Source organism: Triplophysa dalaica, chromosome 13 (genome assembly GCF_015846415.1).
Source record: "Triplophysa dalaica isolate WHDGS20190420 chromosome 13, ASM1584641v1, whole genome shotgun sequence".
Taxonomy (NCBI): Eukaryota; Metazoa; Chordata; class Actinopteri; order Cypriniformes; family Nemacheilidae; genus Triplophysa; species Triplophysa dalaica.
The window spans coordinates 21,004,877-21,076,135 of NC_079554.1; the positions used below are offsets into that span (position 1 = coordinate 21,004,877).

Below are 71,259 nucleotides of genomic sequence, written 5' to 3' on the forward strand. Positions count from 1 at the left end.
CACTTACATGCGGTCCAGAGCACCACAAACACAGACAAGCAGAGTGATGCAAACAGACAAATGTCCCTGATCGATATAACTGAAATATGATGCGTTTTTGCATGTAGACAATATATCAGGGTTATTTTCGTAACCTACTTTTAAACACATTGAAATTCAATAAAACACAGGCCTGAAATTTTTTTTAATACTTAAACTAAACAATAATTAGAAACAGTTCCTTAGCATTAAAACAATTATTATTATTTTTTTTTAAAAATGTTTAACCTGCACGACATTGGAGAGAGAGACAGGAAATGCTGGGATCACCTTAAGGGCTTTTGCACAACATGTCTGCCCTAAGTCCACAGGACCACCGGTCCCAACAAAAACTATTATTATAAAAAATGTTAAATAAAATAAATAAATAAATTGTTTAAATTCAATTAAAATTATTAATCCATGTACTTTCACTATATAATAATAAAAAATGGTGACTGGCAAATTACTATTGTTTTCAATATTTAAAATATTCATACATCCCAGTGCTGTTATACGAAATATGAGCATGTTTGGAACCTGACCAATCACATAATTTATTGCATATATGCATGCAACCACATTTAATTACATTGAATTCAAAGGACTTTTGAAGATTTGTTTGCAGCTCTGTTACAGCATCATTATACAGCAGAGGTCGTCAACCCTGTTCAGGGAGATAAAGTGTCCTTATATAACTCCAACCTGCTTCATCGCACCTGTCTTGTGACCTGAAGATCTTGATAGTCAAACTCCAGGAACAGGGTTAATGACCTCTGCTATACAGTAACAGAGTTGACTGTATGCTTTACGGTCACAATTACTTTGATGACATTATTTACCCCAGTAACATTTCCCATGACAACAACAACTAACTGACACCTCCATCTGCTTGTTAACACAGCGTGTATGTCTTACAGTAATGATTCTTTGTGAAAATATTTGGTTTCTAAATTAGTGTCTTATTAATCATCTAGAGAGATTTCCTTTTTGTGACATGTTTCTCTATCTGACTGAATAGACAACAACAAAAGCCTTCAGATGGTTCCTGTGGATCTGTGATGAGAGCTCATACACAGTCTTCATCATTCACTTATTCCGCTCAATGTCTTTGTGAGACAACAAAATAAGAAACTGTCAAACTGTCTCACTGTGGATTTAGACGTCACATTTATTCACCTGTCATATGACTGACTGCAGGAGTTTGTGTGTTCACAGGACTGTTTTGCATTTCACGGAGAGACAAATAAGGCTGACAGCCCACAAGTTAAACACACACACACACACAATTGCAGAAATTTACTAAATGTGTCTGGGAAAAAATCGCCACCAAATCAAATTAATCTAATGACAGACATAAATATTTTGCATATAGAAAATAAAGCCTATTTACATGACCTAAATCAAATCTGCAAGAATAGCGCAGAATTGTGGGTGGAGCTTTTTTGTCAATTTAGCAACCACCCAAAACACTTGAGCAACTACACCGCAACACCCTGGCAACCATGCCTGTCCATTATAAAGACTCATCAAATGACAAAAGACTGATACAGGACCGGTCAATAGTTGAGACATTCTGGATGGAGGACACATCTCTGTGTACCATGCACTGATGTAACAGGTCAAATGAAGATGTTAATAAATGCATTATTTTATTGATAATAAAAGATGTTCCCCCGAAGAACACATCTTTAGCTGTCTGCTGGATATAGATGATGTCCTTTATCTGGAAGAGGCCCTCTAGTCTGCGGGTGTGCCACAGTGTGTACATGTGGGCATGCACATGTGTGTGTGTGTGTGTGTGTGTGCTGTAACAGGTACGAAGACTTTCACACAAGCAGGACAAACATTCCTAAGATTCCAGATCTCAAACCTCTGTGTGAGGAAACACTGGTAAGAGTTTTTGTGCAGGTCACATGAATAAAGGTGTTTCAAATACTGTTTTTTTAATACTGTGCTGTAGAGACCCCACTTAGTTTTTATAAACAAACAAAAGTACACACAGAAGTACAGAGAGGCTTGAAGACCACCGCAACCCTGCCAATGGCTACCTGTTGCTGTGGTCTAATATAAGCATAAAAATAATACGCCTTTTCTTTTATATGTATTGTGTACTAGTATTAATATGTTTAAAAAAGCACTACTGATGCATCATTTACATTTATGAATTTGGCAGATGCTTTTATCCAAAGAGACGTTCAAAGTGAACATTTGATCAGTATGTGTGTTTCTTGTGAATTATACTCACAGCTAACGCAACCTGTTGAGCTACAAGGACACATATATGAGGTTGATACCATAGTGTTCTTGGTACATAAACACAGTCATCTTTTAATACCGTGGGTTTAGCATTCAAACATATAATACTATCCTTATACTTCGATATATAAAACGGTGCAGAATAAATACGGCCAGACAACAGAAGCGCCAAAGAACGCCATGGTTTCACCTTCAAGGTAATGCTCACAAAACATGACACCAAGCCACTTTTTGGTACTTCTACGTTTCCACTTTTAACTTCCTACAATGATATGTTCACGGAAACAAAGCAAGCGCAAATGCGAGCTTCATATAAACACACACACACAAATAGAGACAGAACAGACGTGTGTAAATCTGTGTGTGAAAGTTTCATATCGTTGTTTTCCATCAGCGGAAACTGTTACATTTGTAGCAATAAACACTTCCGCGGAAACTACATCCCATACAAGTTAAAAACGCAAAAAAGAAGTATATTCTGTGTATCACATCGTTCGTACTATACATTTATTTTCTTTAACTTTACAAAATGAGAAGATGAAAGTGAGCGGCCATGTTGTCAAACGTTAACCGCATCCCCCTGCAGTTCATTCAGCGCTCCGAGTTTGTGTTTCCTGCATTAAGCGAATGTGTAACTCTGTTAAAGTAATTTAATAGTCGTAACTTATGCTTTTATAACGTGTAGTGTTGCTTTTTAGAGAAGAGCAGAGGTTTGAACTCACCGGTGTGAATTTCCGCAGCTCTGATCCGGTAAAAACATCCAACATCAGACTCACCTTCATCTCAGATTTCTCATTATATTCTCATTATATTCTCATTATATTCTCATTATATCAGATGATTCACGATTCATTCACGAGACAGTCTGTGGAACGACAAATCGACTCTGTGAGTATCGCCATAGTGGAGAAACTCAGTGGGGCGCGCGCGCACACACACACAATTTCTCTCTCTCTCTCTCTCTCTCTCTCTCTCTCTCTCTCTCTCTCTCTATTTCAAAATAGTTTCTTGGTTTGAATATTTACACACAAGGATCACAACACATAAGAGAAACAGAAAACTGTCACAGCAAAATGTCATAATAATGAAGAACAATAATGAAACCGTGAACGAAATCAGATCGTATATGTCACTGTGTAAATTTCAAATTTGTCATGTGAAACTTTTTAAATGCTTGAATAAATATAACATAATACACATGGATCACACACACACATAAACACACGCATACACACACATACCAAAAATATGTGTCATGTGTCATTATTTTTATCAAGCTCTGACGTCACGCGTGTCGCAGGGGTGTCAAACTCCAAACTGGGATAGGTTTATATTTAAGAGACAGACAAGTGTCTGAGATGACAGAGATATGATTGTTTACCAGACTGTTGTTGCCAGAATATGCTTTTGTTTAGATGAGGAAACATTATCTGACAGAAATCTAAACTAATGTTTGCTAGCATTGTGTAACCTCAAATACCTATGACTGCATTAAGTGGCTGAAAGAGCTAACAAAAGAAAAACAAGCATCTGTCACCTGACACGTCTACATCAATAGCATGATGATGCCATTGATTATAAGACTAGAGATGCATTTCAAACACATAAAGTGAACCTATAGTAGACTCATTATAGATGTATTAGACGCACAGTTGAGGATTCACTGTGCCCCTTAGGATCAGTCGCACCCATAATGTACATCAGTAAACTGTAAATACTTGTGTGTCTCATGCTCCGCCCCTTTGTGGTATCAGAAGAATGAGGACAACCTTCATCCATCAATAACATTCTTCAGTGTTACATGATATCTTTTTACACAAAGTCATAAATCTCAGTCCTGTGCCCGGTCTCTCTTGGTCTTTGGTGACACCATGCAATATTTGTCACAGAAAATCAGCAGCAACCTTTTCTACACATTTAACCACATCAGGATTGTTTACTGAAGAAAATATTATTGAATTACAGCAATCAGAGAGTCAGAGTCATTTTGGAATAGTTTGCCGTTTATAGATTGTGACTTGTGTAACGTCCAGAGATGAAATACAGCCGATGAGGAGCCAGTTTATTTCAGTCTCCGTGACATCTTAGAAGCGCTGGGAGTGTTAAACCTTTGTAGAATGTGATCACATGTAAAGACCCCCCCCGACACACGCGAGTTGAACATTTACTTATGCTTCATGCCATAAACCGGTGATTTCCAAAGGTTTGGATTTAGGTACACTTGGAATGAACTGACATCAATTGGGTCACTTTTTAAGTCCAGTACACCCCACAGATGAGACATTTCACGAGTTCCCCAGTTCAAGCAGTTCTTGGGTGTACATTTTTAAAACAGATTCTGTCCAAGGTGGAGTTATGAGAATGTCACAGAAGTGAGGCAAGCAGCTGTTTATATATTATTGCATTTAAAAACTATGTCCACATACACAGTCAGCAGATTCTAAATATGTAATTCAGACAGCAACAGTGCTTTTTATACAAAGGCAAATGAGTACAAAGGTCAGTCATGTATCTGCTGTTATGCTGCCATCTGGCGGTCAAAAGTGGTGTAGTTCATAAATAGCCCTTAGAAAAATTAACCATGGTAACCATGTTTTTTGCTTTATTTATAGTAAACCATATGAACCACATATTTCATGTCTCATCCCAATGACCATAGTTTAAACATAATACTGGAAATCAATGCGACCAATTTCCTAAAAAACTTTTACTGTATTAAAACCATGGTAATTGTTTTTTTTGGGGGAGGGGGGGCGCTTGGAGTTGTTGGGGGGCTTGGTACTGAGATGATAGGGGGTTATTATAGGGAGATTATTTGACCAGAACAGCTGTGTGCCTTTTGAAGGTGACACTACTCCTACATGAACACTAGTTGGTGTACTAAGTAGTTTATCCAACAGGGGGCAGTAAAGGCTCTTCTGCAGCTCCTCGTGACGATATTCATTAAATAAAAAAATGTAGATTCATAAATTAAAATATTACCGATTTAAAAAACTCTTAATAATGACTTTAAAATCCCCATTATTGTACTCATCATTTCATTAAATAATGCTATAAAACTAAAATAGACTGAATGTATTTTATTGACGGCTATATCTCTCAATTTTAGAATACAGGTTGATTATTTATTTGAAGAGAAAAGACATCAAAACTAAGTGTGGGGGGGGGGGGGTTAGTGTACATGAGGAAAATGTCCAATGATCAAAAAGTGGTTGTCATGGAAACAGAGATCACCATCATGTCCACTCTTGGAATTCGCGATTCTCTGCTTCTCCATCCTGCGCAAGTTCTCATCTTTATTTTATCTATTCAACTATCTTACATACATGTGACACTGACGAAAGTGAAATGAAACGGTTCAGCAGAACGTGACACCGCACGAGACCTCCAGCATCCCCGATTGTCCGTAACGGAAGGCGCCGCGTGGGCACGTGCGTCAATTATTTAGAGTAGATGCCTGTTCCAGCGAGCCCACTATATAAACCACCATGCATCGAGACAGAGAGAAAGAGAGATTGTCTTACTCGTGTCTCCAAGAACGATTGTGATATAAGTTATTCAATACATCGGAGGTAAAAAAACACACCGAATCCCATCCACATCGTTTGATTTGCTGTCACTGTGGAGACAAACTAATATTGTTGCAGATGATGTTACCAACCCTCGCAAAGCCTTTTTGCATTTCTGACATTTCATTAAGACATATTGTGTTGACTGCCAAACAACACACTTTCTGGCAAACATGAAAGAAACGTTAAGAAACACGCCGGAGAACTGCTCGTTTAATTCCATTCACTGGGAGCAACTCCATGTGCCAACAACACACAGTACTGATGCACATAGACATACATAGATCTCCTGTACATAACAAATATCCACATATTATGTTCATAATTACAGTAGAAGGGCATCTGGCTGGAAACCATGGCTGTTGCTGTAGAAGAAATCAAGTAAGCAAGGCATATCTGTGTGTTGATGTGTTTGCGTGTTTTGTGTCCGTGATCTCTCATTGCTTTAGGTTAGTGCAGTGGTTTAAAGGTCAAAGCAAAGCCCAGGTCATGTAGCACATGCTTGGTTTCCTGCAGAGCACACATTTTAGATCCAGGGTCCCCACACCCTTTGAAAACTCAATTTCCATTGCGTTTCCAGTCCGGGCCATTACTTAAAGTCCTAGTGAAATTAAAAATGACAATTCTTATTTTTTCACGAAATACTGCACCGTTTATAGTAAATGGCTTATCAATGTGGGTCTTTTTTTTTTAAACTCACGTTCCCCTTGTAATCTTCAGTTATAATCTGTGCACTTCCGCACTGATCTGAAATGACGTAAATTAGACGGCTTGGCCGGAGCATCAGTTAAATCCTCCCCTTCAACTGTTAGTCTGCTCCCAGTTTTATCTCAAAATCAATGCAACAGCTGTTACACATCCAATCAATTCGCAGTGAAAAACGCAAGCCACGCCCACTAATTTCCGCCTTTAAAATTTATTTTCATACGGAAATGTGCCAGAATACGGAAGTATAAACGATATCAACGTCCGGTTCACGGCTACTTTAAGGTTGATTCACCCCAAAAATGTAAACACTTTTTACTTCGATAGTGTTAAAATTAACTTGATATAATAACATTGACTGGCAAAACGGCTTTTGTTATATTATAGGCAAGAACTGTGATTTCCTACTTTCATGAATAAAAGGCTACATACTGATTTTTTTTAGGTGCAATGTGTCTAATCTGTCCCATTAGCAGCACCAAATTTAATTTCGATCTGATTATTTGGGCGTACTGATTGGGGTAGTAATATTGAAATTACACGTCACCTTTAAGAAAAACTATTAACTATATATATTATCTATAGAAAACTTTTCCATAACTTTTTTATGGAAACTTTTTTCCAAAATTCATAACAAAAAATCCATTAAGCATGAACATAAAAAATAGTGTTAAAAATGTCTCCTTACCACTATTTACTACAGAAAGCCTATAATAATGATTTATGATTTGAACTGTCTTTTACACTTTCGAGGGAAATGTCTGACATCCTTTGACTTCAACTCATGTAAAGATAAGCACAATGAGTAACCTGCAATTCTACTTCAGAAGTTACGGATTGCATCTGTAATATTTAATTTACGTCACCATTCCAGGCCCGGAAATCAAAATGTTGAAATTCCCTGATATTTACAGATTTTCCACGCCTGTGGGAACCCTGCAGATCTGTCCTTCAGCCAGACAGACACCTTCCTTCCGGAACCCTGATCAGAATTACAAAGACACACACATACAGTAAGACATGCAGATAGAAAGAGAGAGACAAGCCTCTCTTTAGCGCTCTTCTCTACATTAGGTCACAATCCCCGTCCGTTTGGCGTCCATCATCCGAGGCGTGCGTTTTCCAGACGTGATGCTCTGAAGTCAGTAAGTAAAGGCTGAGGTTGACCGACCGGTTTGGAAGCAGCGAAGTGAATCTCAACAAATGTGACAGCTTGACCAGACCTCAGGTGGCGGGGTGAGGTGAGAATATTCAGTGCTGTCATTTAATGGCAGTTATCAAAGTGTCTTCAGGTCAAAACTGCCCCGAGGAATAACACGCAGAGAACAAGAGATGAAGAGAAGGAAGTATTGTTTGGAATATCAATCGTTTTATTGGTCCTGGTGAGTACAAAAAATAGCATGAAATGTTTTGTCCCCCATCGAGCAGACAGCAGGGACATGGGCAGGTTTTCCGGGATCCTCGGGTTGAAGGTGCGATTGCTCCGGTCATTGTTTGATGGTGATGGAAGGGTTTGTCTCACCCTGTCTTCCTCAATATAAGTTGTGTTTAGTGTCTATTGTTTAATCCTCTGTGTTGTTATGGTAATTCCTGTCTCATTCATTTGCCGTAGCCATGGTGATGTTTTGTGGGTGTGGCAGATCATGGGACCCTGAGGATGCTAGAGAGAGGGAGGAGCTTGAGGAGGAGATGGCTTGTGGAGACTGGCACCTGCACACAGAACACATGTGATATCATCACGATGACACCAATACATTGGCTATGTGCAGAAAAGTGTAAAACCACACTTCTCGGACTAGTTTTGCAGTGTGGGTGTGCAAATATGTATATATTTTGTATATATCTGCACTGGACTACTACGTCTGCCAAATGTGCAATGTCCGGAATGTTTATTTATATATGTACATTACATTTCAAGTTTAGGTTCACTTGACTGAATCCTTTGTCACGATCTAAAGGCATATCCTTAAATGTTTTTAAAAAATGTCATCACAAAATGATATTGAATATGAAGTTTTTTTTTAAATAGATGACTTGAGCTGAAAATGAGTATTAAGCAATAAGAGTCCAGAATAGATCAGAAAGCGTTTCAGGGTGTGACCTCAATAAGCTGCTTGATAAAATGAGAGGAGCAAAGAATTTTTCCAAATACTAGACAAAGAATGCTTCATTTTTTGGATAGCTATAATTATACTTTTGTGTTATTTCATAATTTTTATTAGATAACCATTATTCTAAAATGTGGAATACAATATTATATCATATAAATGTATAAAATAAGAGATGGAAATTAGGTGCCCTACACTTTTTGACTGGTATGGGTAATTGACAAATATACGGTATACTTTTTTATTTAAAAAAAGGTAAATGATATGTTATATTATTATATTATTAAACTCTAAAATACATTCTGAAGATATATTTTTGAGAGTCGGATGATTTAAGTCCCATTATACTGACCACGACTGAGATTTTCGCACCCGTCCTGCTGCAAATTTCTCTCTGTAAGTAGAGTTCTCCAGCAGCACGTCTTGAGACGCTTCCATCTCTGATCCAGACTTTGGGGAGTCCAGTCGAAACACGAGAGGAGGAGTCATGTCCAGTTCTAGAACCATTATATTCTCCGCCTATAAAGACACACGAGGGACCATCACAATAAATCATGCACAACCAGACATATCTCTCTCTGTTCATAAACATACCCTGTATCTGGAATGAGCTCCCATCGCTATGGCAACCCTAGCGTACTGGCTGATTGGTCGCTTGTATCCCACGGCGGAGGCGGGTCTTTTCATCTGCGTCAATTTACTGCGTCAATCAATAACAACATTAGTATCTGTGTGTGCGTTGATGAATCACGTAATTCAGGTTGTGGATAACACATAACTCAGAGGGCACGCAGAGGTCAAAGTTCACTCACTTCTCTGACGGGACGAGAGGCTGAAACTTCCACTGATCTTCCTCAGCGTCAAACTGAAGTCTGTTCATAATTTTATTCTTTTCTTCAGGAGGGATGAAATTCTCTATAATCAGATACCTGCGCAGACATAAACACACACGATGACACTTTTATCAGTTTGTGTTTACACCACAGAATGATTGATATCGGTTTTAAGAACCTCCATTTGATGCATGATGCCAATGTAAAAAAAGTAATCGTAAAATTTTTTTTTCTTTTTGTTGAGAAGTTTCGACTCACTTGAATTTGAGTTCTCTGGTCAGTTCATTTTGAGTTTGTTCCAGCTCCTGTCGACTTCTCACATGTTCATCGTTTACATCCTGAATATCTGCCTTCAGAGACTGAAGCTTTGCATACAGCTACACACACAAAATGAGAGAGAGAGAGTTCTGATGGACCGGCAAACAACAACATTAATTTGTTCCATCAATGAAGTGGCTCAGAGATGACGTATTTTTGTCGGCTAACCCGGAAGTAAGGGTCGCACTGGTTCCGCCTCGACGGATCTCACTAAATCCTTGGTGTTTGGAGTCTGACGTCATCACAAGACCATCTTTTTTGGCAATTTTAACAATCATAGGTAGTTTAGATGGTAAGAGTTAGGTTAGGGTGTGGGTGAAGGTTTCATAAGACTTAAAACACCAAGGATTTAGACAAGGCTGTTAAACTTTTAATAAAGGCTGGCTTTATTAAAAGTGTGTTCCCTTTAGACATTTGTGCCCATGTTGCATTATTTGTGAGATTTATATTTGCGATTACATCTAACGTCAAGAAGTAGTTGCTTTTAGAAACTTGCTTCCGTTTCAAAGACACAATAAAGGTTTAAAAAATCCCAAGCGGGTTATAACTGCTGTGTTTTATGTTGTATATTAAAACAGGAAAATATATGAGGTTTTGTCAGCTACAGACCTTATTTTGGGTGAAAACCCCATTGACTTTGGGGCGATGGAACCGGAAGTCTTAAAATGCTTAGGCTACTCGCTTCTGGGGTTTGCATAAATGATAAATCATATTTGAGCCACTCCATTAGTCATTAATCATCCACACTGAATGAATGAATGACAATGTTGTCTAGAGATAACATAGAAAATTATAAAGAAAATAATTTTCTTATTCAGTATTTTCTGTCTAGTTTTCCAGTACAAAATCAACTCTGAATACATTCTTGAATCAAGATACATTTACACGAGATATCAAAATTGCTTAAAAATCTAGATGTTTGCATAAACAAAAATGCACTTATATACATAGCCTTATTATATACAAAAATCTTGTTGTCCTTTCAAATGAAGTATATTTTTCTTATTCACTGCTCATATTTTTTTCTAATTTCAAATATAAACTCATGTAAGGGGACAGTTGACCCCAAAATAAAAAATCTTTCATCACCCTCATATCATATCAAACCTGTTTCTTCTGTCTTTTGAGAATATAAGAAGATATTTTGAAGAACGTTGACAACATTGAACCCCATTGCATTTAATTATATGGACACAAAACCACCGAGAAATTTCTCCAAATATCTTCGTATACATCAATCTGATGTATATATTTAATATACATCAGAAATTGACTTTCATAAAACCACACTTAATATCTTGTTACATCATTCTGTTTCTCAAGTAAATGTATCTTTATTTAAAAGTTTAGATATCTGTACTAAAAAACAAGACACAAAACTTTAAGTAAGCAGTTCATTTGTTTGCAGTGCATTGTTCAATCATCCATCAATCATCTCGTGTAATGAACATCAGTTCTCATGCTCAGTGATTCAATCGTTAGAGGGAGTTCAGCTTTGGCACCCAATGTCACGCAGCAGGGGTTAAAGCTGAAAGCTCAGGAAGGAATTATAAAATGTTCATTTAGAGGTCGGGTGTGGCACTTGCAGGAAGTTGAAGGTGTAACATTGACAGGGCTCAGATCAGTTCTGCTTCTGTAATGAAGGACAGAAGCAGACAGTAACTGTCGGACAGGAAGTCCGATGAAGTAATGAAGTGATGTCGTCTGAGAGGAAATGAGGTGTGGCTAGGTGTGTAGGAAGAAGAGAACGAGACTTTAGCTCAGTTCTGTTTTGTCAGACTAAAACCGAGAATAGAATCAAGCTAAAAGTAAATAAAAAATTCTTTACAGGACCGGAGGGACGTTTTTAGAGATTAGCATGCTAAGGGGTAGCGATGAGGATTAATGCAGAATTAGCTGCTGTGAAAGCGTTTGTGTTTTGTTTGCCGTGGCACATCAAGGCTAGCATTGAACATTAGCCGCTTAGCCTATGATAGTCAGCGATCAAGCATGTGTAAAACAAACTAACCTTTTTGTACTGATAAAAGGTTTTCACGGGGAGGTTGGGGGGTGTCAGGGGGTTCCGGGGGTCAAATGTCAAGGGTCCAGAATTAAATGGGAGCAAGAGGAACAGACGAGTTAGGGAATTCAGAGCTGTGCTATGTCTGTCTGTCTGCCTTAGTAACCATCTACAGTCGCAACACCCTAGTAACCACTTAAACGACAGCATCAGCTTTTCTGTCCGTCTTATTTGAGACATCTAGAGGCAAAAGACAATCCGTTTCCTTCTAGTTTGATATAAATATTAGCCATTGATATGATATTAAATTACTCATATAATATTTTTATCTTTTTTCATCATTTCTAGCTTGACTGTCACATATTTCTTTGGATCTGACACTCTTTTATAAAGGATAATTATAAGTTTTATAAATAATATTTTATTTGATTTTATAATTCAGTTCATCTGTTTTGATTTGTCACTGAATTTTCTGTGTGTGATCTGTATATCTGCTCTGCAGCAATGCAAACTGTGACAAGCGCTATAGAAATAAACTTCCATAGACTGTAAATAAGTCCTTCTGTAAGGTGAGGTTTGTTAGGTTTTTATGTTTATTCTTTATTTGCATGGTTGTCTCTGGCCAGCAGAATGATCCCCAACTCCAATATGTGCCAGTGGTCTCAATCGAAGGGTGTTTGTGTGTATGTGCATCTCACCTTTTTGAGTTTTTTTGTTTTTGCTTCCACTTCTTGTTGCAGAGTGGAGAATGTTTCTCTGAGTTCTATTGTATTTTCATCCTGAACCAAGACCTGCTGCTGTATTTCTCTTTCCCTGCGTGTCTACACACACACACACGCGTCACAAAAGCAGAATGGTGTCACCAGGGTCACAAAAACAAATCCATTTAATGACAGCATTAAATTTGACTGATGTTTAATGTGTGTGTGCATGTTTGTGTGTTTTACCTGTTCAGCGATCTCATGCCGTTTCAACTCAAGCATCTTCTGTTGCTCATTGGTGTGATCAATGATGTTCTTCCCACCAACCAGCAGCTTACTCTCCATCGCCTAGCAACCATAAGAGACCATCAGCACCACATCACATAAAAAGGTCAAAAAGACACATGCCCATCAAAAGAACCAAGCGAGCATTTATATTACATTTTATGAATGAGTACAGAAATACCCTAAAATAAATTTAATTGCATTTTTAGAATAAAAGCCCAAAAATGTTTGCTTCATATTTGAACCATTTTTTCCCACATTAAAGAGATAGTGTACCTACAAATGAGAATCTTTTTATCATTTATTCGTCCTTCTGCCATTTCAAATCTGTGGCTTTTTTTCGTTTTTAGAACACAAAAGAAGATATTTCGAGAATGTTTAGAACCAAAAAAGTCTGGCACCCATTGACTTAAATTGTATGAACACAAAACCACATTTTTGGAACCAATCCACAGAGACATTATTCAGAAAATGAATTATGACCGATTTTTTTGTGAACTGTCCCTTTAAGCAATTTTCTATCTTAGCTTAAGTAGTTAAATATGTCACTCTCCCAGAATTTCTCTCGGCTAATCACTGTCAATGACCCTTTAGAACACAATAATGTGTCTTTGTCCCACCCTGCGCTTTGGGCCAAAAGTACAGAACTCTCTTTGTGGATGACAGCAGCTCTCGCGTTTGTGACACACAAAGAACCACTGCTGACCCACATATGGCATTCAATTGTCTAACATAAATACTAACGCAAAACACATCAGACATCACAGGACCTGTCAGTGCCATTTACTGCATTTAATAAATAAAACTGACCAGGGACGAAACTAAGATTCATGGAATGGAAGAAATGAGGAGGAGACACTATCAGAGAAAGAGAGAGATGAAGATGGAAAGAGGAAGAATAAAAGGGATTTTTGTCCCCAGGGATGAAACCAAAGCCTCTGTGATGGGCTATCTATCTGATACACACTGCATCAATGTACAGCTTCACACACACGCGCACACACAAGCGTAATGTATGTATGGATTGCTCTCCTTTAGGGAATTACATCATTTCTCACTATCCTAACACCCTGTGCTGGAAGTGAGACTAAATAAAGCCACAGTCATCTAGAGCATACAAACAGCGAACATGAACGGAAAAGAGGATACAGAAATAAGAGCAAGAGAGTGATGCTTTTCCCTGCCAGTTTAAAATAGCAACACACACGTTGCACCGTCGGAGATGCTCTCGGTTAACGGAGACCTTTCAATCTAGACCCCCTCAATCCTGTTGCCATAGCAACAGCGCTCAGGATGAGTCTGGGTCATTATGCATTCATACTGGTGAGAAACCCATTGGCCAGGAAGGGAGACTCCGCCCTCGCACACACAGACACTGACTCATCAATATTTTAGCAAAGCATGCTGGGAGAAGGCCAATGGCCGATGCTTACTGTCCGCACATTATGATTATATGTTGAGAGCGTGTATACTAGTGTACTGCACGTCAAGGTTATTTTAGTTTACTCAAATTAAAATGTATTAAATAATTTTTTTTTTTTTTTTTAAATATTGACCTGAAACATTGGAAAAGCTTAAACTAAATGACAAATTTAAATGTTGCCTCAAAAAGGAACTGAAATAAGTTTAAAGCCCTAAAATTATAAAAATAAACAAAAACAATAAAAAATAAATCTTATATAGCAACATAATCAAATAATTAAAAAAATAAGAAAAGCATACACCAAAATTGCTCAAACTTCAACTAAAATTAACATAAAAAAGTTACTTTGAAATATGAATAAAACTAAAATCAAGTTTAAATAATGTACACTGTTTAGAACAGGCAAGTGGGCTTCATTAGTCACATAAGAAATTAAAGGTTAAGGGCATTGCATTGCTGGATATATCTCTGTATACGGCATTGTTTGACAAAAAAAGTAAGTTATATGTGACAGTATGGTATTCTAAACACCGCCACAAAAAAACTATTTCCTTCTTTAACGTCTCGGCCCATATCCTGTCTATAATGACCATGATTAAATCAGAAAGAAGTTTTGTGTACAGCTGAAAGAGTGCAGGACACAGATGATCAGATAAAACAGGGCATGAGTACTGGAATCTCTCAATTAAAGTTTTAATTCAGTATATTAATTTAGTGATTGAATAAATCTGGGGCAAAACCTTGAGTGAGGCTATGTTTGGAATGACAAAGTAGATAATATAAATATAATGCAAATAAAAATTCTGTTATAAAATTCAATCAATACTTTTTTTACAGGATCATATATACGATAACCTGCAAAATTTGCAGTACACAACCTTTAACACTGCACAGAATAATGTATCCCAAAATGCAGTTCACGTGTGCCAAATAAATGTAAAGAACTTGACTTAGACATTGATAAGGTTATTATATAAAAATATATAAATAAAATATACAGTCTACAATGTATATTCTACAGTACTGAGTCAAAAGTAAGTTATGATTCCATTCTGAATCTGATACGCAGTTCTTCCTGCGTTTAAGTTATTGTTTGGGATGCTGTGACATGATTGGCCAAAGGCCCGGGAAACAGGATGAGGTCGTGATGAGTCATCACCTGTCAGGAAGCGACATCAATCATGATGGTTATCTATAAAAAGCTTCTGTAGCCTCTCTTTCTTGATATTTTAAACATATTCTGTTTTGACGCAATGATAAAAACAAATACAAGAAATAAAAATGAACAGTTAAAGGGATAGTAATAAAATATTATATATATTCTGTCATAATTTATTCACCCACATGTTGTTCAAAATCTGTATGACTCTTTCTTCTGTCATGATTTATTCATGTCATTATTATATGTCATGTCAAACCTGTATGATTTTCTCTTTTTAGGAAAACACAAAAGAAGGTATTTTGAAGAACGTTGATAACCAAACGATATAGGCCGTGGTTGACATTTCTCCAAATATCTAATATCTTTTCTTTGTGAACTATCCCTGTAAACAGGCACAATTAGGCACATTAGGCACAAAACAACAGCCAGTATTACCATGTCAATAATACTCTACTTCTAACTGTACAATATACAATTAATACTGCTTCTCATGTGAAATAAACCATTATAAACACTGGGATACTACATTTTACTATATACTACAGAAATAGTATGTTAATCCAAAAATAACCACAGTAAAATATTTCCAGCATACTGCTTTATCAAAAGCACTCACAAGTAACACACAAGCACACGCCGGACTCACAGTCACACACATGTACACAACAGCCTGAGGGGGAGGATGCAGATACTTTTGTGTGTATGTGATGTCATGCATGCAGTCGTCAGCAGATCTGTCAGATCACATGACCAACACACACACGCACACACTCATAAAATGACAGAAACTAGACTTTGTATCTGTCTGTCTATACTCTGCCTGATCTTTGCTTGGCGCAATGTTGTTGACATAGAAATACACAAATGAACACAGATTGTTTCTTGTGACTGGCTGACTACTGTGTGATGTCATCAACCATCAGCTGTGAACCCAATTATGCTAAAGACTGTTCAGTGGACACACACAGCTGAGAACCTTTAATGGGGTCATGTGACACAGCTAAATCAAATATTTTCGTTAGATTTAGATGTTATGCAATGTGTATACACAATTTAAAATAAAAAAAACGCTGTATTTGTTTCGTCATAACCACAGTAAATGCATGTTTGTATCTCCTCTTCGCTCTGCCTCTCTGAAACAAGCAGATTCATTACAAAGCTCATCGCTCTGAAAAGCGAGGTGTGGTATGATTGGCCAGTTAACTAGGGTGTAGTGATTGGTCGAATACTGCAAGCGTGTGATGGAAATGTAACGCCTCTTACCATATTTGGAACATCAGGTTCCAAAGCAATTGTACTGACAGGTACACCACCTTACTTGCGTCTACATTTGGGTGGTCTTAGTCAACTCGTACTATGAGCTGATGTAGATTTGTGAGGGTGTGGCTACACGAGGCGTTTCAAGCAGGTCTGGGTGAGAATTCCTTTTTAGATAGAATGCATCTTTTGTTCCGACACTTTAATTTTTCGAATACATGCATGGACAACTTATTACACACCGAAGACACAGAAAAACACATATTCGCGCCAAATGACCCCTTTAACCAGATGTAAACTGTGCATCTCTAAATCAGACATCACTTTAAACAGACAACATCAATGCAGATCAACATCTGAATGTATGTTTCAATATTAAAGGATTATGAATTGCAGTGTCACTCTGTGAAGATCAACAAACACTTGTGCCGTGGAGGAATTCTCTCTGTTGTCATGGTTACGATGTGATGGATTGCAGAGATTTGCACCACAGATCAAAGTACATGAAAATGTATTTACTGTCTCTGCTTTCTCATACTGACACACATTCCTGTTTGTTTGTTGACCTCCTTTTAATTTAGCATTGTCATTTTATCGATACCTAATACAACAATGACATGATGAGGTCTGTATGTAAAGCCGTGAAAAAATTAAGAGACCACTCTAAAACCATTTTCAGTTTTGCTAAATTCTACTATTTTTACTATTATTTTTAGATATGCGTTTATGTATATATGATCATTTTTGTTTCATTTTGTGAACATTGCTTATTTGTGATAATTTCTGCCAGATTCCTAATTAAATATCGTTTTTAATGCATTTATTAGCAAAAATTGAAATGGGACAAACTGCTTAAATTAACAAAAAATAAGAAATGCTTGCAGATCTTGAATACTGTAAAGAAATGTAAAAAACATCTAATTTTTTTATATTTTTTTGCCTTTTCTATAAATACAGCGACATAAAGAAACCATTCCAAATTTTCATTTAAAATCACATTTGTAGATGTATTGTGGCCATTCCAGTCCAGTGTTTGTTAAATTTTAACAAATAAATCGTCAGGAGTGACAAAAAGTCATCAAACCGCATTGTGAAAGACTGACAGCAGTAATAAGAGTCCAAAATGTCAGATAAAAAATACATTATGAACTTTACATAAATACATGTAGAACATTGGACTGCTTAAAGTGAATCTGAAAAAAAATTCTTTGCAGTTTTTGAGTTATTTTTACCTGTTTCTCCAGTTTTCATTTTCTGAAAATAATTGCAAATAGAGGCAATATTTTTATTAGAAATTTAGAGGGATTTTTTTAGTAGTTTGCAGAATGAAACAAAAATGGTTATTTTACCCGATTTTTTTTTAATCAGAAACAGAATTTGAAATGATCTCTTATTTTTTTCCGCAGCTGTATTTAAATATTTTTTGATTTCAACTTGAAACTAGCAAAAACACACACACACACACACACACACACTACACTTACACACCTTAAATTTGGCAGTGAGGAGTTCAGTGGCCTCTTGCTCCTTCGTCAGATGTCTCATCATCCTTTCTTTCTCCTCCAGGAGTCTCTGTTTCTCCTCCGCCACCAAGGAATGGTCATCTCTGATGGCCTCCTTTTCTCTCTCCAGCTTCTCCTGCTGCTCCTTCATGTACTCCTGCGCCTCCTTCTCCACACTTTCCTCTTCCTCATCACTCTCTTCTTCCTCATCCACGTCGTCCTCATCCTCTTCTCCAATCTTCCTAATTCTCCTGCTCCTCCTCTTCCTCCTGGTGAGCATGCCGCCGCGTTTGTCTAGCTGCGCTTTCAACCGGGAGATCTCCTCCTGAAACTCTCTCAGCAGGGCGTCTTTGGGGTCCTCGTTGACACGCGGCTTGTTCTTGATGTTCTTAGCCCGGTTGGCGTAACGCAGGGTGGTCAGGGTCTCCCCATAATTGTAGGATGCCGGTCCCAGCGTGGCCACCATGATGGTTTTCGCGTTCCCTCCCAGCGAATCCTGAAGCAAGCGAGTGAGTTTGGAGTCACGGTAGGGTACGTGAGAACTTCGCCCGTCCACCAAGGCGGAAATGACGTTTCCCAGAGCGGAGAGGGACAGGTTTATCTTGGTGGCCTCCTTCAAGCGTTCTCCTTGGACGCCCGTTTTGGTCTGTCTCTCGCTGCCGGCCAGGTCCACCAGGTTAAGTTTGCCCACGCGGATATGGTTCTGGCCATCTGGACCGAGCTGGCTGCACTCCACCGTGATGAGGAAGATGGCGTGAGATCTGGAGCTGTGCTCGTTCATGTTGGTGGAGCCCACCGACCGGGTCTGGTTGCCCACGTTCATCACATGCTCGATCTCCTTGACGTTCTTGGTCACGAAGGAGGACAGGTCTTTGATGTAGACGCCCGAGTCGGCGCTCTCCTTCAGCTCCAGCTTCTTGCTGTGATCTTTGGCGAGCAGGTCCCTTATCTCCTCCTGGTAGATCTCCAAATACGACGCCCGGACGAGGTACTGCTGGTTCTGGGAGCGGGAGATGTGCGTGAAGATGTGCTCGAACGAGTTGGGGATGATGCCGCGGCGCTCCGCATCCAGCCACTGGCCCTGCATGGTGTACGTCTTTCCGGTGCCAGTTTGTCCGTACGCGAAGATGGTGCCGTTGAATCCGCGCAGAACCGAGTCGATGAGCGGCCGCACCGTTTCGTCGTACATGTCGCTCTGTTTGGAGCACCCATCGTAGACGGCATCGAACGTGAAGGTCTTGAGAGGATCTCCCGGACCCGCCTTGGGGTTCCGCAGGGCCACCTGGCCCAGTTTCACATCCATCTGCACGATGTTCTCGTAACCCGACGATTCCTCTTTGCGGTTCAGCGGGCGACACCGGACCACCACCTTCACCGCCTCGCCGCACTTTGCTTTCATAGACATCTCGATGCTTTCTGAAGAATGAATGGAAAGAAATGGGCGCAGCGCACACCGTTTATTAGCTGTCAGAGGAGAGCGGATGGTGTCAATGTCGGCATCAGCTCCCGGTTACCGAGCGCATAATGTCAGTGCCGGAGAAAATCTCAGCCGTCTCCGCGAATGAATGAAACGCACAGCCGGTCCCGTCATGAACGCGTGTGAATAAGATGCGAAATCTCACCGATTTGATGTAGAAACGGACGATTCCACGCACGAGCGCATCTATGAAGGGATAGTGCACATCATACGCGTTTCACTGCAGCCCTTCCCAAACACACACACACACACACACACACAAGGGTGTCCTGCATAATTGCGGAAGACCCCGGTGGTGTGTGGGATTTGGAGTTAAATGGCTTATTTAGAAATTATTATTCTCTAAATATTGGCAAATATTACATATTATATAGCATTAAAAATAACACAACACAAGACTATACATTTATTTGTATTATTATTTATTATTATTTTATTTGATACATGCAACAAACAGTGGGCTATATAATACATTTCACTAACAAAATAGCTTTTTAATAACTATAAATTTGTATATGAAATGACCTTTTTGCATTACAATTACACGTTGAGCACAGGGAATTGTGCGTAATCTAAACACATCTTCAACCACATCTAATCATATTCAGTCAATTAAAAATTAACCAAGTTTTACTAGAAACCAAAACCAACACATGGTTATTAGGTTGAACCATGGTAACCACAAATGAGCCATGGTTTTGCTTCAGTAGCCATATTAATCATGGCATTTTTGTTGTGGTGAAATTGTGGTTATACAAATGGTTTAAAAAACGCACACTTTTACTATTATTTTACTATAATACAACCATGCTTACTTTTAACAGGGTTATCATTGGCTTAAGAATATGTACGTTTTATTAGTTATAATCTTACATTTCTGTATTGTTCACAATTTTCATGGGTTGGTTTACTGTATTGAAAGTCCATTGCGCCATCTTGTGGATTTCTGAGCTAAAGATTTTTTTTCTGCATAAATTTTTCTCTCTATTGACTCCTTCTGATTTGGAACACCTGGCAGATATGTATCCCTATATTAACATTAATGACATATGTGTGCCAATAATCAAAACAAAACATCAGCAAAATGACCATCGCCATTTGAGGTTTGACAATTTTGCATCTGTGTCCATCAGAATGAATTCCTGTAAGATCTTGAACAAAATCAATCCACCCTCAAATAAACATATCACCAACAGTGAGACCTGTAACAGCTGACAGTGATGAACCGTTCCTCTAAAAGTGATGGACATCTCGTGTTATACTTGGTTTAGTGAGAGAGTGATAAACATCACCAGTGAGCGATTGTGTGTTTCAGTCCTCTTACGCAGCTTTTAGGGGTTACTCTTGAAATTCATTATTGCAGCACTGCACATATTGTTGGCTCCTTCATGTCAAATAGCTTTTTCCTATTTGTCCGTAGTTTAAGATGAAAGCATCTACTGAATAATTAAAGCTCTGAATGTCAAATCTACTCTAATGGACACATTAGAAAATGTGTTAAATATTGACTTTGCGTATACATAGAAAGTGCCTGTAAATGCTTAAGTTCAAGCTCTGAATAACATCCGGCTGTATTAACAGAACCAGATGTTCAACTCCACGGTGACTCACTTAACAATGGATCAACTTACAAGACACTTACAAGACACTATGGTTTGCTGAGTGTGTGTGTGTTTTGTATATGAATCCCAAAGATAACAAGGAATTCTGAGACAGAGAAACTGGAGAAACTACATTTTATTCTTTTTCGCACAGTTGGCCTGGAAGAACTACAGTTAGTAATACAGAAAGAAAAACATGCACAGAGTATTTCTCTGACATAGACCAATGCACCGGAAATAGAACCATTAAAGTGACTCACAGACAGATATGAATGAATAAAACGAGTCTCGAGTTTTAGGACATGCCTCTCAGAGTCATAGCAGGTTCATGCATGTTGCAGCGCAAGTAACATGTTGCCCAATGGATTACAAACAATAGCCAAATGCTTTAAAAATCATGAGATAAGGTGATTATAGAAAAATGCTGCAATTTGAGTCCTGTCTATCCCCTATAAAGGAAAAGTATAAAGAGGTACTTGAATTAGAGCTTTTAGTCGCCTACGTAAATACCAATATAAAGAAATATAGACATATTCATAAAAATCATCATTGTGTTTTAATGCTGGCATATTATAAAGATTTACGTTTCCATATAACATAGGCTATATATATATATATACACACACATATCTGTATATACTCGCCTGCAGTATATAGCTACAGGGTGTAACTTTCCTCCTATCCTATGTGGACATTTTTTACATTTCCTGACAGTGACACACCCGCACAGACATCACCGGATTTGACTCAACATCTGGATTTATAAAGTGCCAAGAGCATAAACATCCGCTGCCTATCCGATTTCAACAGACTGTCAGGCCACAAGGTCTTTTTTACACGCCCGTATCGGGCATCTTTAAACCCAGTCTGCGCCAGCTGCATTCACCCGCCCGAGAACAACCTCCCGCACATCTACTTCAACAAATGCCCTCATGTCTTAGGACAGTTGACCTTCCGTCCAATCGCTCTCCGAAATGAACTTGAGAAGCAGCACAATCGACCATTCACAAGCCCGAACACTGACGTAGAGGCGGGAAGAGGGGCGTGGCTATCGAATCTAGGGTGTCGCCGTAGTCGCTCTATTCGAAGGCGACGGCGGTTGGTCGGTTGTCTGTGTGTTGTCCTCTTCTAAACTCTACAAACGGACCCGGTACGGGCTGTCGGTTCTGATCCATTTGCGAGACGTGCGGGCGGTGATTTGCGCGGTTTGGGATCGCTGGGATGAAGCGGAATATTTTTTATTTGAATCCGATCGCTGGTGTAGTTTGAAGAAAGAGAGAGAGAGAGAGAGTCGGGCGGAGGAGCCATTTTGTACCGATAGTGAGAGAGAAGGAAAGAGAGAGCGATATAAAACAACACACGACAACCAGTCATACGCACTCCGAGAGTAAACGCACGTCCATAACAGCCTCGGTTCAAGTTTGAAATAGTCCACAGAGGGAAAATCCACGAAATTCAGCTGTCGCGAGACTGACCGGTGTGTGTTTTTGGACCGCACACGCGCGCACAATCTTTCTTTCTTGAACACGCACTCGGGTCTTCATCCGTTTATCGTCGGTGTGTGTTTAATAACCGCTCAAATGGCGAAGAAGACATATGATCTGCTGTTTAAACTGCTCTTGATCGGGGATTCGGGAGTGGGAAAGACCTGCGTGCTGTTCCGTTTCTCCGATGACGCCTTTAACACCACCTTCATCTCCACCATAGGTGAGTAATACACCCGAACCGGTTCCGAGTGTTTATTCATACGTTTGTGTGGGAAAACATGTTGGTATGTGTGAATGGATGACGACCCGGGCCTTCGGTCCGGCATGCTAACAGGCTAACCGATTTAACGTCACATCAGCTGATGAGATCGTCAGAAGTCAGCAGAAAATATAATGGTCGGGATCATATGTCGGGGCGGGAAGTTTGTTTTGGTTCGGTTTTGTAAACTATGGGATGTACATTTGTCAGTGTAACGTTGTGTGTAATGTGGCTGTTGTTAGTGATGTTGAGCGTGACGTTATTTTTCTAACGTAAACGTTACCTTTCACGCTTTATTTTGAAAGAATGTGACGTAAAGAAGTCTTGTTTTTAACCGTTCTGGGTGTAATATTTATTTAGTTGTGAATCAGGTTAAATGTAAAGTTACTGTTACAGACAGTCAACCTTTAAATCATTCAGTTTAAAAACGCAGTGGTTTAAAGTTCCTTGAAATACACCCACCGTGTCACCAATTGAGAGAAGAAAAATAGAAATAGAAAAATCGATCGTAAGTTATTTGTTAAAAACCATAAACAATTCATTGGTGTGGCGTCATCTGCCGCTCTGATGCGCATGCGCGACTTTCTCGTGCCAGAAGAGCGATTGCCCAACGTGTTCTCTGGTAAACCTGTCATTTCATTACCCCGTGGTGTTTGCTCTATGATATCATTAGGAAAGCACATTTGGGTTGGAGTTTTGCTGGTGTGTGTTTACTTGAGTTACTTGGGTTTAGTCCAGGTGGGATAGTTGATAGCTGATCTCATTGCATTTCAGACTTGTGTTTTCAAAGTAGTTGTGTGTTGGATTAGATGAAATCAACCTATTACATTCCCTTACAAAACAAACTTTGGTATTACCATTGAACATTATGGCAGTGTACGGAAAATCATTATGATTTATTACTATATGTGATCCTGGACAACAAAACCAGTCTTATGGGTAGATTTTTATACAATCTGAAAGCTGAATATATACGATATTTCTGTGGATGTTTAAATTGTTAGAATAGGACAATATCTTGGTGAAATACAACCAAGTATTGGAGAGTGCAATAAAAATCTAAATATTGAGACAATCGCCTTTGAAGTTGTTAATCTTCTATAGCTGGCCATTCACTCACAATTAGGTAGGAAATTTATAAAATATCTCCATTAAACATGATCTTTACTTAATATTCTAAGAATTTTTGGCATAAAAGAATGTTTTTTGTCTTTTACTAAAAATGTTCCCGTGCTACTGAAGACTGGTTTTGTGATCCAGGGTCACATATAACCATATCTCTCATCTTGGAAAGATGGGAACCTCATCAAATTCATCCATTTAACACAAAACCTATCATATAAAAACTTGATTTAGATCAAACTTTCTTCTTTTAAAGTGATGTCACAGTGCGGTGATATGTAAAAAAGACCCAATACGATGATTTTTTTGGTCCGTCTCAACAACAATATAATAGTGAAACCAGATTGGATTACAAAAAGCATATTTTTCATATAAATACATTTGATATGTCATGGTTTTGAAGCTGAATACTACCACACCGCCCTCAAATGTCATGATTCTCTGAGTTCGCATGTTTATACGGTCTGGGGCTATCAAATGCTGTGTTCAAGTAAACGCAGTCAGTGATGTTAGATCACAGGAACACCATTAACATATTCGCAGGGAACAGTGTATGTTAGCTGTCATCTAGCAGATGCTCTTGAACTCATTGCAGGGTCATTTCTCTAGGGGTAACAGGAGATCCAAGTGCTACACTGGTTCATGGGGCAAATTTAGACGCAGCCACCCATGTTCACCCATGTTTATTTAAAAGAACTCATCTCCAGTATGGGTTCCATATTATATTTTGTAATGCAATGCATTTATTTGTAGACCAAAGTCCAATTTAAGAAGAGATCCTGCATTTTTGGACTGTGTTAAACATCACGTAGAAATGTTTTACATCCTTTCAGATTACATTTAGCAGCGTTTAATACGTGTTAAGGTGGTGATACATTTTACAATGAACGCAGCAAATAATAAGCGCCGTTGATACCATTAGGGTATGTGGGTAGGTCGGTTTAGAAACACATCACCTTTTTCGCAGGACTATAAATTCCTAATGAATAAAGTCAAGTCATCTCCGACACTTTTCTCTCTATCATAAAATAATGCAACATTATGGATGAAGAATGGCATGTGAATGCTGATTTCAGACATTTGTGCCTGTAAATCTCTCCTTTATTCTAGTACTTGGCAGTATTCATTCAAACTTTTCTGAATTTAGCACATCCAAGTCTGCAAAGATGATAAGAGTATGTTTTATAGTTAATAAAAATAACTATTATGCAACTTTCTTTAAACCGTTATTTGTGTTACTCTGGAAAACAGTCTGCTTTTTTAAAGAGAAAATGAAGAGCGAAACAGTCATCGGTGGTGTTTCAGGCAGACATAATCCCCTCTTAAATCTGGATATAATAATAATTCCAAATGAAAAGGAATATTACTTGGTTTTGTTCTGGGCTGACGAGGGTGTGACCTTTACGGCTGGATTTCATCTGCTGTGAGTCACATGATCGCAGGCGGTATGGCAGGTGACCACATCACACGCGGTGGATTCCACACCTTTAGCTTGTGTGCGTGAGAGAGAGATATTAGGGGTTATTTGTTCAAATTTATCAGAACATTGTTGATGTACTAAACCATAAGGAAATATTTCTTTGTGTGATTCGAATCAAAATATGATTTTCTATATTTCTACTTCGGTGGGTTCCTTTTGGTTTTATCTTCTAGTTTCTTTTGTTGTTCTTCTCATTTTAATCTGAAATTGTCTCTCTTGTCTTAAAACGTATTCTTGTCTTATTATGAATCATTCATCAGTTTTTATTGTAATCTTTTATCAAAAACGTATTTTCACTTGATGTCACCAAGCTTACGGTTCCATCGATGACCCCGTTTATACCTGTATCAACATCCCTCTAATATGATCTAAATAGAAGTGGACATGCTTCTGAATGTTGTGATATGATCATTTAAACGACTTCCAGAATATCTACTCTTGTATGTAAATAAATGTCCCTTTTCACCAATCAATCATTTTTAAATTTTGATACATAAAATTCCTCCCAACTTTATTTTTGGCCTCATTGAAGATCCTATTTCTTTACAAATCGTCAACGTACTTTAAAAAACTTTGGATCTCCAAACTTGTTTCAGGAAATGGAATAAACCCAGCACTTTTTAAACGATGTCAAAAGTTAGTTACAAGCATTTTTTAATACTTTTTATTGGTTAGATATTTTCAGTGTCAATCATAAAGGGCAGCTAATAAGAAAGATTTATGGCAAAACATAAACATCATGAAATATGAGGGACAAGGTTGCAGAAGGACAGCAGCGAAATATTACATTATAGAAGTCAAATGGTGAATGACATTTCATGTTGGCTTTAAGTGAATCTCTCTGTCTGTGTGTCATAGGTCTTAAAATACTCACCGGAAACTCCCTCAAGTCCTTGTGTGATAGATCACCTTACACACGCACGCACACAAACACGCACACAAACTTACTACATATTTAAACGTTCACACACTTGTTTTAAAGAGGATAAATGTCTAAACACAAGCAGAGGGACGCAGATCTTCCAGATCGGATGTGATTTTCACACACGCTGTGAAGTTCATTCTGTTTTGTTGATTGACAGGATCTTGGCTCAGTTGGGTGGGGCTTTGGTCCTGACCCTGTGGAGGGGCCTCACAGCTGCTGAGGCTCATGGGAAAAGTTCTGACTGGCTGCATGTCAAGAACCCTTGCAGATTCACAAGGATCGTGCTCGTTTTCCCAATATCGTATGAGTAGATTAAATGTCCAGCTGTCAGAGTTCGCAGGAGTGTGCGAGGGCTCTCTAGTCAGTGTCCCTTGACATGTTTCCAGAGGTCAGCTCTGGTCCTGCTCCCCTCCGTCCTCAGCATTGTTTGCTTGTGTACTTTTCAGTCTCTGTTGTATTCCAGGATGACTAGAACATTCTCTGGCTCAGCATAGCTCCGTTCTGTGTCCGCTGTTGAGTTTTGGTGTGGTTTTTTGTATTGTACGAGAGTGACTCAGTATTTGGCTCCTTGTTTATCGCTGCATAAAGTGGCTCCCACCCATCGTGCAGCTGTGTGTGTTTGTGTACGTTCGATATTTCTGCTGAATGTGATGGGCAGACTGGTCCCCGGTGCACCGCACAGTCTACATTTTCTGAAGAAAACAAGTATGCCGTTATTTTTCACTTTGTTAGACCCGTCCGCCATGATGCTAGGGTGAGGTGGTTGCGAACAAATTGCTTTTATAGATTGCATGTGGTTGTGTAGAATGTGGTTGATGTATGTTTCTGCGTGACCAGGGTAAAACTGCCCACCCCTAAATCTCTGACATTTAGGAACTTGGATCTGCTGGGTATTTTCCATTTTATTGTAATCTGCTGATGTAGCATTATTCATGTCATTCATTCTTTGAGTGCTAGTAAAGCTGCGAGCTTATGTTGTTGTTACACAAAGTTAGCTAACAGGAAAGTGTTCGGCTTTGAACGTTGTCTTCTGCATCTGAATGCCGTTACTGTGTGTTGGGACCATTAAACTCTTTATGACAGTTTCACAGATGAACCTTTCCATTCTGATCGCCTGTCAGTGTTGGTCAGTGCTAGTCTCAACCACACACACACTGCTTGTGTTCCTCTAAACCCAAGAGATCTCTGTACCCTTCAGCATCACAACCAATATAGACACAGTGACACTTTCAGCCCTCCTGGGCTCCTCTGGGTTTATACAGAACAAATCATTTGTCTGCAAATCGACAATCACTTACCTGTGTTAATAGAAACAGTGTTATGGTTTATAAGACTAATGGATATGTATTGCTGGCATTCGACCTAAACATACCTTTAAGTCAACATGGCATTATAATTGACTCCTAAAGTTTTGTGCGTCTGGTCTCATTGTGCATCAGTTGATGCTGTTCAAAAGTGGAAAATGTTTACATGTCTGTACTGTTTTTCTGTTTCCTTTTTCTTTTTAGGAATTGATTTTAAGATCAAAACAGTTGAATTGCAAGGAAAGAAGATAAAGCTACAGATCTGGTGAGTTCTGTAAACGCTTATAACTTTCACGTCTTTAAATGAAGTTGCATTGCTTGTGGAGTTTACTTATGGAGGTTCATTGATGATTAATGGCCAGAAGTGTGTAATTAGTTGTTGATGTGTTTTTTCAGGGATACAGCAGGTCAGGAACGGTTTCACACCATCACTACCTCTTACTACAGAGGGGCCATGGGCATCATGCTTGTGTATGACATCACCAACGCCAAGAGCTTCGAAAACATCAGCAAGTGGCTCAGAAACATTGATGAGGTCAGACATTGCACTGACAACATGTAAACATACACAGACTGTTTTGTATGTTAAGTAGAGAACGTCTCAACAATAGATGAAGTTATGAAAGGGCAGTCTGTTGAAAACGCAATAAATGCTGATTTATATTCGCCTTGGATGGGGGAAATTGCTGATGGTTTGACTTTCGATACGATGATTCTTGCAGAAGTTACAGACGGTCAGCAATTTCATTAGATTTCATAACAAAATGAAACTCGATGAGGTCTGACGTTGTCTCCTCCCAGACTCAGGGCATTGGTTAAAGAATTATGACTGATGTTAAGGAGGTCAGGTTACTCAGACTGCAGTGATCGGAGCCTCAAGTGTTTTTCAGAGGAGTGCGAATTGTTAGCATTTTTTGCTTATCAGTTTTGAGATTGAAGAAGGAAGTACAACATCAACAATTTATTTTAATTTCATTATCAGAGATTAAAGATAGAGATGTGTAAGGGGGGTGTTTTTATATAGGCCCGGTTTCAATGTTTGAGCTGTCTTAACTGTTCATAACTTGCCCTTACATTTCTTAAAATATGTCAGTGCCATTGTTTTGTCTCAAGATGCGCACCAGTAATGTTATTTCTATGGTATTTTTGTAAAAGCCACTTAAATATCCTTATTTAAATGAGGCGTAGTCCTGGCTGAAAGGGATACGTTACCAGCAAATCAAATCTTCCTCATGACTCGCCCTCAAGGCATCCTAACCATATATGGTTTTCTTCTTGAAGAATAATGCAGTCAGATTTATTAAACCACTTATCATTTTACTTCCAAACGGTAGAATGGGAGTAAACAGGTGTTGAGTTTTTTGAAGCTCCAGAAAGTGCAACTATTGATCAAAGAACTGCTCGACACAGCTCCGTGGTCTTAACAAAGGTCTTCTGAAGCGAATCGAGGCGTTTGTTTAAGAGAAATATCCATTTTGATTTGTGGGAAAGTATTCCTTTAAGCAAAGACTTGTCTGTGAAACCGGTCCTTAAAGTCTTTGGGCCATTCTTTTACACAACGACAGCATATCTTAAACATATCTTTACTGAGTGACATCACCAACTACTGGACTGGCATTTGTAAGTGTTAAAGTCGTTTAAAAGCCATTTATAGCCAGGCAGGGAGGATTTGGGTGTGTTGTTGTGTAAACAAATTGTTTATGGTGTTTGTGTGTTTATTGCAGCACGCTAATGAGGATGTGGAAAGGATGCTGCTAGGCAACAAGTGTGACATGGAGGACAAACGTATTGTACCCAAAGCCAAGGGGGAACAGGTGAGATGCTGCAGGCTGTGTAGGGGTTAGAATAGTTGATCAGTCAACTAGTTATCCAACAATTCACTAGTTGTTGAGGTTTACTGTTAACTTTTTCATTATTTCATGTTTGTTATCTCACTGTTTGAGAATCAACACTAAAAATATTAAGGATTCAGATATGCAAAAAATAACACAAAATCTAAAGATTTTGGTTGGGTTTTGGACTAAACTTTAGATTTTCATGAATGCTGAAAATAAAAAAAAAAATCAAGACCGTATTAGGTGGACATTATTCTCTCAATAGCTCTCCGTTGGTTAATAATTATAATAGTTTTGCCCAATTGTTTTGGGTAAATATTGTGTAGCACTTCAGACTTGTGAATTAGAAATATTTGTAGTGTTGCATTATCTTTGTTCAGTCTTCATATTAATGAGCTGTTCCTGGTTTTCAGATTGCAAAAGAGCACGGGATTCGCTTCTTTGAAACCAGTGCAAAAGCCAACATCAGCATCGAGAAGGCGTTCCTCACGTTAGCAGAAGACATTCTCAAAAAGGTGAGTTTGGGAATGTATGGGCAATTTATAACACACCAAAAACACGTATTCGCGGCATATGACCCTTTAAGAACATCATTAAATTTATATTCTCCTAAACGCTGACAAAATTCGAATTTAGAAGATATATTCGCTCAAAACTGACAAAGCAATCTAGAAATTTGATGACGTCACGCAACACTTCAGCTTTTTGTCAAATAAAATGCGCTTTAAAATCTAAAGAGTCCCAACCTCTTCACTATGAAAACTCCTGAAGTGGCGCGTCATCAGCCACTCGTTTGCAGGCCCTGAACCAGTTCAAGGAACGAAAACAAAAAACGGAAACAAATGACATTTTGACCGGAACAAAAACAAAATCAATTTTAATTGTTCTGAACATAAACACTCATTTAAAATGACCATTAACCGGTTAATAAAGTTATTTTCTCATTCCCTTTACATTTAATTTGAACAGCACACACAATGCAACATTGACGCATCCAATTTGATTTAATTTGAAATACCAGCGCAACAGGCATCATAGGCTCAATCAAGACAAGTAGGCGTCACCTCAAATATATAGTGGTATGTTTAGCCTTAAGTTAAAACATGTTTAAAAAACGTGAAGTTTAGCCACTGAAAGTAATGGAAATATCTTTGGGGTGAGATTTAAATTCTGTGAAGGAATGTGAGCCAGCTTAAGTAATATTGAATCTAAAAACTCCTATAGGCCTACGCTTATCATTGTCAATTACATTTTTTAGATTGGTCGCCATCAAAAAATTCTGTTTGTTAATATTTCATCTATGACAAGTCGTCTAATAAGACTGTCTATAAAATCGTTTGGATGCCGGGCAGAAATAATCACGGCGGTAACCTGCAGAGGCACATACAGTGTAAACATCAGCAGAACGTGCTGATTCAACAAGCAATAATAGCATCTTCATCGAATGGACAAACGATTCTGGATGCGGTTATAGTGAAAAAGTCAAAGACTACAGGCCTATATGTACAAATGTGTCCCGATGTTCTGAAAGATGCGTGCTTGGAGCTAGTTACTGTCAACGGGAGACCGTTTAGATTAATAGAAGACACTGGGATCAGAAAAGGGCTATAGGAAATTATTTCGTCATCAACTCCTCGAATATCTATGCTATGGTGTCAAGTGTTGCTGAGGCAGGAAGGGAAAAGCTAAAGAATGAGTTAAAGGGAAGGCTACGGATGTTAAAAATGTATTCGGTCACATGCAGAGACCGGTCTGTTCTCAGCATTTATGTACAATATACTGATGGAGAAACAGTTCTCTCGCACTTTGGCTGTAAAAGAGCTAAATGACAGACACACTGGCGAATATATTTCATCCATCGTGCAGGATGAATGAAATATATGTGTGTTCGGTAGTCTGAGTTGTTCGGCTCATACATTGCAATTAGCAGTTGACGTTGCATTAAAAGAGAAAGGATCAGCCAATTTCATTTCTAAAGCGAGACAAGTAGGGAAAATTGTCATTCTTCTGAAAAGAATGGAGCAAAAGAGGGCCGTTGTTGACTGCCCCAGACGCTGGCATTCTACACAAGACATGCTTGAGCGGCTTTTGGAGCTCAGGAATTCTTACGAGGACAATCACCAAATATCAAAGAACTACATTTAGGTGATAACGAATGGGAGGAAATTTTACTAACTTGGCGAGTGCTTTAAAATCAGCTGTTAATGGCAAAAGATTTTTTTTGTGAAAATGAATATACATTTTGAAGTTTAGGGCAATATTAAAAAAATGTTGTTACCCGTTATTTTTTCTGAGAAAAATGTTTTCTGATCGGCCATGTTTAATGAGGAACGCATGAACAGAAACGTTAAAATACAGATTCTGTGGATCGGAATATTTTTTACCCGTTTTTAAGCCCTGGACTTTGTACATTTATTACGTCCTACATGGTACGCATAGGGAAACGGGGTATGAGTCAATATGTCTCTCGCTGTCTGCATTTTACAGTTTAATTTACATCAACACATCAAATAATCCTGCAAGTTCCAAGGCTCTCGTTTCACACGTTTTTACACAAGAAATCAAAGATTGTCTGTTGCTAGCTGTTCTTATGTTTCTGTTTTTTTTCACAGACACCTGTAAAAGAGCCGAACAGTGAAAATGTGGACATCAGCACTGGGGGCGGAGTCACAGGCTGGAAGACCAAGTGCTGCAGTTGAACACACACACACATTTACATACACCCCTCACACAAACACAATCTTTTCTTCTGTATCTCTCTCTCTCTCTCTCTCTCTCTCTCTCTCTCTCTCTGTCTCTTACCTCCTCTCTCTCATTCACTCATCCCTTGTTTCTGTCTAACACTCTTTAGTTCTGTCCTTCTCATGGGATTCTCTGTAAAACCACATCTCTAACATTTCTCACACTCACAACTGCTTGCTGACATCATTTTTATTTCTGTAAAAAAATGTAAAGAGAAAAAGAAAAGTCGTTTCATGTCTCTTCTTACTTATTTTAAAGAAAGAACGAAATGAGTTTAAACAAACGAAACAAAAGCGCATTCACTACTACATGAAGACCGGCGGTGGACCTGGAGACGCCGTCCGTCGGGCGCAGAGGAGCAGCCGTAGCGTTCAGTATGACATCATAGACGAAGACTTTTGTCAAGTGTTGTGTGTTAGTGTGAGATCTTCTCTAGCTGGGGTTATTTTTTTTATTTCTTTCGTCCGGTGCCTTAATGTCGAGCATAAGAGCTCACACCCAAAACACACATTTAAACATCACACTTCTGTAACCGTTACACACACACGCACACTGGTCCTCTCATCTCTGACTGACCCCCGCTGGACCCCACACATGCCCGAACGAAACCACCTGGATTCATTCTGTATGCACAGAAGAGAATGGCATTATACTTTTGTTTTTAAGTGTATTTTTTTTCCCCCAGAATGACTTGTTTTATGAATCTCCTCAATGTATTTTTTGGTTTTGTTTACCCTCACTTACTCAGTTACTCATTCTCTCCTGCATGCTGGTTTCTTTGGGTTTTTTGGGGTCTTTTGTAAGTTTTGCCATGTTTGTAATTTACAGGAAGTATTTCTTCTAGTCAAGATACGTGTCAGGGAGGGGAGCGTTCTCTTTGGAAACTCAAACAATTTTGCAGAACCATTAAAAATAAGCTTGTTTAAGTTACATGTTCGCCCCGTTTATTAAGGAAGGAGTGTTTGTTGCAGTGTGTGTGCGCACGTGTGTGTGTTTGTGTGCTTGTGTGTGTGTGTGTGTTTACAGTTCTTAAGACACAGGAGCACTAACCTTATTTCCGAAAAAGGAACTGCTGGTCAATAACAAGTCACTTATTTTCTATTGATGTTCCTTTTTTATCAGTTATTCCTTTAAAAGGGTCAGTTCACCAAAAAAGAAAATGTTATAAATTACTGACCTTCATGTCATTCCAAACCTGTATGACTTTTTCTGCAATATGATGTTTTAAAAATGTTGGTAACCAACATTGTCCCCCCATTGACTTCCACTGTATGGGAGCAAAACCACTGAGACCTTTCTCAAAATATCACCTTTTTTGGTTCTACCTGATGAAATGGTCGTGTATAGGTTTTGTGCCACGTGAGGGTGAATCAGTAATGCCATTTTTTTTGGTTGAACTATCCCTTTCAGTATATTTCACAGGAACATGGAATCAGATTCTGCTTGTCAAATAGGAAATATAAATCATTTTCAGTAATATCTATGTGAGGAGAATCAACTTCACCCTTTCATTTACTCAGGTTCAGGTCATTGATGTAAACATAAAACCTGTTTTAATTTAATTATTTGTGTTAATGTCAATAGAGACACCTAAAAAAATACAAAACTGAAGCAGCTACAATAAAGCCATTTTAGTCCTATCTAAGTTACTTTCCCAGGCACGGTCATTACCATCCATTTTTCTAAAACAATTTTATTGAAATTAATGTTTTACTACTCCCTGAGTGATCAAGTGTAACTACATTTACATTTAGTCATTTGGCAGACGCTTTTATCCAAAGCGACTTACAGTGCACTTATTACAGGGACAATCCCCCTGGAGCAACATGGAGCTCAAGGACACACTGGTGGTGGCTGCTGGGATCGAACCAGCAACCTTTGATTTACCAGTTCAGTGGTTTAACCCACTAGACCAACATCTAACTTAAGTATAGACAAAAATCCTGTGCAAATTGTTTAAAATCTCAATTAAATGTTTTCTTGTGTTGGATTGAAAACACTCTGCTAAAACACAAACATTAGCCATGTTAAAATACTCTACGTATATTAGCTTATAATTAGTGAATAGTGCATTAATAAACTGTTGAATGCTTGAATATTTACAACAGTAAAAACTATTTTACTACCATATTTTTTCATGTGGTTAGACATTCATGGAGAGAATTAGATTTGTTCGTATAGCTTGCAACAATTTGTGGTGAATTTTCTTCACAAAGTCGGCCAAAACTGCATTTAGCCTCCACTAGATATGTGAAATAACTTAAAATGCTTTCTTGATTCTTCTGGGGCATTTCTCTGCGTTTCTGGATTTTGCTTACCGACTCTTGTGCTACAGAACCACGGTAAGAAACAAAAGATTTAGTTAAAATACTTGACTTTAAATGGCCTGACGGCATAAGCAGTGAAACCCAGTCAGCAAAGCAAATGTAATTGAACTGAAGAAACATTGGGAGCAGTTTGACAGGTAGGCCTATAGGCCATCGATAAATTATTTCTCTCAGACAATCCATTCACCTTTAAATGAAAAATGTTTCGAAACACTAAATTTTCACTGACACTCTATTGTTAATGATTCTTGTATTTGATATCTCCTTTGGCAAGATTTGTGTGCAAGACAGTCATAAATCTTCTTATGTTAATGTTGTCGTGTGTTGAATACTAAACATGTTACAGGAGAAACACCCCTGTCCAAGATCTGGGTTCGCATAGAGGCATCACTAAATCTGTTCACATAGTCTGACTCCTAGGACACAGAGATCATCTGACCAGCATGTGAAGCTATCAGTCACAGGCAGAAGTCTTCTCTTGTGCTTTATTTTTACAGGATCCTTTGGAAATAGTCTGAATTCAGTTCCAAATCCTGGTCTCACTATACAGAAAAGGGACTCTTCTGTAACCCTGTTGAAAAAACAGCACATGCTGGGTTAGTTGATGCTGCTTTGAGCATCTAAGGACCTGCACATCTATGATAAATGGTGTGAGATACTGATATTTTGTCAACCAATACCGTTTACCAGATCAAATCTGATAAAGGAGGTTTAGTCTGATCGTGGTTTATACAGTATGTTGATTTGGCATCACACTGGAATACTAAAGGCTTTTTTGCACACAGCGGAATGAATCACAATCTGCCACTGGAATAAAAATCTATTTATCCGGTTTTTCTTAATCAACAGAGGAAATACGTATTAACTGATAAAAATGCATTTCAGTTATTGAAATTAATCTCACAAAACACGAATATCTGTTATGCATCTTAGGACATAAACATATATCCTGTAGCTTCATAATATCCGCTTTAAAGAAAGTGATGAACTGCTGTTGACAGGTTACCATGACGACCGCATGATGCCACTAACCTCATGGTTGGTCAAAAAGGCCTTTGAGGCTCCTCAAGTCTTTAAGATGATTTACAATTTCTGCCGTTTTGTCCATTCACTCAGTCACATTCTACTCCGAACATCCCCTAAATTCTTAAATTCACTTACTTCTTGACAAAGTATACAAATAAGATAATAATAAAATAAAGTGCATATTGCAAATAGACATCATTGCACACGATAAGTCAGTGCTCATGGTAATATTGCATAAAGTAATTGTTAGATTATTAAATTCCCTGCAATAATAAACATAGGCATGGCCACTTATCTATTATTTAAAGCATTTTCTTGGTGCATAATACAGCACGTACAGCAAGGCTGTCATTTATCACCTTATTTAGTTGGGTGCTCGAAGACGTTTGCTCTTCTGTACTCTATGTAACATGCTTAGTTTGAGGAAATAAACAAGCTTGATGCAACTACACCTCTGTGTCAGTGTCTCTTGCTCGCTCTACTGAGAACATTCCCTCAACATCAAACCCATTTATTTTTTTGGTCTGATTATTTGAAGAGTGATTCAAGCACAAAAAGAAACCAGAGTTCAGAAAGGAACACGGAGTTTAACAATAAAGTTATTCTTGGATTTTGTGATTTATCTGCTAAATATCAAAGCATCTCCTTTTAAAAGGTGTTTATTTAATTTCTGGGTTCTGATTTTACACCACACGATGGCAGCAGAATTCAGAAAACGATCACATTTATCTGGGCTACATTTTAGAAAATCAGACAGGATCCAGAGAATAAAGCATACTTATATTTTTATTTGAGTATATGTATGGCAAATACAGTGGCTCTTCGGGTATAATTACTTAATTTGTTTTTATTAACTGTAAATGACATGACTGGACAAACTACAGGTGAAACAGCAATGATGCGAAGAGTCAATTTTAATAAAAAATTTTCATTAAATCTTTAAAACGGAAAGCAGTGCAATTAGTTTTGTTATTATTGATTGAAATATGTTGTAACTAGAGTTAAACGAACACTTGTCGACCAGTGTTTTCATTACAAAAAACTTCAAATGAAAAGTTGAATTTATAGATATATTATATATTATAGAATATTCGATTAAAAGTCAGATGTCCACTCAAATAGACTTAACACTAACATTGAAAACATTTATGTAAACCCAAAACCCAATAAATTGTAAAGAGAAAAAGGGTCGAGTAAAATTAATAAAACAATTTAAACATCTAAACGTCACTACATTAGAACACAATATTTTAATTTTATTTGAAAGAATATTATATTAACAACGTTATTTTAGTAGTTGTTTGAAACTAACAAAGCCACTGCTTAAAAAGAAACTTAACGGAGATCATTGCGAATATAAATATTTCAAATAATTTTAAAACTAATTTATGGAGGAAATATGCATTATTGGTGAGAGATAGTCCGCTATAAATTACACAGATGTGTTTTATAAACGCGCAGACAATAGAAAATCACTTTAAAAACGTATTTAATGTTTATTTTATATATATATACTTTCAACAAAACAATAGCATTTCTTCAAAACATTGTGAGAAGAAACAATAAAGGAGACACAGAATAAAGTATAGGCTACTTTTGTCAACTCGTATACAACTTCTACAAGGATAGTTCGACCCAAGAATTAAAACTCTATTTTATTTACTCACGATTATACTTATTTCAAACTTTCTTCTGCAGAACACAAAAACAATTTTGAAGAACGTTAAAAAGCACCATTGGACCCCACTGACATCCATTGTATGGCCACAAAACTACTGAAACATTTCTTAAATATCTTCTTCTGTGATTCCCAGAAGAAAGAAACTTGCGCATGTTTAAACCACGTGAGGGTGAAGAAATGATTTTTATTTTTGAGTGAACTAACCATTTAAAACCTCATTCAAATGCGTGATTGACAAATATTACCAGGAGATGGCGCAACAGACTTTCTAACACATTTTCACTCAGTAATGACTGCTGATTGTGGATATAGTTGAAGATCAGCGGAAGTGGGGCTTTTCATTCTCCTTTAAACACAAGAGGTAAAAGTTACAAACACATACACACACACGCACCCACACACATAACAATGAATTGCTTATCTATCAGAAAGAAAATATGACTATAAAAAACTATCACAATGAATCTGGAACACAATTGGTTGAAATCTAGTCACAAACAATATATGTTTTTGTTTTTTTAAGAAACTGCGCATGGCAACTGGCGGCAGTTGCGCGGTTTTATGGAGGATGCAGTGAGTTAACACGGAGATGGTCAACGAAACCGGACAAACACCATCGTCATCCGCGGGTACCACACATCTCATCCTGCAGACATTTACATTTCTGCGAACTAAACACAATCACATCCGTAGGCTATTTCTGAGTCCGGTGTAATGGAGGGTGAAAGGTAAGATGCGCATGTCGTATTATAATAAACTGCATGCCTTTAAAACAAACAGCTTGTGTATCTACACAACAAGGTGTGCATTACCTGAATCTAACATTTATAAAAATGGTTTGTTTGGGTGTTGAAACACAAGTTCCTGATCACAGCAAGAAATCCAGATGAAGGCCCAATGCTCAATTTCGACAAAACATTTCTCTTGCGAGAAAAACAAATATTAACACTGGATAGACTATAGGATCACAATGCTATAGAAATGTGGCCGATTTTTTAAAGATTCATCCAATTTCACCACACCATGTTGCTTAAGAAAGCCTTTTATTTTAACATGCTTACTTGACCAAGCGCATTCATGTTCTTTTGAATTCTGAACATCTTATCAGTCAGCATAACCTGTAGCTCAAACCCATTCGGACCCTAAACTGTTGCACGTTGATTGCACTGACGTCACTACGCTGACTGGCAGCCAGGGGGCGCTGCTGGAAGTATATTCTTCATTCTGTAACCTTAAAGCACATTGAACATCAGCCTCTGCCACAGTGAAGAGTTTTCACTTCACCTCGTGTAAGGAAAAAAATCTAGATATCTAGAAATTGTGTTCCTTCATTACGTATGGAAAAAGTGGGTTTGTCTTTTGTGGAGTTTGTCTTTAACACATGTCCACACAAAATGGCTGCCAATCAGACCCCCCCATCAAACAAGTCATCCTACAGTCAGAATGGCTGGTTTTCACACAAAATGTCAAGGGGGTAAGTGGGATGGATTTATTTAAATTCAACCATTATTTACTTGACTTTTTAAGATTTTGTATACAATAATGTTATATATTTAATAATGTTTACGTTTTATTTAATGTTCTACTCATAGCCTAGGAAGATCTTATCAACAGAATGTCGAAAGTTATCAGTCTGTATAAATTATCTTATTGTTTTACTTTATTTTAAACAGGCATGTGTCGGATTTAACAGAATATTTTTGCGCAAAGGAACTTTTCACAGAAATGTCCATTCACTGACCATTCCAGGTCTTCAACTTAAAGATCTCTACTCGGCATACAAAAGGTATGAGGTGTTTAAATAAATTAGCATTTATTTGGGACAGAGTAAATATAGCTATCTTCAGCCCAGAAGGCAGACTACCACCACAGATAAATAGCATACATTTATAACAATGCGTTATCACCTAGACTAAAGTTTTTTTTTCAACTTTAGTGTGTCGTGTAAACTAAATCAAAGCGCGTGCTCATTTCTGCGCGCTCCCGCACCCATTGTTCCTAGGTTCGAATTAAAGGAGCGATTTAAACTCCTCTTACATTTCACAGACGCTATGAAATATTCATGCTGGAAAATTCCTCCATTCAGCACAAATGAAAGCGCTGAGCACCAGCAGCCCAAACAAAGCTAAAACCAACGAAACTCGGTCGGTGGATCATCAAACTATCAAAACATTTAATTTAGTGGTTAACAGATGTCCAGCAGACAGAATCATTGGCACTATTTTATTTTTTCTCAACTTATCCGCAGGGTTAAACACGGAGTGCGCACAGCATGGCCGCAGGTGAGTGAGACATAACATCAGAGAGATATTTATATAAATACGGGCGCAGAAAATGAGAAGAATAACCGTAATGTAAGAAATATAAGAAGAATGCGTAAAAATAAGAAGTATAACAACAGTTTTACCTGTGTGTGCATGCGTCGTGTGACAACCCAAGAGTGTTAAACCAATGCACAAGAACAGAATCGTCTCATGTGATCTGTCCACGCGCATTGATCGATCGATCCGCCACAAACATCCATTTAAACTCAAGAAAAAACGTCGGAAAAACTTAATAGACTTGCCAACAATATAACTCGTTCAAGTTAACCGGTAGTAAATGATTAAGACGGACAGAGTTGAATAGAGATTAACGGAGAGAGAGAGAGAAACTCGCAAGCTGCGTTCAAGCTTCCGTCTGACGTCATGGTTTAATTGTGACGCAGTGCTGGAGCTTAAATGAATCGTCACAATTTACGTGCAACTGTTTAAATTATTATGATTTTTTTTATTTACATGTTATATTTTAAATATGTCAGCTGATTTTAATAGGTTTATATATGGAAATATATAGGTATTGTTATTTGATGCAAAGAGAACAGATTGATAGATTATTAATTCAGGTTTGTTTAAAGTCATGTATTGAAATCAAGCAATATATGTCAGATTTTAGGATATAAAATTAAAGTTTGTTATTTTAATAAACTACTTAACATATAAATTAATTATATATCGGAAATATAATAATGTTTAAATGTATTTTAAAACGATAAGAAACGAATATATTATCAATACCTCTGAATATGATAGAAACAATTGATAATCTCTCCTGTCCAAAATGTTTTTGGTATGTGAGAGAACGGCCTAAAACAAAAGCTTATATTTTATATATAGCTGCTTAATGGGGGTGTAAGTAGTAAAACATTTATATTTAACTTTTCAGTTTATCATTTGCCCGCACAAATGGTCTGTTTTGGAAATGTTTGTTTAAATTTATAAAAATATTTTGAATAATTCTTTCGTATATGTTGTGAATAGTCTATAAGTATTTGCATTGACCATTTCAAGCACGCCTTGTATATCTTATTATAAAAGCAACAATATTCACTATTTTGAACAAGGCATTTGAAATATTCACATATATTGACCCTGATCGGTACATAATACGTTTAAAAACGATCGGGATGTTAGTTCAATAAAAAGTTTCAGGAAGATGGGGAAATTTCAGACATGAATGCATCACTAAACCAAACGAACATGCAGAGAAGTGCTCCGTGGACTCAATGCACTCTATTGACAACTATGCGTTTCCTCAGTGGTCGGCAGGGTGGGGGTGGGTGAGATGAAGGTATTGAGGATCAAAACTGCTCAACACATTCACAGAATCCAGATAGAACCGAATGCCTCCTAACTGGTTTTGAAGATGTAATCGTCATTCTCTCTGATTTACAATCCATTTCCAGTTTTAATCAATCGTTGTGATTACTTACAGATTTAATTGACTCTCCCATTTTTCAAAGGTTTATCAGTCTCTCTGAAAGTTGGTTTGTTCTATAAACAAACAGCTTGTTCAGATAAGTCTAAACAATTTAATAAGGAAATCACTCACAATTTTCAAGGAATTATTTTGCCCAATAATTTACGTTTGTAATGAAAATACAAAACATGGTTAAAAAGTTATTTTCTTAAGTAATTTCAAATAAACGTTTTAAGTCAAGTAAAGAGCGCATGAGTGAAAATGTCAGCTGGTAAAGCATGGCACGTTTTTTTTGCTTTGCATTTCAAAAGCATTATTTGCATATGCAAGTCATGATTTAAAATACGCGATTTCACATAAGGAAACATTTCTATAGAGTGTGATTGCGAAATCGCAAATTCGTTAAAAAAGAATAAAACACGAGAACCTTTAAAAGTTAAAGCTCAAAGCCTAATCACATATGAACTTTTTGTAATTTTCATGAACTAGCTACAGAGCTTACAATAATTTAACTGCACATCTAACTTCAGTTTTAGAGCGATATCCTGAGGTGGAATGCATTGTCTAATTTCTACTTGTAAATGCAATGAGAGAGGTACATTGAAATTAAAGTTTTTAAGGCTCTTCTTTTTAGTCGGAATAGGCGGTTCATTCAAGAAAAAAGATTAGGTCAAAACTAATGTTTAGATCCAGATTTCGTTTTAGGTTTTTGGTTCCGCAAACTCATCTGGCTGGAGCAAGAATAATGTGTCGAAAACCATGCAGCTCAGAACAGAAATAGTTGAGTTTGTGGGTATGTGCAGCGCGCCATGTTCCTCGTGCTCCTCTTTTATTTAGATTCTACGGTCACGATGTTTTTAACCCACCAAAACCTTAATGTTCTTATTTAAAATGCATTAACTAAACTCGCACGATTTCGCCACGAATAACGCACGCATTCAATTATCTGCGCCCGAATACGCATTCGATGCTTCTTAACGGGATCAAACGGGGACACGAAGGGTGTGTCCGTGACAGAGTGAGACGTGTTTCCCGGAGCTCACGGGGTCGTTTTATGAATGGTGGATGGGAAACCCTCGCGCAGGAAATGAGAAACTACATAACATCTGACACCGGTGACCTGCGACCACCATCCATCCCCTCCACACACCAGCAAACACACACAGCATCTTCGACACTAGTTGTGGGACGGGGGTTTGAGTTTTGGGGGCAGGGGTGAATTCCGGAGGGTGGTCGGAATCGGTGGGTGGGTGGTGGGGTAACGAGGCGGAGCCTGGAGGTGGTGGGGGTAGTTGTTGATTCACTGCTTCGGCGTGTTTTTCTACTGACTCAAAGAGGAACTGAGAAAAACATCCTTTGCCAAAGCCTCACGTTTGAGCACGAGTGTGTGAGATGCCAAGCACATATATATATTTAACGAATTTCTTCTAGAAACCGAAAAATCACGTTGAATATCTGGGAAAAATCAGATAGTTAGAGCCGATGTTAAGTTCTTGGCTTTTAGCTTGGTGAAATGCACATTTGGACATCTTGAAATTATCATGATAGAACTCGAATCTATAATAAGCAGATCGTCTTTGAAAGATGAAATGCTATCGACTCAATATTTTCAACCCACAACTGTGCTTTAATTGCGTTGGAAAGTTGTTTTGAATCAACAATCTCTTGAAAAAATATCCCTGCCTTCATTTGCACAAAATAACATGAAATGTGCGTAAACAAACATTAATTATAGTACACACAGGCATGATTTTTTTATCTTAACGATAGTAATGAATGTTTTGGAAACCTTTAAACAGAACTGAAGGGACGAAACACAAAACAGTAGCATGAGCCTAATGTCCCGATTTTAGTTTGTTACAGACTTGAAAATTACACACATTATGTTTTCATTATGTCAGATAAAATCTTTTGTACAGTCATTTTTTTTTCAAATATGTTAGGTTAAATACTTAAAGTTGTTGTAATAAAGTTATAACCTGATATGCATGACACATTTAACTCACAGTTTAACAAAACACGTTACTGTGCCTGATCTTGTTTTTGGACAGCTTTTGACGCATTTCTCTTAACTAAGAGAGAGAATTAAATAAGAAGTGTTATGCATGTTACACGTATTTACTTTTATGAGACTAAAGTGTGATTACGGTGGTTTCGAGTTGTTGGAATTTGTTACATAAGGCATCGTTAAATGTCACATATAAAAGAAAGAAAAAAACCCGACAACCCTTGTTTTGACGCCTGGACTTTGTGCAATCCTACTAAAACTTTCGCCTTAGTTACCTGAAGGAAAAAGCTCTTAAACCTCATAATAAAAATGTATAAAGTTAAATCCTTAAAATGAAGATGTTTACGTGACGCAGCAGTACATTTGAAGTCCAGCTCGGTTCTGATTCCGCTCCCTCTCCCGGGCTCACGGAGGAGTCACGTGTGCAGCGCTGCGAGCGAGCGAATGAGAAACTGCGAGCGGGAGAGAGAGAGAGCGAATGTGCGAGGGAGGGAAAGAGAGAGGATTGGGGATGTTAAAACAGACATGACAAAATATCCAAAAAGGAGACGCACGTCGTACCATGTGCGCTAAATTTGTACCCGCTGGAAATCGGAATGTCGGATCGACGGTGACGCGCATCACCCCATTTCACAGAGGAAAGATTTCGCTGGAACTTTGGCACGGAGGGTCCGCGGGGAAACATGGCCGAAGGTTACGATGCTTTTTTTACAAAAAATGATCTTTCTCATCGGTGTGCGTTCAGATGGAAGCGCGTATTGTTGCACGCGCCCCGCCAAGCTTTGTTTACATTGTTTGTGCGCGTTTGGTCCAATGGTGGTGGTGGTGGGGGGTAACGTGTGCACACCTGCCCCACGCCAGGCGGTTTACACACACGGTAGATGAACGCAAAAAAAACAAGTTTGCATATACTAACTATGGCGCGTTGAGCAATCACGATGTGGGGAGTGGGCCATCCCATCCGAAGTGTAGCAGCACTTTTCATTGAGTTTCTAAAGGGTGGGTTCGTAGTGGTTGTACGCGTAGTCAGATCGGTGCGTTGTCGCGGCTGAATGAACGCGTGCTGTTGCGCAGTAGTTGGGGATTTCCCTCTGAAACGCAGCTCACGCAGACCCACGGGGCGTGCAAAGCGAACCAGTTTTCGAAAATTCACAGCCACGAGCAAACACGTACATCACCATCATGGCTCACTGCGCTTTTCTCCCTTGACCGCACAGGAGGGCCGCGCAGAGGTAGGACTCCGCCGCAGATTCTGGCTGGCTCCGGTTACTGCAAGTGGTTTAACGTCCGCATGGGGTTCGGATTTATATCGATGACCAGCAGCGAGGGGAAACCAGTTGACCCCCCACTGGACGTGTTCGTGCACCAAGTAAGTTCATTTAGACTGTTTGCCTTTTCAGTCACATTTCAGTCTCTTTTTCGCGATACGCGTCGCGTCTCATTGACATCAGCAGATGTGCAGCAAAAAAAACATGCGCTCGTGTTTTCATTCTCTGTCACTTTAAGAGCTGCGTTACAAATAACATACATTGTTACAACGAAACACTTCCATTGATATTGTGAACGGTGGGGTTTAGAGTTTAAGATGCACTTCTTATAGGGATCCCGGAGGGATAAACAGATAAGCGCATGATAATCGCAAACATGTCTGACAAAGCTGCCAGCAGGTCTGCAATTGTGTCATTCTGCTTATCATACGGCATGCTCGTAGAATTTTGAAGAACGGCTCTTGTTTTTTGGGCTGGACTGATGTGCTGAACATCATGTGCTCCCGTGTTTACATGGGTGTATCGAAACTGAAACGGTACCTTAAAAGCACATTTAAAGAACAGAAGGTGCTAGAAAGAGAGAGCCTATGTGATTCTGTTGATGCTGTTATATTGTGTGGCTCTTTTGTGTGTTGTAGGCAGTCAAACAGTGTTGTGTTTTTTTTTTTTGGTTGTAGTAAATGAGCTGATAAATTGATTCCTGAAATTTAACGTTGTTATCTATCTATCTATCTATCTATCTATCTATCTATCTATCTATCTATCTATCTATCTATCTATCTATCTATCTATCTATCTATCTAATTAAATTAGCTTATATAAGTTATTATATTAAACTCTAATGATAAAATGAAGTGAATATATTGGAAGTCTCAATAATGAGTTTCTTGCATTATTGCATTAATACTTTAATAATCTATCACTCTGTTTAAAATGTCAAAATGGTAATTTAGTGAAATAGATTTTGTTGTTGCGTGAAATTATGTGTATAGAAACACATGTTCTTTAATAAAAGTGTAGAATTGTTCATTTTGAACAAGAGCTTTGCTGTGGGTCTTTAAAAAGTGTGAAGTGTTAAATGTGTACAGTAGTCAACAAAGGTGGAAATGTTTTCATTTGTTTTACCGCGTGTTAACCCTCATATCTGAAGATTTGTTCAGCTGAATTAATCAACACTTTTAGATTCTTATGTGAAAAATCACTACACTTTTGTGTATTAATAAATGTTGGTTTAATCCTTGCTAATGCAGCAGCAGTGAACCCTGGGTGCATTCTGGGAAATGCAGTTCTTAAGACAGACAGTAGCACAAGAGGCTGCCAAGCATGTGCAGTTCGATAACAATAAATAGTATATCTATTAGAATATATAATGTGTAATGCATGAATCATGCTACCATATACAGTGATAGTATAATTGTAGTAATGGTTGAAATTGAACCAAAATGTCATAAAAATAAATGTTAATGATCTGCTTTTCGGGTGTGTTTTTTTGAATACAGGTAACCTTTTGTGCAGTTTGGTCCTTTCTGTAAATTTATTGTGGGATTACACCAATGCCACCCAAATGAACAATTCCTGACAGTTGAACGGTCTTGACACATGATAAGCATTTCATTGTTCCTTCCATGTAGAGGTTTGAGTATTGTGGGAACCAATATGGCTTTGATAAGAACAAACATTACATTAGCATGAAAGGAGCTATGTGCAGTAAGAAAACAAATATGTATTTTTTCACATAGCTCAAGCATGGATGCGCTTTATTGATTATTTGGAAATGATGTGTCTGCAGTATTTTATTTCTTTTTTTTACACATTTCTGGCAATCATTGTTGTGTCCTTGTGTTATGATAGTAGAAAAGCAAAAAATAGGAAACCCAGCGGCCCTTACAGATGCGTCATGCTTGTCCAGACATAAACAATTGCACTTCAATTCTGTGTTATTTGTGTTAACGTATATAGTAAAAGAGAATTTTGTTTATGTATTAACAATATATATAATTTATTTTGCATCTGTCATGAATCTGTCTATCTCAAAATGGCCGTTTTTATATTATATTCTGTCACTAGTTTAGTATTGACATTTCATACAGTCACAGGTGCGATTTATTCTTTGTCTAAATGGCTGTGTGTTTGTGCGTCAGAGGGTCTAATGGCACATGTAGTAATAATATATAACCGCTCAGTGAAACATTTGCATTTTGCTGCGACGCAGAGCTTTGTTTGTGTTTTGCGCATTTGAATGCTGCACGTGCGTGTGTATTCACGCTACATAGAAAGAAACTGAAGCTTTTATGCCATTGTGTGTGTTGTGAATGCTGTTCTGCCGTTGTACAGTGTGTGTGTGTGTGTGTATTAGTGATAAGAGCACAGGCGGGTTTTTCCTCTCACTGGAGTGTGTACAGCTGATTATTGCCTTTGTGTGTCTCACCCAGATACACTGTGAATAAGGAGAGGATATGTCAAATGTGCTGTGTGTGTGTGTGTGTGTGTGAGAGTGGATGTTTTGAGATCACACTGTAAGAAAATGATTTATAAACCGGTTCATAAAAATATGAATTTAAACAAACGTTCATTAAATAAATGATTAATATAAATGTACAATATACAAGCTTTATTGTGAGCTTTAGGTCAGGACAGCCGAAAAATGACGATTCAATAAAAATTATGCATTAAGAGATTAAAACACTTTCCAAGCACTGTTCTGGTTGAAGTATCTGGTGCAGATCTTTTATTTAATTTTTAATCGAACTATAGACTGTTTCAGCCACAACAACATAAACAAATAATACGTGGCCCAAATTTAACTTGCGGTAGTGCTCTGCAAAAATCCATAACTGTTGAATGGTTTTAATCTAATCTAATGCAATAAATATATAATAAAATGAAAAAAATATGAATATAAATTAAAAAATAAATAGTTATATTATAACAAAACACAGACCCATTTAAAGACCTGCAATAATTAATGTCACATAATTATGTGATGAAAACTGTGCACTAATATTAAGTGTTACAACATTACATTGACGTGGTCGCTTTTTTTAATTACAGTGTTTTCATGTTTGTTTGTTTTTGCAACTTGCTGTATTCTGACTCATTGTGTTAATCTTCATTATATTCTTTATTAATGTAAGAAAGTGTTTGTCTTAACATCTCGCATGTATATTTTTTGCTATAGGAAAATGTGGCGGGTAGATTTGCAGTCACAAAGTAAATAGAAATGTTATAGTTGTCCCTGGTTTGCCCTCTAGTAGCAGTTGTAGATCTACATGAATTCACTTCCTCGCGTTTCATCTTCATGACCTGCATTCTGCTTTTGTGACTGAATGAGTGTATAGCACAGAACAGGAAAGGGAGTGTGAATCATTGTGTGTGTCATAGAGAAAGAAGACATGATGTTTCAGGAAGCGAGAAGAGGGAATACATATCAGAGGAGTGTGTGTTTTTGTTTGTACGTGTAAAGAGCATTTCCCTGTGTGTGTGTGTGTGTGTGTGTGTGGTGGGGGTTGGGGTCCTCTAACATTCTTTAAAAGAGGAATTTCGTTAAAGACAAAATGAGAAAGGAGGCGTGGCCTCCGGCGGCCCTCACACTCCGAATCGACACACTGCAGTGTGTGTCTTGTTGGTAGCTTTGTGTTTGCTTTTCTAAATGCTGTCCCACCTGCAGTGCTGCGTGTTTGTGCATGTTGTGTGTATACAGTGTGTTTGTCTTCCTGCGTGAATACATGTTTTTGTTTATGTGTGTATGACGTTATTATGTCTAGTGTGTGTATTATATGGGCTTGGAATTTGTTATTAATGCACACGGTAAGCAGTGTGTGGGGTTGGTTTGATATTTATTGGATAAAAATTGTCCCAAGATATGACCTCAAACTGATCTTTTCTAGATTTATATATGAAATGTTTGCATGTTTAGATTTCATTATCTATTTTCTCTGTCCTGTTTCAAGCAAGTCTGTAGACATTGAAATGAATTTCAGTTGTAAATAAACGTCTGTGGTGTGTGTCCTGATGAAGATAGGTAAATGTGTGTGTGTGTGTGTGTGTGTGTTTGTGTGCTGTGAGGTTACTCTGGGCCCCTAGTGAGATTAACCTCTCAACCAGACTCCCCTCTCACAGAAATCACACTCCTCTCGACCCCGTACCAAATATAAAGAGCAGGATCACTGATGGATAATATATACATACAATTTAACAACAGCAAATTAAACAGATTGGATATTTCAAATGAAGAGTAAGATTCAGTATTTTTGAGGTTCTTGATAGGCTGTAAAATCTCTTGAGAATTTGTAAATATTTCACAAGGTGGATAATTCGCTTGAATTCTTAAGATCTTATTATTTTAAGTTTTAGTAAGATTTGTTTTTGTGATGGTAAGATTTAGAGGTGGAGTTAGGGGAGGGGTTTCCGTACTGCTTTATTTGTAACAAATGTATGTTTTTGTAGGAATCACATTGTACGAATTCATACGAATTAGCCACCTCTTAAAAAGTTATACATTTCTGTAAAATAAGGTTGGTTTTTATCATAGTGGTTAATTTTGTCATAAAATTTGATCAATCTCAAATGCAATCAATTTGTTGACTAATATAATTTGTTGACTAATACAATTTAATTAAAATACACCCATGAAAATTTGTTAGCGAAATAAACAAAAAATGCACAAAAATTATTTTAATTTAGCTCTTTGTTGCAATTAATGTTCAATGTATTCGATAAATTTAGACATTCAGGGTACAAGAAGGCTAAGGTTTATAATTATATTTTATATATTTAATATCGATTGAATGTTAATATGTAACTTCTTAATAATAGTGATTTCAAGATTAATATTGATAACCTATATTTACCCAAGCTACATGTTGAATATTTTGATATTTACTTTCGGTTTAAAATCATATCAATCGTATAAAATCACCTAAAGAAAAAGCCTCATACACTTGAAGCTGCTTCTGGCTTTCAGTAGATTTTTAAATGAGCACTTTAGCAAATTTTTCAAAGCAATTTCAGCAACTGCACATGAACAACAAATGCATTTCATAATGTCTATTATTGTGCTTTTAGTGCAGTACAAATTACATCTCACAGCTTTAATTTTATCACAGAAAGGGAGACATATTTCACAAATAAATATTCATTCAGTGAGTCCGATCCATGTCTCAATCATGATAAACAGCTGTTATTCTGCTAACTAGCAGTGTTTTAAAATACTTTGAATACTGTGTAGAGTTTGGTTGCTGTTTGGTGTTGTAGCACCAAAAGACACATTACACCTTTTGATGGAGACAAGCAATTGCAAAACACAGTGGGAAAATAGTTCATAATCTGCCTTTTAATGTTGCTACTATTCCTATTTTTTCACTTAATTTATTTTTACCCATGCTAGTTGCCAACGTTTGCAGTTTTTTACTTCGTTCGGTTTATTTTCTCCATCAGTTTCAACAACATCCTCTCAAACTCTCTGTCATTTTATTTCTTTACCCAGAGCTTTAGTTTTTCTGCACTTTTATTTTTCGTGTCTCCATCTCAGCTTCTCAACCTGAGTGGGAACAGAAGTTTCGGGTCACGTGACTTCCTCCTTCAGCTCTGCCCATATTAGGACTAAAGGGTAACCAAGTGGGCGGAGCCAGCTAGTACATTCACTTTCAAAGCGTCATCGTTGTGTTGTAGTCTACTCTAATCTGATCCGTTGACATTTGTTGTTGCTAATAAATATTATTTAAAAAAATCTATAGTTTATTAATGCTTGTCTCACATTATAACCGTATATTTGAATTTCATAATGAAATCTCTAGGTGTGTTTTAATTTTATCATTTGGTTTGCAGCCCTAAGACATTACTGGAGCTAATCCTTAACAACAAGGTTCTATATTTCGTTTACATTAGTTAATATTATATATATATTATATATATTTTTTATTCTTTGTGAACGTTAGTTGATGCAAATAATTGTTCATTGTTTCTTTGTTACATCTTAGTCCATTAACTACATTAACATTTATCCATTTGTTAACATTTGTTAAATCATATGATTTATGTTGTGACCTCTGTTTAGAGACACAACGCATGGACCGACAATGCGACACAAAACTGCAGTTTGCAACCGCAACTCTTTGATTTAGACTTTAGAAGTGTTCATGATAATGTCAAAAACAGAACAAAATCTGTGTCTCCTTTGAGAAATTGTCCTTTGAATCCATCCACGAATTAATCATGTGGTTTTGTTTTATATTCCACATTTCATGTTTTTTTTACTTTGATATGAATTTTTAAATGTGTTTTTTATTGTACAAGCTTTACCACAATCTATGGATTTGGTTTGTCCCTGTTCTAATGATTTAAAGGTATCTTTGGTTGAAAAGAGCTTTTCCAGTCTCTTTATATATCTTTTTCATTGTCATTAAATTACATTTTCAGACTACATTTTCAGAATATTACATGTATTTGGCATATGCTTTTATCCAAAGTGACTTAAAAGTAGAAGAGCATATAACATTTGCTTTTGAGCATTATTGTTTTAGAATCCTGTTTATATGTGAAATGAATTGTTTTTAATGGGCACATCTTGATCATAGGTGCAATTTTAAGACCTCCTAGTCATCACACACACACACACTGAGCCTCATATCCGGCTTCTATCAGTGGTGTGTGTGGAATGATGTAGTGTGTGACAGCAGATCAAATGCTGTGTGTGCAGAAGTGTGTGTTGTTAATTTAATGCAGAGAAAGGGGATGCCGGTGTGTGTGTGTTTGAAGGGGGCTGGGCAGAGGTCAGGGGTCATAGTGAAGGATGAAAACGTGGAGGAGGGGTGAGCGTGGCGCTCCATTTCATGTTGGGTTCCGGGGTTCCAATTTAGAAATTTAAGTTCAAATCATTTTTATTAAAATGATAGTGAGCAGACATTTTATTTAACAATGCCTCAGATGCTAGTTCAATTTAGTAAGATCTGGAAAAAACCACTCAGGTGTACATTAAATAGGCTATATTCATATATTTTAAGTACTTTAAGTGATCAAAAGATGCATGTTAGCCCACATTATAGAATCATTTTATTAAGATTTTTATGGTAGTTTTTCAACAATATATTTTCAGTTGCGAAAGTTTCTTTGGATGAAAATGTCTGCTATGTAAATAAGAATGTGTTCTCTAATTTAAATAATTCACACCCTACAGATCGAATAATGGCATATTTGTTTCGTTTCTGTTTGAGTATTTTGTATTTTGTTGTGAAAATATGAGCCGAGCATATTACACATTTCATCTGATTTACCTGAAGGACAATTTTATTGGTCATCAGAGTTTAAGAGTTTTCAATGATCTCAATATATCAAATATAAGTTTCAGCGTTGTCTCCGCTGGTTTTCTTAAGAGTGATTAGAAAAAAATAAAAATAGACGCAAATTTAATTTTTTTTTTTTAAATAAGCAGTATGAAGCAAAATAAATAATGTGGGATGTATAGATCTGATACTTTGGTTACGGAAAAATTGTTATAAGAAATGTTTAAGTTCATACTGAAATCTCTGACTCTAAGAGTTCTACACATTCAATTTTTTATTGTTTCAGAAAAACAATTGATGAGATGAAGAGATGATATGTGATTTATCTTTTCTATAGGAGTTGTATATGCGTGGGCAGGTTTTGCTGGCAGAGATAGCTGAAGTCTGTTATGATTGTGCAATTCTTTATAAACTCGATGCTTTGTGTCTATCTGCAGCATAAATCTGGATGCCTTTAAATTAACTCTTGATTCCAATTAATGGAAATTATACACATTATTTAATGTCACAATGGTCTTGTGCTCATGTTAAGAACGAAGTAGTGTTTCTGTTTGTATATGTGATATGATGCATGAACCCAGATAATATTCAGAGAAGCATTTTTCTTTCTAAGTGAGTCATGAGGACGTATCTCAGCACTGCTGTGTGATTGTTGACTTCTGTCCTTTAATGAACATCACAGTCAAAGACCGAAGCTTATCACAGAATTCTCATTAACTTCTCTTTTTTGAGTTTGTCGTTTTAATTAAATGAATCATGTGAATGTATAAATGAATCTGTGCGTCTGTGACGGATTATATAGACCTTTAAGTATCAGCCCCACTGGTGAATAAATTTCAGAGGCAGCTGGAACAGAAGAAAACGCAGATTTCATTAGTATTCATGAATAACTGTCAAATCATTTCTTTACAAAGCAAATTAAAAGTAACAGCTGGTGAGCCAAAGTTGTGCTGTACAGCAGGTACACATGTTTTCTGGATCATCTGCAATGTCATGAGCCAATTAAAATACTCAAATGGAATAAAACGACCTTCTCTCGTTCATTGCTTCAGATCTTTGTGGGATGTTGTCGTGAGTTTGTTCTGTTTGTGTATAGCCAATGTCAGACGTTACTTGTAAAAAGTAATTTCCTTACTTTCATTGAAACAGAATACATTTTGATGTCTGTTTTTAGAGTAAGCTGGTGATGGAGGGCTTCAGGAGCTTACGGGAGGGCGAGCAGGTGGAATTCACCTACAAGAGGTCGAGTAAAGGTCTGGAGTCGCTCAGGGTCACGGGGCCCGGCGGGGGCCCCTGCTCCGGCAGCGACCGACGCCCTAAAGGGAAGGTCCCGCCCCCCAAGCGCAAACCAAAGGGAGATCGGTGAGTGCGCAGAGCTTGATGGGATATGTAGTTTAATGTGTGTAATCTGTCATTCTATAGCAGCATTTCAGAAAACGGGCACTGAGAGCGAGAGTTATTGTTGAACTGTTCACACAGTAATGTATTCGTTCTGTATAAATTCTGTATATACGTTGGACAACTTTTTTTAATTTTTATTATATTTTAATTGTTTTTAGCACTGATCCTTATAAAACAATAAGACTAAAGACTTTTATTAAAACTCAAACTACTGTATTTACTAAAATGATTTCTAATTAAAATGCACAGAATAATTTTAGCAATAGTTTTTGGTGGTTTTTGGTTGAAGGCTTTACTATCAGCTATCATTGCATTAATAAGAATTAATCATTATTGCATGTTCTTCAAGTCTATTTGAAATACAGGATGATGCTTATTGATAAATACATAAAAACAAAACCTTACAAAAAGACAATAATTTTGAGTTATATTTTAGTTTGGTTTGTTGTCCTGGAGAAAGATGTACAAATAAAGAATGAACAATTTTATCAATAATCTCGAAAGATTTTAAAATAAATCAGAGTGGTTGTATTTCAATATAGGTTGACTATGTAAACACTACAAACCGCATAAAACAAATATACACAATTTATTTATTTAGGACTTTTTAAACAAAACAATGTGATCCAATCATAAATATATTCTTAAGCTACGAAAAAAATTGCAGAAAAATGTCTACAAAACAAATGTAACCTAAAAAAAGCGAAATTTTAGCATTGCTTCAAAATGTATTTACATTAGTAATGAGTAAATCCAATAAATCAAACTGCACATTTTATAATGAAATGGACTTTTTTATTTTATTTTATAGAGTATATTTCTGTTGGTTTTAATTAACTAATTTATATCTTACCTAAACATTATTTCTGACTTGCACATGACCGTTTGAGCATTTTCACTTTTCATCACATTTGGTTTTGATGTAGAAATGTAGAAACATTTATCAAACTCTTATTTAAAAAATGTAAAAAGATGTCCTCATTAAAAAATGAAGAACTTGTTCATTGCAAAACCTTGTGAATTGCAGCAATTTTTGATGTGGAGTTTAGCTTTGCCAACCATTTTTTTTAATGGAGGGCTGATTCTTAAGGATTTTTGGGCTGTCATCCCGTTTCAATGGAGATTCCATGGAGTCTTTTCACCCTGTTATGTTAAAAGTGTGTGTACAGGTGTGAAGGTGTATGAGCAGTTCATCATCTATAGTCATGTTAAAGAGCCAGTCATTAGATGATGGAGGTTTATGAATAATGAGGGTTATATTACCTTAGTAGAAGTGGACAGTGACACAATTTTAAAATCATAATCTTGGAAGTGTTCAATAATTTGATAGAAACAGTAGGCCTATATTTCACTTCAAAGTATAGAAATGAGGAATGTCAATAATATTTTATTCAAGATTAATTCAATAGTTTATGTAAGATCAACTGAGAATTATTCTAAAACATTTGAGAAAATAGTATTCATGAGTCAAATTAAAGATTTCAGTGCAGGTGCTGAACTACTCAGCCACCTAGAGGCTAAAACACTCACTGCAGATATAAAGCAACCACATCAACTATTTTTCAAATATGATGTTTTTACAAAGATTATATTTCCAAAATATCTTTAATTTTCCATAGCACTTATGTTTTTAATTAATGCATACACATTTTAATACATCAGTTTAAATCAGATTGTATATAAATGTGCACCCAGTTCCTATAAACCCATACCTCTTTTTGAGTATCTAGTGATTTTTGGACCGTTGTGGGTTATGTTTTGTAATTTTAAAATAGAAACATTTTAATTCGAGAACATTTATAACAGCTGTAAATATGACCTAATATATCTTAAATATAAAATCTCAGATCTACTGTGTGCGTGGGTGAGAGAGGGAGAGGGAAATGGACAGTCTGATTTTCTATATTTAGTGTCGATAATGTCATTTCCTACTTGCTCGTTTCCATGCACCGGAATTTCCTTGACAACCGAAGGCTCCATGGTAACGTAGATGGATTCAGTCAATTATTGGACAGTAATTCAGTCTTGTCCATATATCTTGTCTGGCCACAGTGTTTTAGTTGATATCTTTAAATGAATTTGGATGTGGATCAAATTTATTTTTAAGAAATATAACTGAGCACATGAGTTTGTTTTTATTAAGATTTTGTTATAGATGAGTCATAATTGATCCTATACTGCCCCCTAGTGTACACTGCGTAAGGATGAAAGCATGTTCACCACAAATTTAAAAGAAAAATATTTGTATTTGAATACATTTGTATTTGTAACATGCAAAAACCGTATTCACACTAACACATCAACCATTTAGGAATATAACTTAATTTGGAAAAATATGCGAAGACCACAGGAATAATTGGCATTTCTATTAAAGTATTTTTTTGCGTTTTGGTTTTGTCCCCTTCTTAAAAGTGCACTTAAGTAGTTTATGGTGGACGATTTACTAACCGCAGATCTAACCTTCTAAGACACTAAAAGGCACGTTTCACATAAAGTTAACTTACTCTCATGTCATTTCAAATCTGTATGACGTACTTCTGCAGAACAAAAAAGAAAATCTTTTGAAGAACATCGGTAACCAAAAATCATTGACCGTAGCCACAAAACCACTGAGAAATTTCTCAAAATATCTTTCACAGAAATAATGATGATGATCAATAGATGCTGGAATAAAGGTGTGTTTTTGTTTTTCCGCAGGTGTTACAACTGTGGTGGTCTGGACCATCATGCTAAAGAGTGTGGCCTTCCCCCTCAGCCAAAGAGATGTCATCGCTGTCAGAGTGTCACACACATGGTGGCCCAGTGTCCCCACAAGAGGGCGCTGTCTCCCTCCACGTCTCAGGACTCCCACCGTCCCACCACCTCTGCTCAGTCCCAGGAAGAGGAGAGCCGGTCGGGCTCGTCCCCGCAGGAGGGCCCCTCGTCCTCTCCGGAGGAAGCGAGTCAGTGCGGCGCTCACTCTCAGCGCTGGAGGAAGAGCCGGGACTGAGAGGAATCTCTCCACCGAGCCCTCGCGTCTGACAGGTTCCCTTTGGCTTTCACCTCATCTCGACGGAGCCCGGAGCCAAAAATCAACTACCTCACATGCCCGGGTCACCAAGGAGACCCTCCCTCCTGTGCAGCTATGGTATCAGTCGATGGGGATTACACGCCGGCGTGTTTGTTTTCAATGAGCAATCACAGCAACCTCTGAGATGTGTGAGTGTTTGATGCGATGCAACGGTAAATATATCAAATATGGAGCATGGAAGAAAATCGTCAAGCAGTATTTTTTCAGTCAGTACGTTTTATACTTGCATCTGCTGTTGAGGTTCAGACACAATTACAAAATTACAAGAACTCTTTTTAATCAGGGTCCTGGCCAAAATTCACAGGTCCCGGGACAAAATCTTTCTCTTCATCACAGAAGACTTTAACGGCCCCTCTTATCACAACAATGACCCTGATGACAACATTCATTTCTTTAAATTGCTTTACAAATCAAATCAAATAAGCGACTTCTAACTCGGACAATAATTTGTCCACTCACATGACAGGATTGATTTTTTGTGGCAAGAATTGCTGTGACATTACAAACGATTTTAACACCCCATTGAGGTTTTGACCTCAGTTGTCGCACCCGCTAATATGAAGTTTCCAATCTAAAGTGTTTGCGTTTGTGCAGGTTGTTTTGTTGAATGATGAAGAGTTAGAGATCAGACTGTTAGTTAACCATCTGTAAATAGGACCGAAGACATAAATCTGAAGATCAGAATGACAAGTTAAGCAACGTTTTGCAGACTTTTATCCGGCTGATGATAATATGAGGCATTTATAGATGATGTTGAAGAATTGATCATACAGGCCGTGTAGGTCGATGAAGTTGATGTTGTATGGTGGCATTTCGGTTTGATTTCGCCCCGTTCTCATGCATTCAAGTTTAAAATCTCAAATTATAGGGAGAGGAATTGTGCAGTGTTTACACGGTGGCATTATCGTAAATGCAAAATTGGACGAAAACTGAAAGAAGCATTAAGAGTTAAAGATATTGAGTTGTTGATTTTGGCACTTAGTTGTCATGCAGATTGAAGCACACTTTTATATGAGATGCATTCCTTTCAATGCTTAAAGGGATAGTGCACCCAAAAATTAAACATTCTGACATGCATTATCCCCCCCAAGATCCTTGGCACACTAAATATTAAAGGGATACTCCACCCGAATATGAAAATCCTGTCATAACTAACTCACCCTCAAGTTGTTCCAAACCTGTATACATTTCTTTGTTCTGTTAAACGGAAAGAAAGATATTTGGAAGAATGTCAGCAGCTGACATTTCTGGGACATCGTTGTCAAAAAGGTAGTCAAAGGTGCGCTATAACTGTTTGCTTTCCTAGATTCTTCACAATATGTGTTTAACAGAACAAAAATCATGTTGCCATTATTTTTTCTACAATGGAAGTCAATGGTGTCCCAGAAATGTCAGTCGCTTACATGCTTCTAAATATCTCTCTTTGTGTGTTTTTGGGTGGAGTATCCCTTTAATATTTAGTTTGCCAGCTCAGACATTCAGGGCATTAAAGAATCATTTGGGTTTTAGTATTTAAATGTTTTAAAAGGTGATTTAAAGTTAAAGAGTTGGAGGTTGTGGCTTTTAGTTTGCCGGTTTGCTTGGAGGTATTTTAAGGTAGCATGGTCCTAAAACTTGCCTTTTAGTGAATGTACAATTGACTATTGGTCTATTGTGGAAAAACTAACCCAGAATATTAATACCTATCTTGATAAGCAGATTTGTGTCTTACATTTTTAGAGAGCTAAATCATACCCTGACAAACTGTTAATTTGCATTCGCAATCATATTATTGCCAGTTAATACTAAAAGTGAAATTTGGTGTTGTTTAGATTTTGGAGTGAATCCTCTAAGATGGGTAAGATCACTTCTGCCTCCATCTAGAGTATTATCACACATCATATGTTTTCTGGTTGGTGACCGATGTGGTGTGGTTTCACACACCTGCGTGTTTTTCTCCGTCAGCCGAATGTTTATCATCTCTATCAGCCGATGAATGTTTATCTTTCAAAGCCTTAGTGAGTTGTATCTGATGCTCTGCCGCTGGTGGAGATCTGGATGATCTAACAGGTGTATTATAACAGTTAAACCGCTGGAGATTTATCTACTACAATCATCTACTGGATATAAGCGAAGGAACAGAAGTGCACTTGATAAACAGCGTTGTTAGAAAACATGGTTTACACGTTGTACTGTTAACTGCCCATAATATCCGTTAATTCATCATTTTTGCCCTTCGTTGTGTGAAAGAAGCTTCAGAAATCCACAGATTTTTCAGTGTCATAGAGCAGCGTTTAACATCCCAGCACACATCTGTATCATCTCTTTGATTTTGTTGTATTCATTGAGTCCTTATTTGGGGTAGTCATGTGCTTTTTTAAATTGGTGATGAAGTATAAATCCGATTTCATTGTGAGATTCACTTTTTATAAATCTGGACTTGGCTCTCGTGAGCAAAGAAGTTTAGTGTAACAGCTCTTACGCTCATTACGCTATAAATCAACATCACAGAGATGTATTGCTTGTTCTCTGAACAGTGAAAGGCAAACAAAACAATCTGACGATACTGAATGTGGAAATCTCGCTCCGCTTAAAGCAACACAGCGGTTCCTGGCCGTTGACTGGATGGAACTTTGTGGTCCCTGTGATTTGACAAATCAATCGGCTGGTGTCACATGGTTTATCGGAGGGCGTTCGTGTCATCTGTGTGTGTTTTGGTATAAATGTTTATACCAAAGACTGTACTGGAGGCATCAGAGGTGTTTGATCCGTTCTCTTGATACCTACACTTGAAACAGGAGAGGAACTGTCGTAAAGTTCAGCGCTCGTGCTGTGAAACAGCCCTATGAATGTGTGTGTGTGCATCGTATTTAATCGACCGAGCGCACAGACGAAAAAATCTTTGAGAGAAAGAAACTGACCAAATGACAGAAATAGCACAGTCTCGAATCCCAAACCTCATACGGCGACAATAGATTTATACACATTGTATTTTTATACATTTCTACCCACAATTCTTCTCAGGATGAATTTCTCTCAGGGAATGAACCAAATAAGTGTATTCGATGTTATTTCTGTTTATTAACATTTAACTGAATCTATTTACTGTTAGTTATAAACTCACTGACACGTTCTGGTATATTAGCACTACCTCTTTTAGTTCCATGTAAACGAAAGTTTTCTGTTTTGGTGTTTTTTTGTTGTTTTGTTTCGTTCCCCCAGAAGCTTAACCGAGTGTTTAGTTCTCAGTTTTACAGTAATAATTTGCTTTTTGTTTTGTTTACAGCAGACATCTACCTCATTTTCGTTCATCTCCAGTTAAACTCATTCTGGTCCATTTGCTGGTCTGGGGTCAGTGTGTGTTTTATTTTTTTATTCTTAAGGTGGAAAATTGACGTCATATTTTCCTCTCTTTTTAGACTAACTCCGATTCAAAATACGTGTTTTTTTTCTTGACCGATGTTACTCGTTTCATGTCAATATCTGCGGTTAGCTTTTTGAGCTGAAGGATTATAGTGTTACACAAAATAACACGCTAAACTATATGACGGCTTTCTAAGAGGGGTGTTAAGAGAGATATTTGTTTTTTAGACGTGTGCCTTTTATTTCTTTAAGCTTAGACGTTTTACTGGGAGGCCGACAGTGTCTTTTTATTTTGTGGCATTAATATATAACATCAGTACTTAAGGACTTAAATACATTGGCATTGTAAAAATGCAAAGTGGAATGTGGTGTTGTAACTACTGATTCAATGCTTTTTGACGCAGGTCTGTCTCAAATCAGGAAAATAACTGGATGTATTTCTGCCAGACGTAAGAGCTAATATGAGTTTCTGAGCAGATCTTTAACCGTGTACGTGCTCAAAATCGTGTGGTTTCTCTTGCCACACTTTCAGTATTGAATGTATGAAACTGACCAAAGCCCAGGACTGATCAAAAAATTTAATGAAAATCATTAGTAGTATTGAAAAGCCTTGATTGTTATTATTATACTTCATTACTAATGACTCTAGTCACTGCAGTCTTAATAAATCCTGTCATCCCATGAGAACTGTATGTTGAAAATGACTGTAATTCATATGAAAGTATGTTGTATTGAACATTTATAGTGGCTTGTGAGAGAAGGGAAATAGGAATACACATATTTCAGTATGATGGTAGACCATGCAGTGGCTCTTTGTTATTAACCCTTCATGTTGTATTTTTAGTTTCTCGTCTCAGTTTTGCTGTTCAGAATGGTCAGTAATTTCTGCCTAGACTATTTCATGGAAGCACTGATCGCCTCTTATGATATTATTTGAAGTGCATATCACTCATTGTAACCACATTTATATGCATTTTGCCTTTTTGTCTGTGAATGTAGGACAAGTAACTGTTTTACTTGATTGACATTAAACCTATTATATCAAGATTAAACGTTGTGTGAATGTTTTTGGTGCATTTCATTGAAACAAGATTTTTATCACAATCGGGTGAAACTTGGGGCTACCTGCTTTATTTCCTGATATCTTCTAATGATTTAAAATGTTTAATTTAGCTGTTAAACTCAGGAGAAAATCCTCAATAAATACCAAAACAACAATTTTTTTTTTAGATTAATGGGGAAAAAATGATAAATACATATTTTTTACGTGTGTGCAGAATGCGGCAATGCACTGTGTAATCGGTAGGGGGCAGTCTTTAATGCTGTGGTTGTGAAAAATACATTTTTAAGAATTAAAATTGAATTATTGCAGACTTCAGGTTGTGCATGAAGTGCGATGATTTCTCTGTAACAATTACTATAATAATCACGTATTTTTGGAGCAATTAAAATGAATTTTATTGAAATTTATTACTTCATTTTAATAATTGTATTTAATGTGCATTGCTGGTAAAGCTCTACTGGTGTACTTTGTATACAAAATACAATAAGCACATTAAAACTAGTGAAGTTACAATACTAACAAATACAACATCAGAGTTTTAAATTCTGTGGATTTTAATAATTTTCATCGTGGTCGCAAGAAGCTTAAAAAATATTTTTGTTATGTGTATGTTAATGATCCTGATAATCATCCTGAAAGATTCAATAGAAGGTAAATTCCCCCCAAATCTATTAGGCTAATTTAGGGGCATTGGCACACAGGCCATAACTCACTTTCTTTTAGACTTAACACAGAGAAGGGATTTTAGAATTGATATTGTTTAGTAAGCTTTGAGAATCTTGTTGTTGATGTTCTGGAAGCATATGCTTGAAAATGATTCCCAAAATATACTCTCATCTCCAGAATGTGTCCCAAATCCAAATGTCTGTTTTAAAACAATTTAGACTAATTTGTATTTCTAAGATAACTTGAAAGAATTCTACATTTCATACCATAACAAACTTAATCAAGTTTGTTCTATTTATAGATTATAATAAACTCGAAATAGGCTTTTGTTTTTTTCTCACTTCATTGAATTGGCCACCAGGGGTCGCTCTACAATCACCACTCATCTGCAAACACAGAGCATCTTGTCAACACCAAAGTCTGTATTGTGTTTTACTGGACTGTAGACACACAGAAATAAAAAAGTCTACTGAGAATGATGACATCAAACATTGATTATACACAAGCAAACATCACAGTCATTGGAATGAAACAATCCTACGCACAAACCCATCTTTTCATTTTTACAATGATTTCAGTTTGCTCTCTCTCTCTCTCTCTCTCTCTCTCTCTCTCACACACACACACACACACACACACACTCATAAAACACACACACGCAGATGAAATTAATGGGTTGGATTACGGATAGGATTGCACAAAAAGTTAAAACCACCCCAAGTAAACAAACAACTGCAGCAAAAGAAACAGAATTATAAAGAGAGAGCAAGAGATGGATGGCTAACTGAAGTGGCCAGCAGCAAACACGCAAAAATGATTAATACAGGCAGAAATAATTGCATTTCATTAAGATTGATGAGACACCAGTTAACCTCATCTTTCTCTCTCTCTCTCCCTCCAGCGTTCATCGTCCAACACTCAGAGCTCCTCACTATAGCAACGACAGACAGTGATGGAGTGTCTGTTATCCTAACAGCCAATCAAAAGCCCTCCCACAGACACACACAGACTAACACACTACTGGGGTTATTCCTCTTGGCCAATGAGATGTCAGAATTCAATCACTGCCGAATGACAGAGGGAGACAATTACAATAATGTATCTGTATTAACAATCGCTTATTGCGTTCAGTTACATGTTTTTACTGCTCGTAATGTGTGACTACATTGAAAGTGAATCAGGGATAGAGTAATAAACTAATAAAGACATTATCCATTATGACGGGTGTCTCTGAAGAGTTGCTAAGAATGTGCTTGGTTAAAGATAGATGGATGGATGAGGGACGGACGGACAGATAGATAGAAAGAAAAAAAATATTCACATTATACTCACAAAACATTGTCTGGACCGTCACACCATCATCATTTCATCTGGTTGCCATGGAAGCACACTATAGTAAAAACTTGAACATTCTGCAGGGGTGTAAAGTCTCTCGCGACCTTCACCGTTACAGCATTACATACCGAATTTTGTGATTGAAACTTGAACATTCTGCTGTTGAACCTGATTCTTGTACGTTTTGATAGAATTTGACAGGAGCAGTCTAAAGCGGGTCACAGTTTCCAAAAAAGTAGGGAAAATACAAACTAGGAATATCAGAAGAGATGCTAGAAGGCCAAAGATTCTTTATTGCATCTTGTGTGTAATTTAAACCAACTCAATGCAATGTTTGGGATTCTGTGTGAAAACAAACTAACGTTATACCAACTTCGAGTTTTTTGCTTCACTTACACAACCAAACGCAACAAGATATGTTGTTAAATGCTTAGGATGCTTAAATGAAAATCTTTTCAGTAGTGAACACAAGTGACCAAAATGGGTGCAAACTGTAAATAAACATCCTCACACATTCATCTCCGAACAAATAAACACACGATTTGCATACATTCAAATATTTTAAAAATGCCGAAAGTTTTCTTTCACTGTGTTTGAATGTGGCTGAGGGTTAAGTTATAGCATTTATAACCAGCCTTGTACTATGGAATGTTCTCATTCAGATAAGTAAACAAGTGAAACGTGTGTATTTGTGTTTACAAAGGACCACATGCACAGAAATCAAAGAGATCTGAGTAAATCACTTCACCTTCACTATTCCTCTGCAAATCAAACACACACACGCACGCTTTATAGCAGATTAGAGAGGAAGAGCAGTGTGGAAACGCAACATGGCCAAGGTTATTAAAAAAGGATGTAGCAAAGCAAGATGGCGAGTGCATGGCCCGGGGCATTATGGGAGATAAATGGTTGACCCGGGCGGTGTCAGGCCTGGATTGATGCTACTATCAGCAGCGTGTTCTCCCAACGATTTCACTCGCCCTGATAGAGTGTGTTATCTAGTTACTAGCATGAGGGCTTCGGCCCGCGGGCGAACGCAAGGTCAATCTCCGAGGACAATCTTTGTTGGACCAAATGAGAAAAAGAGCAGAGGCAGAAAAAAGAAAAGAGGAGACGCGGAGAGAAGAATCAAAAGGCGGCTGTGAGGTCTACGTGATAAGATAAGCCAAATTACTCTCTTTAGCAGGATGAGCCGCGGGCGGCGACTGCAGGGAAAGTTAAGCAGAGCAGATCACACCTGAGAAACACTTTTTACCTGCAAAACACACACAGACACAGATATTTATTCATATAGATCTACTGCATGTATTTGGTTATGAAACTTATGCTCCAGGAGCCATGATTCCTGATTCCCCTTGAAAAAAAATACTTATTTTATCAGTATATTAAATGAGCAGTCAAGGCTTTTATATGAGTTTTCCAAAAGTCTGAGACCACAAATGAAAGTTTTTATATATTTCTCATGTAAATGTTTGTTTTACTGAGGTTTTTTTAATCAGAAATTAGTTTTCATTGTAATTTTGTACATTTTCTGCAGAGCATTTTTGATGTTCTTGGTATTTTGAACTTTACCCTTTTGATGTAGCGTTTGATGCACTTAAAGTGGCATCTTTAAGTCATTTAACTATTTCTTTTTAGGAAAAAGGTTACAACGAAATGAGGTAGATCTGACCATTTGGAAAAAGTTAACTCGATGTCTGATATGCTTATTTGATTGGTGTCTGACTCATGTGGACACTATTGCATCGACTTTTACTGTCAGCTTTTATCTGCACTTCTCTTTCCCACCGCCAGATGGCACTGCTGACTACGGCGCATTGAGAGTGGCGTCTTAACTCTGAATTTTTAAACATGGCAGCATCCACATACACCAAATAGTCGACAAGATTAGGATTAGAGCACCTCAAATCAAGGTGCAATAAAAAGAATGTATGAAATATACTTGCATGACTCGCTTTCCATTGGAAATTTCAAGTGTGCGTCAATGCGCGATGTTAATATCGCCCTCAACCTCCTCCTCCTCCTGCACGACAGGAAAGTTTGTAAGTATAACATGTTCTTACTTAATACACAATGCCATTGCAGTTTTTAAATGCATAAAATGAAAAACTTTAATAAGATAACAATGAAATACGATGTGCATTTATGCAATTCAACTGGTAGCTTGTCACTAAAATTAAGATTTACACTATACGCACACAACGATAAAATGCATTGGTTGAATATACAGATAAGAACATGTGGAATGCATTATTATTAATAACAATTATTGTTGTTAATTGATTTAGGCACGTCTAAATATGTGACAAAATGCAATTTATTATTGAAATATAAGTATGTTCCAATACTGTCATCCTCAAATGCACTTTCCCTTCACCTGCTAAGTAGCCCACACACTTTAAGTGCAGAAACGTATTACAGTACAGTACAGTAATGTGCATAATGTATCCATCTCAATGTTTCATTCTCACGATACTATGTTGCCTTTAGCTGTCTGTGTCCTGTCTGTCTGCAACTTCCTGTTTAATATTACAGTTCATTTGACTTCCTGTGATCCCATGATCCTCAGTGATCACCTCAAACAAGTGCATTAACTCCTCATAAGAGGCTCACTCTCAGCTCGGACTAGGCGAAAACAAGTGACACAATTTCCTGTATTGTCTTTAAAGATTTCTAGAGTTTTATTGCCAGCATTAACAATTTCATGGTTTCCAATCGTCTGTGATGAATACACTTAGACATGCCCGGTTATTAAACTTTCATAGAAAAGCATCTCAAACACACACAAAGGCAAAACACGCTTCTGCGTTCGTGGATTTGGGTTTGACATTCACATGAGATTACAGAAATCACTGTCTGCTCCTGCAAATATGATCCAGGGGGAGTAACGGAGAGATTGTGCTCCTGCTCAACTGGAATTTCAATTTCGGCTGAGGCACGAGTGGATTAAATCACTGACTGCCGATGGATTATTAATGCTTGAGTTGTGTTATGATGAGTTATTAATTTCTGTTGTCAGTTTGTATTAGAACAAATGATTTTAGATGGATCTGAGCGGTAGGTAGACACATGAAGTGCGTGTGGGTTTACTTTACAATACCCACGAAGAAAAATGTTTGCAGTTTGCTAAATTTGCTCAGTAATCGATTCAGAAATTAATGAAATAATTCATTGTTTTATTATTCTAAAGGTAAGAGTATGGGTAGGTATTGTAAGGTTTGCTTTTATTAACAGGTTACAGTATTTCTGAAGACTGAAAGCAGCATTTCTGTGCATAGCAGTCTAAATACAGTTATTAGACATGGCTATAGTTTGTTCCATGAAAAAATACCTGTAGTTATTCCTGTAGTATTTACTAAAGTAGAAACATTTCTAGATATGATACTATTTTAACCTTACACTCTCAAAAATGAAAGTGCCATGAAAGAACCACTTTTGACTGAATGGTTTCATAAAGAACCTGTAACATCCCCAGAATCTTTCTGTTTCACATTTTTCTTTTGTGATAAAGACTATTAAGAGTAAAAGAAAGAAACCTTTGACTGAAAGGTGGTTGTTTTGTGGTATCGCTGTGAAAAACGTTTGCATTTTTGTTTTTATCATTGTACAAAAGTAAATACAGTATAAACTACAGTTATCAATTTACTATAGGAAATATAAAAGATACTGTACAGTAAAATCTCGTACGTCCAGAACCACTATTTACTATAAATGGAAAAATAATGTATTTTAAATACTTTTTTATTTTATGTCGGTTTTATTTGTACTGTTGTTAATAGTTTTGTTAACCCAGAGACAAATCATCTAATATGTCGAAAACAAAGTTTCTTCCCCAACAGCGATGATAGCAACATACTACAGTTTACAACAGTAAATAAATACTGAAGTATACTATACAGTATTTTTTCATGTGGGTTGGATAAGTATGTGCGTGTGTGTATTTGTGTGCTCTGACACATGATTGTCACATTGAACATTGAATATCTGACCTTTGACTTTGCGTGTGTGTGCGGGGGGGGTTGACTGGTGAGGTTATGATAAAGTTTAAACTGAAAACAACTGAAACATTTAACACACACACCATCCATCCTGTCAGAACTTCAGGAAAGTCTTGCTTTCTAATAAAGTCTCATTCCAACATCCATCCATCTCGTGTGCGGGGGTCACGCGGTGTTAACTCTACGTGTATATGTGTGTGTGTCCCAAAGTCTGGACATTGATAAATTCCCTGTGCCGAACGATCGATAAACGTCTGTTATGGGCCTGTGATGGCCTGCAGCAAGCCTCATAATTATACTGTCACAGCGCCGGCACACACACACAAACTCACTCACTTACGCCCTGACGTCTGATTGGCAGGTGGACAGCTGTAACCGAGGGCAACGGACCCGCAACTGACTCCTGTGCCCACCCACACAGGACCCTCACGGTGACGCCCATCAAAACCACACGGCGAGGCTAAATAAACAAACAGAAACTCAACCGCAGTACAATCACAGTGATTATTAACCCGACACGTTTCTGGAGGTTTCACCTCTTTGTGCTGTGACGCTCGGCCGTGATAACATCCAGAAGTCTTTTGGTAAATAAATAGTAAACCGTGAATCTGGGTGGCTGATTGCTCTTACACTTATCTTCAATCTCTCTGGACACGCATTGGTTTACGTGACATTTGAACGTTTCCACTTGCGGTTGCCAAATATTGTTCCTCCATCATTAAGCACGCTTGACATGGATTTATTTATACTGTACGTAAAATTGAAGCGCATAACTTTTGGATGTACTGTTACGTATCCAAGCTTAATGAGGAAAGACAATCATAAGTCGTTTATAAGTTACCCCGAAAAGTGCACATTTTTGCAGTTCTATTTTCTTTTGTGAAAATCGCGTCCTGGGTTGCCAGGTTGTTATGGTCATACAAAAGTGTTTTCATGTTGTTTTGCGGTTTTTAGGGTGTTCAGGGTGGTTGTCAGGTCATTGGTAGATAAATTGCTAGGTTTTTTCCGTGGTTGCTCACTAGTTCTTGTAATAAATGGCTTGACATCATCTTTCAATGCAAATCTAATGTCACCTGTTGGCTCTGCAAAAATCTGAATTATACAAGTTATGAATTGAGGTTTGTTCAGGTCTCTACTCTTTAATATAGTGATGCTTCGCTTTTCAAACACTACATAGTAATGAGTACAGTAGTGTGTAATGAAGTATATGTGTACACATTCACAACATACACAAATAGTGTGTTTCTGTCCCATAACATCAATGACAAAAGTCACAGCTGCCACTAAAAACACCTGCAGTTCACCTACTGACCATTGTACCTACTGATGACCTTTCCCCTGACCTGACCTTTGACCTTCAGGGACCTCAGTGGGAAGTTGTGTGTGTGTGTGTGCTGTAGTTTCAGCTGAGACAGAAAAATGAGATATAATGTTAAATGTGCAAAATGTATGTACAGGTAAATGGTTATAAACACACGGTAAATGCATACATTACACTTTTTTAGTTACATTTCAGAATAAGGTTGTATTTGTTAACATTAGCTACCATGAACTAACAATGAACGAGATAATTTAATAATCTTTGTGAATGTTAGTTAATGTCAATACAATTATTCATGTTAGTTCACGGTGCATTAACTAATGTTAACAGTTACAATTTAATTAAAAATATATATATTAGTAAATGATGAAATCAGAGGACACATGCAGTATTTTGTGAGTATCAGTACTATAGGAACGTGCACTTTTAAAAAATATTATGTTATATATAATGCAGTTTAATTGAATGGAGGCCTAATGTTACCTGTTAGTTGTTTATAAGTAATGGAAAAAAACATTTGGAGCCCCAGATGTATGCACTGTTCAGTTTGTGTCACTGTGTTTGACTTTGCATTAGGTATGGTCGATGAAATCTCCTTGAAATGTGATCTGTCTGATATCAGACTACTGCGAGAACGTTTTAAAAGCACAGAAGCACACAGAGCTCTGTTCTTGCGACATTTTGATGTCATACGCCGATCGGTGTGCGCAGCCTCACAGCACAGCAACGTTGTTTGCCGTTGAGGGGTGTCGTGACGCTTGCTCATTGCACTGCATGCGTGTACTAGCCAGGACAACCTGAAATATTCATATATGTGACTCTGGTCTTATCTGTCAATTTTTTGAAATTGAGATTTCTATGTAATATGAATAATAAAGCTTTCTATGATTGTATGGGATGTAAGGATAAGACAATATCTGGCAGAGATACAACAGTTTAAAACTCTAGGGAGCAAAAAACTAAATATTGAAAAAATTGAACAATCAAATGTTGGTGAAGGGGAAGACACCTGCCGATGAGGAAAGGAAAAGAGCCATAGATTCTTGACGTTAATAAAATCATAACACTGTAAGGTCTTAATACACATCTGAAGACATAGTTATGTATATTATATTGCATTTATGTAAATAGATCCTCCGAAGAAAGTCAGCTTATAGAAGTTTACTTCATATAAATAAAGCATATTGTAGTCCGCTGTATTGTTTATATCTTGACTTACATTGGCAGGTCAAAAATATATAAGCAATTTTGCTATTAGTTTTGAATCCTTTAAACGTATTTGGACTCTTTCGACAGCTCTGATATAATGAATTTGAAATATTTTTTGGTTTGCAATTTTTGTGTCATAGGTTTACTAAAGCAAAACCAAACCTTCCCAAGTGCCCTCTTGAGCCTAAGAACACTCGACCTTTTGACTGTAGATCACTGCTTTACACTCCAAACACATTAATGTCTCACCACGAGAAAACGCAGCATTTATTTCTGATTATTGATTATTGATTAGCTTTACTTCATTTCAGTTTCGAGCCCTGCAGCCAGACGCACACAAACGCACACGCGCACGCACAAAGACTGACGGGCAGCTGGCTGGACACCCCGCGGGGCCTTTGCGGAGAGAGTGTCTGTGCGCGCGTAAGTTAGACACAGAGACGCGGGCAGCTGCCGCCGCTCAGGGTCTTTTGTCACAGGGAGCACTTCCCAGCATGCACCACACAACCGCCCCATTGTATTCTGGGAGTGAAAGATTTCACGCTTTGGCCTGTTAGAGTCCAGCTGCATCGGACAGAAGTCTCGACGTGAGATAGTGTGCATATGTACGTGAGAGAGCGTGTGTGTGTGCGTGTGTTTTAATTATTAGCGTGTTGTGTTTGGGCCCGGCGGGCGAAAGAGCCATGCATGGACAAACATTAGTGTAATGCCTCATACTAATAACAGACAGTGATAATAATGCTCTTATCCATAATTGAATAATGTCTTTCGACTCAACCCTGCTGGGACGCGAGCGCTTAGCGAAATGATCTGCGTTATCTTTCATTGGCTGCCAACTCACTCAGACAGACCCAAAGACCTGATCCTCTCTCCTGCTGCGTGTGTCTGTGTGTGCGTGCGTTCACTCGCCTCTAGTTTGGGGACAGAGTCGTCCCCTAAAGTTTACTAAATCTGCCGCTGAAGCTGTCTTTGGGGCTGTCCTCGAAGATGTGAGAAAGTTTTTGTGAATGCAGAAAAGCTGCAGATGAGAGTTGAGGGGTTTTGGGAACGAGTATTAGCGTGTGGTTTAAAAAGCAAAAGTTTGAATGATAAAGGTGCCTTCACAGCGATGCCAAAGAAGAACCAGTTTTGGTTTCACAAAGAACCATTCAGTCAAAGGTTGCATCTCTTTTTAAAGAAGCTTTTTTTCGCCACAAAGAACATTTCGGGGCAACGGAAAGGTTTTTCGGATGTTAAATGGTGTTTGTTGAACCCTTTATACGGTTCTTCCTTGTCATCGTGAAGCACCTTTAGTTTGAAGAATGTACCTTTGTTGGGAGGGATGAACCAATCACAGTTCAGAGGACACTGTGGAAGGTGTGTATACACTGCCGACCAGCTTGTTAGTACACACACGCACACATGTATGTTTTATTAACTCAGCGTATGTTTTATTATCTAGACATTATAAGTTGTATACTGCCCCTGAAATAACTCCTAAACCTAAAGATCGTGGAAAACTTTTTGTATTTTTAGATTTTTCATTAACTATCAATCTGTACTATTTATATGGTTTTGTGCCCGTTGGAACCTTAGTTTTGGTCCTCACAGTGACATGAGTCCCCATGAGTTGGTGTGCATTCAGGTTTAGGTCCCCACTAACATATGAAAACCAAGTCCACACACACAAGTCTGGTTTACTATCTCCGTGGGGACAGTCCATAGGCGTAATGAGTTATACACTGTACAATCATTATATTTTATCCCTACCCCTCATAGAAAATAATTTGCATTTTAAGATCTTTAAAAAATATTGTTCTGTACAATTTATAAGCTTTTTTTGCCCATGGGGACTTCAGTTTTGGTCCCCACGGTGACACGAGTCCACATGTGTTGGTGTGTATTCAGGTTTAGGACCCCACCGGGATATCAAAACATGTCCACAGAAACACAGACACACACAGGCCTGCGGGTCATTAGCTCATTACTGTTAAAGAAAAAAGATACAAACTGCTGCAACTTCACATACACTGTAAAACGAAAATCTAAAGTATAAAAATATATATAAAATATAGAGTACTAGCCGAAAATTACCAGTACATCTTCCTTTACATTACGGACAAATCCTAAAATACAGGTAAAACAACTGTAAAATAAATACAGAAAATTCCTTCAT

At 37.5% G+C, this 71,259-nt stretch overlaps 4 protein-coding genes across 7 annotated transcripts in view; 2 read left to right on the plus strand and 2 right to left on the minus strand.

The window, feature by feature from the left end:
• Positions 1 to 3,200, minus strand: part of dtnba (dystrobrevin, beta a) — a 16,602-nt gene extending 13,402 nt beyond the window's left edge. For both annotated transcript variants that reach the window (XM_056764383.1, XM_056764382.1), the window contains exon 1: positions 3,000 to 3,200. The gene's annotated coding sequence lies outside the window, so the exon portion shown is untranslated. The remainder of the gene's footprint in view (positions 1 to 2,999) is intronic.
• A 2,843-nt stretch (positions 3,201 to 6,043) lies between these two features.
• Positions 6,044 to 19,835, minus strand: LOC130434763 (kinesin-like protein KIF3C). The gene is made up of 8 exons (XM_056765091.1): positions 18,126 to 19,835; positions 12,757 to 12,858; positions 12,508 to 12,630; positions 9,751 to 9,869; positions 9,472 to 9,588; positions 9,254 to 9,359; positions 9,012 to 9,178; positions 6,044 to 8,261 (listed from the first exon to the last, which is right to left on the minus strand). The coding sequence occupies exons 1-8, from the start codon at positions 19,542 to 19,544 to the stop codon at positions 8,147 to 8,149; spliced, it is 2,268 nt and encodes a 755-aa protein (XP_056621069.1). The 5' UTR covers positions 19,545 to 19,835; the 3' UTR covers positions 6,044 to 8,146.
• Positions 19,836 to 22,280: 2,445 nt separating this feature from the next.
• Positions 22,281 to 33,301, plus strand: rab10 (RAB10, member RAS oncogene family). Its single transcript, XM_056764165.1, has 6 exons — positions 22,281 to 22,924; positions 27,999 to 28,059; positions 28,191 to 28,329; positions 29,519 to 29,608; positions 30,043 to 30,144; positions 32,242 to 33,301. The coding sequence occupies exons 1-6, from the start codon at positions 22,798 to 22,800 to the stop codon at positions 32,326 to 32,328; spliced, it is 606 nt and encodes a 201-aa protein (XP_056620143.1). The 5' UTR covers positions 22,281 to 22,797; the 3' UTR covers positions 32,329 to 33,301.
• A 4,556-nt stretch (positions 33,302 to 37,857) lies between these two features.
• Positions 37,858 to 60,543, plus strand: lin28b (lin-28 homolog B (C. elegans)). Of its 3 annotated transcripts, none has more exons than XM_056765423.1 (5): positions 37,858 to 38,133; positions 39,079 to 39,191; positions 44,369 to 44,520; positions 52,874 to 53,061; positions 55,798 to 60,543. In XM_056765423.1, exons 3-5 carry the CDS (start codon positions 44,443 to 44,445, stop codon positions 56,087 to 56,089), a joined length of 558 nt encoding a protein of 185 aa, XP_056621401.1. In that variant the 5' UTR covers positions 37,858 to 38,133; positions 39,079 to 39,191; positions 44,369 to 44,442; the 3' UTR covers positions 56,090 to 60,543. The 3 variants fall into 3 exon arrangements, 2 of the variants coding, with proteins under 2 accessions (XP_056621401.1, XP_056621400.1); XR_008908747.1 differs by lacking the exons at positions 37,858 to 38,133; positions 39,079 to 39,191 and adding an exon at positions 43,648 to 43,844 and having other exon boundaries at positions 55,798 to 56,322; positions 59,439 to 60,543; XM_056765422.1 differs by lacking the exons at positions 37,858 to 38,133; positions 39,079 to 39,191 and adding an exon at positions 43,648 to 43,844.
• Positions 60,544 to 71,259: the final 10,716 nt, after the last annotated feature.

What these genes read in the sequence shown, in the direction of transcription:
- LOC130434763 (XM_056765091.1), bottom strand. Translation starts at nt 19,544, where the DNA reads ATGTCTATGAAAGCAAAGTGCGGCGAGGCGGTGAAGGTGGTGGTCCGG. An exon ending in TCCTCACTGCCAAATTTAAG is followed by an intron (nt 12,859 to 18,125) that starts GTGTGTAAGTGT and finishes TATGGTTGCTAG; the next exon opens with GCGATGGAGAGTAAGCTGCT. An exon ending in AAACAAAAAAACTCAAAAAG is followed by an intron (nt 9,870 to 12,507) that starts GTGAGATGCACA and finishes TTGTGTGTGTAG; the next exon opens with CTGTATGCAAAGCTTCAGTC.
- rab10 (XM_056764165.1), top strand. Translation starts at nt 22,798, where the DNA reads ATGGCGAAGAAGACATATGATCTGCTGTTTAAACTGCTCTTGATCGGG. An exon ending in CACCTTCATCTCCACCATAG is followed by an intron (nt 22,925 to 27,998) that starts GTGAGTAATACA and finishes TTTTCTTTTTAG; the next exon opens with GAATTGATTTTAAGATCAAA. An exon ending in GGCTCAGAAACATTGATGAG is followed by an intron (nt 28,330 to 29,518) that starts GTCAGACATTGC and finishes TGTTTATTGCAG; the next exon opens with CACGCTAATGAGGATGTGGA.
- lin28b (XM_056765422.1), top strand. An exon ending in TGGACGTGTTCGTGCACCAA is followed by an intron (nt 44,521 to 52,873) that starts GTAAGTTCATTT and finishes GTCTGTTTTTAG; the next exon opens with AGTAAGCTGGTGATGGAGGG. An exon ending in CGCAAACCAAAGGGAGATCG is followed by an intron (nt 53,062 to 55,797) that starts GTGAGTGCGCAG and finishes GTTTTTCCGCAG; the next exon opens with GTGTTACAACTGTGGTGGTC.